Here is a 72,089-nt window from a genome sequence, read left to right on the forward strand (position 1 = left end):
GCTGTCCAGCTCACAGGTGACTGCTGATGTGAGGCCGTCTCCTTCCCGTCCTCACGAGTCACCCGGATACGTAAAAATTAGTCTTCAAATACCTTCTAACTTCTGTCTTCTGGCGGCGAGGCTGTTCCTTTCTATTCCATTACAGCGGCGGATTTCGTGCTTCTGTATACGATGTAGTCTCTTCCTGCATGACGGTCTTCATCTCCGAAACTGAACTGAAAACTACTACTCCTGTCGGGCCCACAATGTCTCGCGTATTTATTCACTTCAGGTGAACGACTTCACGGTCATTGCCTCTTCTGTCACGTTGAAAAGCTTCTCGAAGAATCTTCTTAATGTCGGTCATTGGCTCTTGGAATGTAGGCGAGGGCCTTCGATCACATGTGACAATTGAGAAACACGTGAGCCAGTCGAGCGATGTCCTGAATGCTGAATCGACAACTTCTGCTTATGTGTGGAGGGCGATGGCTTCTCCTGAACTTGCTGACATGCAAGCGCCGGCTGTTGCCACTGCTGTTTGCCAGTGTGTAATTCTTCTAAACTAAACTAAGTTTTTCATTTATTTTCTAATTTCTACTTCACTTCTAATTGATTTCACTACTTTATTTACCTATCTTAAGTACCACTCAACAAGACATAAAAAACTTCGTTAACTGCAGAGAACGAACAGTTAAAGAAGCTATCCACCACAAAATCTAAGTACTCAGTGAGTTTGTCAACACTGGACTAGAATGGCCCGTTCCAAAAAGCTTCATACAGAGGAGTGGCCAGCTCCGGTGAACATAGGTGTGGACTTCATAGGCCGCTAGATACCAGAGGGTTTGCACATCGTAGTCGGCTTCTGCAATGGCCTTTAGTGCTGCGCGTGGCTTCTGCCGTGCTCTGTCTCCCAATGATATTCACTGTGCTGTTCATATAGATGTGGTCACGTGGCGCTATATCAAATGTGATGGTCTGACACACTCTTTAACCAGCCTAATACGCTGTTGAGCGGAAGGACTGGGCCAGATAACAAGGAACAGCACTCATAGTTGATAACAATTTTATTCAATCGAATATTAATACAAATTCTTTTGTCTCCGCCCCCATTTATTTATTTTTTACCAAAATCTTGAAAAGAAAAATTTCGCAGATTACCAAGACCTGCCTTTTGGTTACAAAACATTACAATGACAGAAAATTGCCTCTTTATAGAGTTCTAAATTCATTGAATTGACTTTGGATATGAAATTTGAACAGTACCTTTAAAATTTACTAAAAAGTGGTAGTAAGCACACAACAAATGCCTAACGCCCGTAGGTGACGTAGAATAAAGCAGAGTTAGTTGAATACAGTTCAAACCGCACCACAGGCCATGATAAGCCGCCGGACGGGATGGGCAGTGTAGGCGCGCCACCCAAGATCGTACTGGTAGACCGGCGGGTCCCATACAAGGTCAACTACAACTGACTAAAAACTAATCTAGAAAAATACTAACACTACACTGTTTTTGCAACAAAGGAAGGACACATTCTGGTACATAACAATTTGCAACACCAATGTAAATTGGTAAACACATCTACCCAACGACTACGTATGACGATAATCAAATTATTAATACATGCAACTCAGAATTATAATAGGGTATGCAACTGGATAACACTAGAATTACAGTAATCGGCAACGAGACAAGGCTTCAGTACTCCAAAATTATATTGCAAAACGATTGCCCATAATAATTACACTAAAAAGAATAGCTCTTGTTAAAATAAACTTCACTATTTTTACTAGCAGACCAGATAAACATTCAGTGTCCAAAAATGTTTTGCAGATGCTTACCCGTAATAACTACAGTGAAAAGGAGAGCTCTTATTAAAATAAAATTCCCTTTTTTTTAAATAGCAGACAAGACAAAATTTCGAACTCTAGCACTTTTTTTATAAACAGTTGCCCATAATAACTGCAACGAAATGAACAGCTCTTATTAAAGTACCTTCACCACTGAAACACGCTTCACTTTTTCGGAATGAGCCCCGACAGGCAATAAATACAGCAATACGGTTGCGGGGAAACTCGTCGGAGCACCACGACGTTAAAGGGGCGAGCACACAGTTTACACTAACAAGCACACCAAAACATTTGATAAATCAGTAGTGGATGGTCACTCAAGGTCTGCAGAAGCTCGGCTCAGGCAACCCTCCGGAGAGTACCATCACCCCACATTTGAGCAGTCATCATCCTCGTACAGATCAGATCTCCATCCGCCGAGGTAGAGTTTAATTCGTCAGGATTGAACAGCGGTAGACCGTATCCGCTCCTTCAGATGCTTTTCCGCCTTCGCTAGCAGCCTCCAACTGCCTATCCCATGCGCCGGTCATAGCGTCTGGCGCGGTGAACCGTCAAAGATCCCTCACGGCTATGGCGATCGACCGACCTATCCAAGCCGGCACGGCGCATCAAACGACTCTGCATCTAGGTGGCTGCTGGATGAATGTTCAATATAAGGGTCCTCCGAGAACCTAAAACATAAAGGCGGAGATAATGTGTGATCTAAAGAGTGTCCTCGCTGTTTAGTGGCGCATAACACATATACAGTAACGTAAAATTGACAATGGGCTGTGGATGGGACATACCGTGTTTGACATCTCTCTGCTGCTGGTATGCAGAAGAAAAATAAAGGATGCGGTGCTCTCATATGAGAATAAAAGTCACATAACAGATACCCTTATTAAGGATGAGACAGTCGATCACTATTTGGGATGACGTCTAGCCAATGCTGGACAAGTGCCTTCTGGTAGTGTATAATAGTCATTGGTGTCGATATTCACTGGGCCGACAATGTTAAATCGGACTAGAGTATGGGGAGCAGGTTTGTCACTGTAACGGGTAATGTCACGTTGCAGATATTCATTTATCAGATCAGTCCTTCGCAGTCGAGTATTAGAACCCATTACATGGAACCAATGCGGACTTGCTACGTTGAAAAAACATGCAGCTATGAATGCATAATTGTATGTCCACAGATGGTAGCTTCAACAGCATTCCAGGAACACATGTAGTCGTGCAGATGTTCCTAACGTGATGGCTTAGAAGGTAAGACTACTGGCACCGTCATATCAGTCTACAATAATGACAAGTTTGCAATGCGTAGCAGAGCCAAGTCAGACGAACAGGCAGTGAGGATCATTGATAAGGCTGAGCGCGACTCATCCGTAAACAGGAACGACCCGATTGCTCCTTGGTCTACTCATAGTAAACAAGACATCAGCTTCATCAAGCTCTACTGTGGCCCATATGTGATGGGAGTGTACCTGATGGATGAGTATTCTCACAAAGTCGCTGCAAGATGTATTACTCTCAGATTTCCGCAATATCTGTAGCCAGAACAATCGCTGTGTGGGTTGGACTTGTTCGGGTGCTTACTGTAAGATAACGACCCTATCTGCGGATAGTTTTACGTAGTCAACAGCACCTATAGTGCCGTTGTATACTTCCTCCCTCGTGGAATATTGGGCTACAACCGACTGATAGTGCCAGATATGTAAGTTGCTGCTCTGGAGCCTCATTCATCCGTATATGCATTAGCATTACTTAGTTGCTGATTTGTTGAGTAGAGATCGAGTTTCTGTTGGACATTCTGAGGATCTCCATTTACAAGTTGCAATTTAACGAATTCAGTTTATGATATCACATACGTCAATTAAAAAAAAAAAAAAAAGAAACATTGAACAGTAAATGAGTTATGCCCTTAAAAGAACACACTGGTCACCTTAGACCGCCTAAGATGTTGCACAAACGCTTTCAGGCAGTCATGTTGAAATCTACCGCTGACATATGTCATGGCAATTAAGTTATGTTTATGGACTCATTGCAATAAGATGGGTCGACATGGAGACGCGATAGAATGGCAGAAAGGAGCTATCATGTTTGGATCATACCATGACCTCTGTGGACGAGCGGTTGTAGGTGCTTCAGTCTGGAACCGCGCGACCGCTACGGTCCCAGGTTCGAATCCTGCCTCGGACATGGATGTGTTAGTTAGGTTTAAGTAGTTCTAAGTTCGAGGGGACTGATGACCTCAGAAGTTAAGTCTCACAGTGCTCAGAACGATTTGAACCATGACTGCACTGTGAATCACATTGCCCAATTTGTTGATGTTTCGACGTAGACCGTCCAATGTGTCTATAAGGAATGGTGTACCACTCGTAGCTGTGTGAAGCAGCACATGAACAGGAGTTGTAAAAAATCTTAACCACCGCAAACGGAGACAAACGTTAAATATAAAACATTTTACACTCCGTCTGGCCGACTGGTACAGAAACCGTATAAAGATTCTTCTTGAATAAAACAGTCTTGGCTTTGTGGGGTATCATCAGATGATCTACAAGACAAATAAGTGGAAAATAATAGTTAAGGCATGCCCTATCATGCATGGCTGTAATAAAATATCTAAAATATCTTGTTCTTTCATCAATTCGTGTTCATTATCTAAGCAGATGCCACGGTTAGCTCGACGTACAAATATCCTTATTCCAAAGCATAATAATTCTGCAAATGTTTCTCAATCAATGATTCGTAAAAATTTCGTTACATATTTTACCACAGCCGTGGATGGTAGGACAACACTTTAACTGTTATTGCCGGCCGGGGTGGCCGATCGGTTCTAGGCGCTACAGTCTGGAGCCGAGCGACCGCTACGGTCGCAGGTTCGAATCCTGCCTCGGGCATGGATGTGTGTGATGTCCTTAGGTTAGTTAGGTTTAATTAGTTCTGAGTTCTAGGCGACTGATGACCTTAGAAGTTAAGTCGCATAGTGCTCAGAGCCAGTTTTAACTGTTATTTTCCATCTACTGGTTTTGTAGATAATTTGACGATGCCCCACAAGGGCGAAAAACGTCATTAAAGTAATATTTTCACGAGCAGGACTGTTTTATTCAAGAGTGTTAAACAATGCCAGTAATAAGCGGGTTGAAACGGGATTTCTGCTGTCAGTCCCTTTCTGAGCGAGTATTATGAAAGAAACTGCATGCCACGGACATTTGTAGTTAGCTATCTCTCAAAAGTCCTTCGATGACAGCAGTATCTACATCTACATCTACATTTATACTCCGCAAGCCACCCAACGGCGGGAATAACGACTGCCGGAAAGCCTCCGTGCGCGCTAGAATCTCTCTAATTTTACATTCGTGATCTCCTCGGGAGGTATAGGTAGGGGGAAGCAATATATTTGATACCTCATCCAGAAACGCACCCTCTCGAAACCTTGACAGCAAGCTACGCCGCGATGCAGAGCCTCACTTGCAGAGTTTGCCACCTTGAGTTTGCTAAACATCTCCGTAACGCTATCACGCTTACCAAATAACCCTGTGACGAAACGCGCCGCTCTTCTTTGGATCTTCTCTATCTCTTCTGTCAACCCGACCTGGTACGGATCCCACACTGATGAGCAATACTCAAGTATAGGTCGAACGAGTGTTTTGTAAGCCACCTCCTTTGTTGGTGGTCTACACTTTCTAAGGACTCTCGTAATGAATCTCAACCTGGCACCCACCTTACCAACAGTTAATTTTATATGATCATTCTACTTCAAGTCGTTCCGTACGCATGGTCCCAGATATTTTACAGAAGTAATTGCTACCAGTGTTTGTTCTGCTATCATATAATCATACAACAAAGGGTCATTCTTTCTATGTATTCGCAATATATTACATTTGTCGATGATAAAGGTCAGTTGCCACTCCCTGCAACAAGTGCCTATCCGCTGCAGATCTTCCTGCATTTCGCTGCAATTTTCTAATGCTGCAGCTCCTCTGTATACTACTTCATCAGTATGCGAAGCTACTCGTCTTCAACGGGCGATCATTAGCGTAGCTGGACAGTAGCGTTCGGTGTGGTTCGACGAGTCGCCATTTTGTCTGTTTTAAGATGTTACATCGACTGCCCAATAAGGCGCATAAAGCGCAGGATGTAAAGGATATAGTCTAGACCGGATGTGTTCCTTTGTGGGAGAGTTTCTCGTGAGTTAAACTTAATGTTTCAAGTTACCAAAAATATGAACTAGGATTTTTATTTCAGTATCGTCGATGACCAAGTGCTTCTTTTTTCATCTTCATGATGAATGTGCTGTTAGACATCTCCAAGATGACAACATCAGTAATCACAGAGCTGTATACATACGTTCCTGATTCGACGAATACTCAGGTACCATGTCACTCTTTGACTGGCCCTCTGATAACTGTGATGTACCGAACAGCCGATGAGACGTAGCACTCAACATCCCTGCTGTTACACAGCTCTACAGGATCCACTCATTAATGAGAGAGTTCACCTGTTTATGGCACAGCCGGCCGCTGTGGCCGAGCGGTTCTGGGCGCTTCAGTCCGGAACCACGCTGCTACTACGGTCGCAGGTTCGAAACCTACCTCGGACATGGGTGTGTGTGATGTCCTTAGGTTAGTTAGGTTTAAGTAGTTCTAAGTCTAGGGTACTGATGACCTCAGATGTTAAGTCCCACAGTGCTTGAGGCCATATGAATTTTGTTTATGGCACACATGTGCGAGAGGGTCATGAAAATTAATGCCTCCGAATTTTTTATGTATAAACTCTTAAAGTTTTTTTAAATAAAACAAACGTTATTAACATTCTATATCTTTATTCAAATGGTTCAAATGGCTCTGAGCACTATGGGACTTAACTTCTGAGGTCATCAGTCCCCTAGAACTTAGAACTACTTAAACCTAACTAACCTAAGGACATCACACACATCCATGTCCAAGGCAGGATTCGAACCTGCGACCGTAGGACATCTTTATTCTTCACGTCTATATACGAGTAGCCCTCTTCCGCTAGAAGGCTCCAAACTGTAGCGTGTAACATGGTTGTGTGACGTAACTATTTCGGTGTGTGGGAAGCAGTGTGTTGTAACCGAGTTTATAATTCGAAGAGTTCGTCCATACATGAAGCACCCACTCCTTCAACATAACAATGCCAGACCACACATGAGCGCTGCGACATCTGCAACAATCCGACGTCTTGGTTTGACTTCATCGATCATCATCCATACAGTCCCGACCTGTCCCCATGCTATTGTCATGTGTTTGCAGAACTTAAAGAACACCTTCGAGAACTTGGCTTTTGATAGTGATGAAACGGTGCAAGCAGAGGTGAGGTTGCGGCCCCGTCAACAAATTCAAACATTCTACAGTGACGGTTGGTCACAGTCAGTGTGCTCCCTGCCGCCGTTGGATAAGCAGCTGCAGCAGCAAGTCGTATACTCCTAGCTCACTCATTTGTTACATAGTTTAATTCTTAATTTCTTTGCGTGTTTTTGGTACTTGCATTGTTTAATTCATAAATTTCGGGCGTATTATAGTATTTGAGAGTTGTAGCATCGCGTTTTAGTACCTGAATAGTGTAAATTCGCGTAGTCGTTTGTCTACTGTTTTTGTTTTTGAACGGCCAGTGTCGGTTGGTCACAGTCAGTGTGCTCCCTGCCGCCGTTGGATAAGCAGCTGAGCAGCAAGTCGTATACTCCTAGCTCACTCGTTTGTTACATAGTTTAATTCTTAATTTCTTTGCGTGTTTTTGGTACTTGCATTGTTTAATTCATAAATTTCGGGCGTTTTATAGTATTTGAGAGTGTAGCATCGTGTTTTAGTACCTGAATAGTGTAATTTCGCTTAGTCTCCTTCCGCCGCCGAGCAGTGTCAGCAGTGCGCAAGTAGCAGCATTACTGCATTTACTAGGCAATCTTGTATTTTAATAACCGTTTAAATTTGGTCGATTTGTTTGCGCTCTCTGTAGATTAGTTCAGACGTTTTTTTGCAAAACAGTTTTTAGCATGGATAGGGACTGCAACTGCTGTGTTCGGATGCAGGCTGAGTTGGCATCCCTTCGCTCCCAGCTTCAGGCAGTGTTGGCTTCGGTCACACAGCTTGAGGCTGTTGCCAATGGGCATCACTGTGGGGGTCAGGATGGGGGTTTGTCGGGGACGGCCAGCTCGTCCCACGCATCCCCTGATCGGACTACGACTGTGGTTGCCCGGGATACTGCCCGCATTGAGGCTAATCCCTCACCTGTGGTAGAGTGGGAGGTCGTTTCAAGGTGTGGCAGGGGGCGAAAGACATTCCGGAGGGCTGAACGGAAAGCCTCTCCAGTTTGTCTGACGAACCGGTTTCAGGCTCTGTCTCAGGCTGATACTGATCTTCGGCCTGACATGGCTGCTTGTCCTGTTCCAGAGGTTGCCCCTCAGTCTGCAAGATCTGGGCAGTTGCAGAGGGTGGGCTTACTGGTAGTTGGGAGCTCCAACGTCAGGCGCGTAATGGGGCCCCTTAGGGAAATGGCAGCAAGAGAGGGGAAGAAAACCAATGTGCACTACGTGTGCATACTGGGGGGAGTCATTCCAGATGTGGAAAGGGTCCTTCCGGATGCCATGAAGGGTACAGGGTGCACCCATCTGCAGGTGGTCGCTCATGTCGGCACCAATGATGTGTGTCGCTATGGATCGGAGGAAATCCTCTCTGGCTTCCGGCGGCTATCTGATTTGGTGAAGACTGCCAGTCTCACTAGCGGGATGAAAGCAGAGGTCACCACCTGCAGCATCGTCGACAGGACTGACTGCGGACCTTTGGTACAGAGCCGAGTGGAGGGTCTGAATCAGAGGCTGAGACGGTTCTGCAACCGTGTGGGCTGCAGATTCCTCGACTTGCGCCATAGGGTGGTGGGGTTTCGGGTTCCGCTGGATAGGTCAGGAGTCCACTACACGCAACAAGCGGCTACACGGGTAGCAGGGGTTGTGTGGCGTGGGCTGGGCGGTTTTTTATGTTAGATGGCCTTGGGCAAGTACAGAAAGGGCAACAGCCTCAACGGGTGCGGGGCAAAGTCAGGACATGCGGGGACCAAGCAGCAATCGGTATTGTAATTGTCAACTGTCGATGCTGCGTTGGTAAAGTACCGGAACTTCAAGCGCTGATAGAAAGCACCGAAGCTGAAATCGTTATAGGTACAGAAAGCTGGCTTAAGCCAGAGATAAATTCTGCCGAAATTTTTACAAAGGTACAGACGGTGCTTAGAAAGGATAGAGTGCATGCAACCGGTGGTGGAGTGTTCGTCGCTGTTAGTAGTAGTTTATCCTGTAGTGAAGTAGAAGTGGATAGTTCCTGTGAATTATTATGGGTGGAGGTTACACTAAACAACCGAACTAGGTTAATAATTGGCTCCTTTTACCGACCTCCCGACTCAGCAGCATTAGTGGCAGAACAACTGAGAGAAAATTTGGAATACATTTCACATAAATTTTTTCAGCATGTTATAGTCTTAGGTGGAGATTTCAATTTACCAGATATAGACTGGGACACTCAGATGTTTAGGACGGGTGGTAGGGACAGAGCATCGAGTGACATTATACTGAGTGCACTATCCGAAAATTACCTCGAGCAATTAAACAGAGAACCGACTCGTGGAGATAACATCTTGGACCTACTGATAACAAACAGACCCGAACTTTTCGACTCTGTATGTACAGAACAGGGAATCAGTGATCATAAGGCCGTTGCAGCATCCCTGAATATGGAAGTTAATAGGAATATAAAAAAAGGGAGGAAGGTTTATCTGTTTAGCAAGAGTAATAGAAGGCAGATTTCAGACTACCTAACAGATCAAAACGAAAATTTCTGTTCCTACACTGACAATGTTGAGTGTTTATGGAAAAAGTTCAAGGCAATCGTAAAATGCGTTTTAGACAGGTACGTGCCGAGTAAAACTGTGAGGGACGGGAAAAACCAACCGTGGTACAACAACAAACTTAGGAAACTACTGCGAAAGCAAAGAGAGCTCCACTCCAAGTTTAAACGCAGCCAAAACCTCTCAGACAAACAGAAGCTAAACGATGTCAAAGTTCGCGTAAGGAGGGCTATGCGTGAAGCGTTCATTGAATTCGAAAGTAAAATTCTATGTACCGACTTGACAGAAAATCCTAGGAAGTTCTGGTCTTACGTTAAATCAGTAAGTGGCTCGAAACAGCATATCCAGACACTACGGGATGATGATGGCATTGAAACAGAGGATGACACGCGTAAAGCTGAAATACTAAACACCTTTTTGCAAAGCTGTTTCACAGAGGAAGACCGCACTGCAGTTCCTTCTCTAAATCCTCGCACAAACGAAAAAATGGCTGACATCGAAATAAGTGTCCAAGGAATAGAAAAGCAACTGGAATCACTCAATAGAGGAAAGTCCACTGGACCTGATGGGATACCAAATCGATTCTACACAGAGTACGCGAAAGAACTTGCCCCCCTTCTAACAGCCTTGTACCGCTAGTCTCTAGAGGAACGGAGGGTTCCAAATGATTGGAAAAGAGCACAGGTAGTCCCAGTCTTCAAAAAGGGTCGTCGAGCAGATGCGCAAAACTATAGACCTATATCTCTGACGTCGATCTCTTGTAGAATTTTAGAACATGTTTTTTGCTCGCGTATCATGTCATTTCTGGAAACCCAGAATCTACTATGCAGGAATCAACATGGATTCCGGAAACAGCGATCGTGTGAGACCCAACTCGCTTTATTTGTTCATGAGACCCAGAAAATATTAGATACAGGCTCCCAGGTAGATGCTATTTTTCTTGACTTCCGGAAGGCGTTCGATACAGTTCCGCACTGTCGCCTGATAAACAAAGTAAGAGCCTACGGAATATCAGACCAGCTGTGTGGCTGGATTGAAGAGTTTTTAGCAAACAGAACACAGCATGTTGTTATCAATGGAGAGACGTCTACAGACGTTAAAGTAACCTCTGGCGTGCCACAGGGGAGTGTTATGGGACCATTGCTTTTCACAATATATATAAATGACCTAGTAGATAGTGTCGGAAGTTCCATGCGGCTTTTCGCGGATGATGCTGTAGTATACAGAGAAGTTGCAGCATTAGAAAATTGTAGCGAAATGCAGGAAGATCTGCAGCGGATAGGCACTTGGTGCAGGGAGTGGCAACTGACCCTTAACATAGACAAATGTAATGTATTGCGAATACATAGAAAGAAGGATCCTTTATTGTATGATTATATGATAGCGGAACAAACACTGGTAGGAGTTACTTCTGTAAAATATCTGGGAGTATGCGTGCGGAACGATTTGAAGTGGAATGATCATATAAAATTAATTGTTGGTAAGGCGGGTACCAGGTTGAGATTCATTGGGAGAGTGCTTAGAAAATGTAGTCCATCAACAAAGGAGGTGGCTTACAAAACACTCGTTCGACCTATACTTGAGTATTGCTCATCAGTGTGGGATCCGTACCAGATCGGTCTGACGGAGGAGATAGAGAAGATCCAAAGAAGAGCGGCGCGTTTCGTCACAGGGTTATTTGGTAACCGTGATAGCGTTACGGAGATGTTTAATAAACTCAAGTGGCAGACTCTGCAAGAGAGGCGCTCTGCATCGCGGTGTAGCTTGCTTGCCAGGTTTCGAGAGGGTGCGTTTCTGGATGAGGTATCGAATATATTGCTTCCCCCTACTTATACCTCCCGAGGAGATCACGAATGTAAAATTAGAGAGATTAGAGCGCGCACGGAGGCTTTCAGACAGTCGTTCTTCCCGCGAACCATACGCGACTGGAACAGGAAAGAGAGGTTATGACAGTGGCACGTAAAGTGCCCTCCGCCACACACCGTTGGGTGGCTTGCGGAGTATCAATGTAGATGTAGATGTAGATGTAGAATCAACACACTGGTCTCTCGTCGGGATAAATGTGTTCGTCACCAGGGTGACTATGTCCAGTGAGCCGCTATCTGAGATCTGCTAGCTCTGGAGCACGTATCAGTCAACAGGAAAACGCAACTGATCAACGAAACGATGCGTGCAGGTCGAGGCAAGGCGTGAGGACGGCGTATGGCTCCCCGCTCTCATCAGCAGACGTGTTACTCGCTGGTGGATCCGTATTCTGTATGTCGCAGCACCCATTCCTCCGAAGGTTTAGCGGGTGTCGACACGATATAGAAGCTTAAGAATTTGATTGTTCGTAGTTATTTCTTGCTCGTAAATTTTAATACAGAATCTAATAGACAATGCCTATTTGTTTAAGAACACGGTCTAAAACTTCTGTTTTTCCTAATGTGAGATCCAACTAGACACTTTAGTACCTCGAGAACAGTCGCACAAAAATTACGATTTGCTTTAACAGAATCCATTGAATTTGACTGAGGACATCGAAAGTGTGCAAAAAAGGGCAGCTCGTTTTGTATTATCACGTAGTAGGAGAGAGAGTGTGGCAGATATGATACGCAAATTGGGATGGAAGTCATTACAGAAAAGACGTTTTTCGTCGCGGCGAGATCTATTTACGAAATTTCAGTCACCAACTTTCTCTTCCGAATGCGAAAATATTTTGTTGAGCCCATCCTACATAGGTAGGAATGATCATCAAAATAAAATAAGAGAAATCAGAGCTCTAACAGAAAGGTTTAGGTGTTCGTTTTTCCCGCACGCTGTTCGGGAGTGGAATGGTAGAGAGATAGTATGATTGTGGTTCGACGAACCCTCTGCCAAGCACTTAAATGTGAATTGCAGAGTAGTCATGTAGATGTAGATGTAGATGTAGATGAAATTTAAATATTCATCGTCAATTGTTTGTCATCCATGTAATCATGTTGGAGGCGCAACCGATATTCTTAAACGGAAGCTACGTGCAAGATTCACAGAAGTCCTCCTATGCAGTTTCTCTGTTCCTGCCTGAAATTTGTTCAGTATTCGTTTCTAGATGAGCGGAATACAGAAACTATAGTTTGAAGGTTCGAAGACAGAACACGTACGTATTATGTGGGAGCATATGTTTGTTGGCGCATAGCTTTGTTATTAGCGTCACGTTTGTGAGACACTTTGTTTATTCCTTCATTCAAAGAATTGTCTTTTAGATTTTTAATATAAGCTTAAGCACAAATAATTACCTCTACGAAAAGTGTTAAATTTTATCTCATCTGTAACTTCACTACTTTGCTTTGGCATGTCATGGACAACCGTATTTAGACATAAATATTAGTGGCTTCTTGAGTAAGTAGACTTGCGCTCTACCGAAAATACGGTTCAGTAGTTTTGATACAGAACATAAATCGCATAGTAAATGGTAGGATTACCATTCGTCCTGATAGAATTGGTAGGGAAATAAACATTTATATTTGTTTGTTTGTTTCTTTTGCACACGATTACAACCATACATCGCTTTGAGTTAGTCCACTATGTATGTTGAAAACTTCCAAAATATGAACTGTATTTTATAAGTTATAAAAATTAGTTGTTCATGTAACTTCTATGCTTTTACATAACTAAAGCAATTACTTTTGAGGCAAGTAAATCTTGCAAGCACAGATATTTACAGAAATCTATATGGTTATTGTTTTTGTTTTGTAGCCAACAGGACGTTCATCATGAACAAAGACAATGGTTTCCTGTTATTACTGATAAGCACGAAGGCTGTTTATGGATAATAGAAACTTGTTTTATATAAGCTAGACGAAGTATTGAAGCGATATTTGATATGTTTTTGTTTCAAGTTTTTTTTTTTAATTTTACCTAATTTTGAGGAAACTGAGTTTTCGAGGGCTATACAATAAATCTGTCTTCGTTTTCTATTTTTACTGTAACATCCCTGTGTTCCACGATACAAATCAACAATTTTCTAATAAAACCTGAATTAAACATTGATAGTTTCTATTTTGCTACAAATAGTGATTACTTTTAAATAACACATGGGGATAACTACATAGAACAGAAAACTTCCCGTAGATTATGCAGTTCTTTTTGTGTCCTCACTACATTTCCAGATGTTTCACCGCTTTCAGTTTCTAGGGGAATCTAGTAAAGACACTGATGGAAATTAGGTAAGGTCTGATAGATTTGCAACACACCTAATGCACAGGTAATGCAGTTATAATCCTATCAGACCAAAGCTCCTAGGAAAACTACCTGTTCTGCACTTAGTTGTGGTAATCTACGGTAGCCATAGTTTTACAACTATAGGAGTAAGTAAGAAAGTAAGACTCGGTGATGAGGAGTGAGGGTTTTACGTCCTTTTGACGAGGTCATTAGAAAAAGGACAACGACCACAATGTCGGAATGGAAGAAGGATGGGGGAGGAAGTCGGCCTTATCCTTTTCGAACGAACACTGCGAATAAGCTGGCCACGAATGACAGAATTATTACTTCACGGGCTTCAACAGAAAATGTGAGCTAACGATTATATCACTTATATTAGATAACCCAGGTTTGTGGTAGCGTTGCGTAAGATACGATTTCAACATTATTCTGCTATAACTGAGAGGATTTTAGAGTAAGTTTTGTTCGTCATCGCCATGGTGATTACATATTTTATTTGAAATCTTGAGAATGGCAAACACTACTTTGCAGAAGAATGCAAATAAATGTTCGCAAAGCTCGTGGAGATAGCCTAGTGGAATCGGCTCAGACTGTACACTGAGAACAGTTCTCTTTAAATTTCAGAAATTTCGCCGCTTGAGTTTGGCGAAAAGCTTTTCTAAGCTCCTTCGTTGCGGCAGTCGCAATTACAGACTTTTGTATTCTTCAAGTTTACTGATCGGATTTCATCGTACAGAAAGAAACTTCTCAATACAATGGACAAAGCGACAGGAAACTTTTTACGTTGGCTATTTAAAAAGAGGAAGTTTTCCCAGTGTCAGCGACGTGAAAATGAAGCGGCTTATACTGTGCACGAAATAATGAAATGCATGTATTTGTCCATACTTCCATATCTCTTGATTTTTATGTTGCTGATATTACTTCGTGTAAGCTGTGTGGAGAGATTGCATCAAACATTGTACAACTATTTCTACCGAATAACAAAGGTGACTGGAGGAGAATATTCTGCTCGTGTGAGAATGCTTCTTGTAATAATTGTACAGTAAATGGAACATCAGTTCCTTAATTTAAGTAATGTGACAGCGAAATTGTAGTTTTGTCAAAAATCTCAGCAACAGCATTCAGTAAATTTACCGACTTAATATACCTTTACAAAAAGCTTTTCGTTGATGAAGCTACATTAGCGACGCTGTATTAAACAACTAGAAACACGTTTCGAAGATTATTTTAAAAGGACAGATGTCTTCATCAAATACTCGTCAAATTCAATGGATTCTGTTAAAGCAAATCGTAATTTTTGTGCGACTGTTCTCGAGATACTAAAGTGTCTAGTTGGATCTCACATTAGGAATAACTGAAGTTTTAGACCGTGTTCTTAAACAAATAGGCATTGTCTATTAGATTCTGTATTAAAATTTACGAGCAAGAAATAACTACGAACAATCAAATTCTTAAGCTTCTATATCGTGTCGACACCCGCTAAACCTTCGGAGGAATGGGTGCTGCGACATACAGAATACGGATCCATCAACGAGTAACACGCCTACTGATGAGAGCGAGGAGCCATACGCAGTCCTCACGCCTTGCCTCGACCTGCATGCATCGTTTCGTTGATCAGTTGCGTTTTCCTGTTGACTGATACGTGCTCCAGAGCTAGCAGATCTCAGATAGCGGCTCACTGGACATAGTCACCCTGGTGACGAACACATTTATCCCGACGAGAGACCAGTGTGTTGATTCCGTCACTGTAGAATGTTTGAATTTGTTGACGGGGCCGCAACCTCACCTCTGCTTGCACCGTTTCATCACTATCAAAAGCCAAGTTCTGGAAGGTGTTCTTTAAGTTCTGCAAACACATGACAATAGCATGGGGACAGGTCGGGACTGTATGGATGATGATCGATGAAGTCAAACCAAGACGCCGGATTGTTGCAGATATCACAGCGCTCATGTGTGGTCTGGCATTGTTATGTTGAAGGAGTGGGTGCTTCATGTATGGACGAACTCTTCGAATTATAAACTCGGTTACAACACACTGCTTCCCACACACCGAAATAGTTACGTCACACAGCCATGTTACACGCTACAGTTTGGAGCCTTCTAGCGGAAGAGGGCTACTCGTATGTAGACGTGAAGAATAAAGATGTCCTACGGTCGCAGGTTCGAATCCTGCCTTGGACATGGATGTGTGTGATGTCCATAGGTTAGTTAGGTTTAAGTAGTTCTAAGTTCTAGGGGACTGATGACCTCAGAAGTTAAGTCCCATAGTGCTCAGAGCCATTTGAACCATTTGAATAAAGATATAGAATGTTTATAACGTTTGTTTTATTTAAAAAAACTTTAAGAGTTTATACATAAAAAATTCGGAGGCATTAATTTTCATGACCCTCTCGCACATGTGTGCCATAAACAAAATTCATATGGCCCCAAGCACTGTGGGACTTAACATCTGAGGTCATCAGTACCCTAGACTTAGAACTACTTAAACCTAACTAACCTAAGGACATCACACACACCCATGTCCGAGGCAGGTTTCGAACCTGCGACCGTAGTAGCAGCGTGGTTCCGGACTGAAGCGCCCAGAACCGCTCGGCCACAGCGGCCGGCTGTGCCATAAACAGGTGAACTCTCTCATTGATGAGTGGATCCTGTAGAGCTGTGTAACAGCAGGGATGTTGAGTGCTACGTCTCATCGGCTGTTCGGTACATCACAGTTATCAGAGGGCCAGTCAAGGAGTGACATGGTACCTGAGTATTCGTCGAATCAGGAACTTATGTATACAGCTCTGTGATTACTGATGTTGTCATCTTGGAGATGTCTAACAGCACATTCATCATGAAGATGAAAAAAGAAGCACTTGGTCATCGACGATACTGAAATAAAAATCCTAGTTCATGTTTTTGGTAACTTGAAACATTAAGTTTAACTCACGAGAAACTCTCCCACAAAGGAACACATCCGGTCTGGACTATATCCTTTACATCCTGCGCTTTATGCGCCTTATTGGGCAGTCGATGTAACATCTTAAAACAGACAAAATGGCGACTCGTCGAACCACACCGAACGCTACTGTCCAGCTACGCTAATGATCGCCCGTTGAAGACGAGTAGCTTCGCATACTGATGAAGTAGTATACAGAGGAGCTGCAGCATTAGAAAATTGCAGCGAAATGCAGGAAGATCTGCAGCGGATAGGCACTTGTTGCAGGGAGTGGCAACTGACCTTTATCATCGACAAATGTAATATATTGCGAATACATAGAAAGAATGACCCTTTGTTGTATGATTATATGATAGCAGAACAAACACTGGTAGCAATTACTTCTGTAAAATATCTGGGACCATGCGTACGGAACGACTTGAAGTAGAATGATCATATAAAATTAACTGTTGGTAAGGATCCCACACCGCGCAGCAGTATTCTAACAGAGGACGAACGAGTGTAGTGTAAGCTGTCTCTTTAGTGGACTTGTTGCATCTTCTAAGTGTCCTGCCAATGAAACGCAACCTTTGGCTCGCCTTCCCCACAATATTATCTATGTGGTCTTTCCAACTGAAGTTGTTCGTAATTTTAACACCCAGGTACATAGTTGAATTGACAGCCTTGAGAATTGTACTATTTATCGAGTAATCGAATTCCAACGGATTTCTTTTGGAACTCATGTGGATCACCTCACACTTTTCATTATTTAGCGTCAACTGCCACCTGCCACACCATACAGCAACCTTTTCTAAATCGCTTTGCAACTGATACTGGTCTTCGGATGACCTTACAAGTCGGTAAATTACAGCATCATCTGCAAACAACCTAAGAGAACTGCTCAGATTGTCACCCAGGTCATTTATATAGATCAGGAACAGCGGAGGTCCCAGGACGCTTCCCTGGGGAACACCTGATATCACTTCAGTTTTACTCGATGATTTGCCGTCTATTACTACGAACTGCGACCTTCTTGACAGGATATCACGAATCCAGTCGCACAACTGAGACGATACCCCATAGGCCCGCAGCTTGATTAGAAGTCGCTTGTGAGGAACGGTGTCAAAAGCTTTCCGGAAATCTAGAAATACGGAATCAACTTGAGATCCCCTGTCGATAGCGGTCATTACTTCGTGCGAATAAAGAGCTAGCTGCGTTGCACAAGAATGATGTTTTCTGAAACCATGCTGATTATGTATCAATAGATCGTTCCCTTCGAGGTGATTCATAATGTTTGAATACAGTATATGCTCCAAAACCCTACTGCAAACCGACGTCAATGATATAGGTCTGTAGTTAGATGGATTACTCCTACTACCCTTCTTAAACACTGGTGCGACCTGCGCAATTTTCCAATCTGTAGGTACAGATCTATCGGTGAGCGAGCGGTTGTATATGAGTGCCAAGTAGGGAGCCACTGCATCAGCTTAATCTGAAAGGAACCTAATCGTTATACAATCTGGACCTGAAGACTTGCCCGTATCAAGCGATTTGAGTTGCTTCGCAACCCCTAAAGTATCTACCTCTAAGAAACTCATGCTAGCAGCCGTTCGTGTTTCAAATTCTGGAATATTCCATTCATCTTCCCTGGTGAAGTAATTTCGGAAAACTGCATTCAATAACTCCGCTTTAGCGGCACAGTCGTCGGTAATAGTACCATCGGCACTGCGCAGCGAAGGTATTGACTGCGTCTTGCCGCTTGTGTACTTTACATACGACCAGAATTTTTTCGGATTTTCTACCAAATTTCGAGATAATGTTTCGTTGTGGAACCTATTAAAGGCATCTCGCATTAAGTCCGTGCCAAATTTCGCGCGTCTGTAAATTTTAGCCAATCTTCGGGATTTTGCGTTCTTCTGAACTTCGCATGCTTTTTCCGTTGCCTCTGCAACAGAGTTCGGACCTGCTTTGTGTACCACGGGGGATCAGTTCCATCTCTTACCAATTTATGAGGTATGAATCTTTCAATTGCTGTTGCTACTATATCTTTGAATTTGAGCCACATCTCATCTACATTTGCATAGTCAGTTCGGAAGGAATGGAGATTGTCTCTTAGGAAGGCTTCTAGTGACACTTTATCCGCTTTTTTTAAATAAAATTATTTTGCGTTTGTTTCTGGTGGTTTTGGAAGAAACGGTATTGAGCCTAGCTACAACGACCTTGTGATCACTAATCCCTGTATCAGTCATGATGCTCTCTGTCAGCTCTGGATTGTTTGTGGCTAAGAGGACAAGTGTGTTTTCGCAACCATTTACAATTCGCGTGGGTTCGTGGACTAACTGCTCGAAATAATATTCGGAGAAAGCATTTAGGACAATCTCGGAAGATGTTTTCTGCATACCACCGGTTTTTAACAAGTATTTTTGCCAACATATCGAGGGAAGGTTGAAGTCCCCACCAACTTTAACCGTATGAGTGGGGTATTTATTTGTTACGAGACTCAAATTCTCTCTGAACTGTTCCGCAACTATATCATCGGAGTCTGGGGGTCGGTAGAAGGAGCCAATTATTAACTTAGTTCGGCTGTTAAGTATAACCTCCACCCATACCAATTCGCACGGAGCATCTACTTCGACTTCACTACAAGATAAACCACTACTGAAAGACACAAACACTCCACCACCAATTCTGCCTAATCTATCTTTCCTGAACACCGTCTGAGACTTCGTAAAAATTTCTGCATAACTTATTTCAGGCTTTAGCCAGCTTTTTGTACCTATAACGATTTCAGCTTCTGTGCTTTCTATTAGCGCTTGAAGCTCAGGGACTTTCCCAGCACAACTACAACAATTTACAACTACAATTCCGACTGTTCCTTGATCCAAGCACGTCCTGTATTTGCCATGCACCCTTTAAGATTGCAGCCCACCCCGTACTTTCCCGAGGCCTTCTAACCTAAAAAACCGCCCAGTCCACGCCACACAGCCTCCGCTACCGTATAGCCGCTAGCTGAGTGTAGTGTGAACTCCTGACCTGTTCAGCGGAACCCGAAACCCCACCACCCTATGGCGCAAGTCAAGGAATCTGCAGCCACCACGGTCGCAAAACCGTCTGAGCCTCTGATTCAGACCCTCCACCCGGATCTGCACCAAAGGTCCGCAGTCGGTTCTGTCAACGATGCTGCAGATGGTGAGCTCTGCCTTCATCTCATAAGCAAGACCGGCAGCCTTCACCAAATCAGATAGCCGTTGGAATCCAGAGAGAATTTCCTCAGATCCAAAGCGACACACGTCATTAGTTCCCAAAGGGGCCCCATTACGCGTCTAACATTGGAGCTCCCAACTACCAATAAGCCGTGCCTTGAAGACTGAGAATCATCCTCTGAAACAGGGCAGGCAACTGCATCTGGCTCAGCCAGAGACAGTGCCTGAAACCTGTTTGTCAGGCGCACCGGGGAGGCTTTCTGATCAGCCTCCGGGGACGTCTTTCGCTGCCTGCCACGCCTTGGAACGACCTCCCAATCAACCACAGGCGAGGGCTCAGCCCCACTGCGGGCAGCAACCGGGGCAACCACAGCGGCAGACCGATCTGGGGACAGACGGGACGAGGTTGATATCCCCTTGATACCCAAGTCCGGCTCCCCACAGTGGTACCCATTGGCAACAGCCTCAAGCTGCGCGACCGAAGTCAGCGCCGCTTGCAGCTGTGAGCGAAGGGATGCCAACTCAGCCCTCGTCCTAACACAGCAATCACAGTCCCTGTCCATTCTAATCAAAGTTGAACAACAATTACTGAAACACGAGTCAGTGCCTAGATAACGCAAGGGAAACACGCAAAGAATGTATTATCTAACTTGTACAAATGCCTAATGACTGCGCTACAATCTGCCTGAATTTACGATTACAGTAACTAAAACTCGAAATTACACCTCCTATACGAAACTCACACGCAATTTAAGTAAGAATCTAAGAAGTAAACACTAAAGCGCGATGCTAAAACTTTCAAATACTATAATACGCCCGAAATTTATGAATTAAACAATGCAAGTACCCAAAAACACACAAAGAATGTAAGAATTAAACTATGTAACAAATAAGTAAGCTGGGGGTATACGACTTGCTGCTGCAGCTGCTTATCCAACGGGGGCAGGGAGCACACTGGCTGTGACCAACCGACACTGACCGTTCAAAACAAAAACAGAAGACAGACGACTACGCGAATTTACACTATTCAGGTACTAAAGCGCGATGCTACAACTCTCAAATACTACAATACGCCCGAAATTTATGAATTAAACAATGCAAGTACCCTAAAACACGCAAAGAAATTAAGAAATAAGCTATGTAACAAATAAGAAAAATTTAAGGAACCTAGTCATGTGATATTTCAAATAAAATTGATGAATGTACAGATTGAAACATATGAAACTTATCTTCGGAAGACATATTTCGTATTAGTACAAATAGTAATTTCGAGAAATGAATATTCTTAGTTCGTAGTAGTTGTGCCACCACCTGCAGCTGGCTGCACCCTGTGCTCTTCATGGCATCCGGAAGGACCCTTTCCACATCAGGAATGACTCCACCCGGTACGCACACGGAGTGCACACTGGATTTCTTCCCCCAATACAGATTATAAAATCATTGATCAGTTAAAGTATGATAATCACCCATGGTGCCAGTCCACCTCTACACAAAGCAAAACAGCTGCTGATCGCCGTAGTGCGAGCTCCGAAAGTGTTCGGTGTCGCTTGAGGTGCTTTAGGAGGTGAATGACACTATATACTTACAACCTGTGAGATTTACGCTGACAAGCAAGGCACTGCCACATCAGAAAGTGAAATGTTGAATTGACGACGTCGATTGTAATAGTACGGCACAGAATATTCCTTCTTTTTGTTTCTTCTTAAATATTGTCAATGATCACGTAGAGCCGGCCGCGGTGGTCGTGCGGTTCTGGCGCTGCAGTCCGGAACCGCGGGGCTGCTACGGTCGCAGGTTCGAATCCTGCCTCGGGCATGGGTGTGTGTGTTGTCCTTAGGTTAGTTAGGTTTAAGTAGTTCTATTTCTAGGGGACTTATGATCTCAGATGTTGAGTCCCATAGTGCTCAGAGCCATTTTTTTTTTTTGATCACGTAGAACAAGTGTGGAGCTGTTACGCAACATTCGAATATATGATCACTCAGTTAACCCTCAAGCTGCTAGAACAAATAAAACTTTCTTTTTCTTTGCTTCTCACGACATTCCACGAGCAATACGTATTTAGTTAGTATCTGTGGAGGGGCATCGTATTTATTATTTGATCACGGAATCGTCAGCTTGCGAAAAAGCGAAGAATGACAACGAAGACTATTCGTATGGATGTAAGCACATGATATTTCCTTATTTGCTGTTTCATAATCTTTCAGAGCTTGTACCGTCTGGTATTAACAAAATAATTCTAACGTAACACGCTGAGTTCTACAAAAGTTAGAGCAGAAGGACGAAAAGCGATGTTTTAATCTCCGAGAGGGAAATGGTTCAAATGGCTCTGAGCACTATGGGACTTAACATATGAGGTCATCAGTCTCCACCGGCCGGAAATATGCGAGAGACAATCGCATGTTGTCGTACATCACGCTGTTGGGCGAATACATCGCATCGGCTGTTGATGTAACTCTGTATACGCAGAATCGATGGGTATGTAAATAACTACAGTTGCCATTCTTTGCGATAGGTACAATAGCCAACAGAGTACAATTGCTCGTGTTTGCTGTTTTTGGTAGAGGAAAGTAGGGGGCGGGGGTGTAGGGTATATAAGTGCCATGAACGAGGTCAGATGTTGAATGATCACTCTGAAATACAAGGAGAAGCAGCGAACTCGTGTTAGTGTTATCAGCATCAAATATGCGTTTGAACGGCGCCTCATTGTGGGTCTCCGTATGGCTAGCTGATGGAATTGTGTAATACTTAAATTTGTGGGGAACTCAGATGTGACACTGGTCCTATGTTGGACTGCATGGGAACATGTAGCATAATCGTCGTCAAAGTTCCGATCAACCACACCTGTCCACTACAAGGAACGATCGACATATAGCGTACCAGGCACATCATAACCATTTCACATCTGCACCTGCCATCCGAGAACAACTAATTGATCCCTGCAACATTCTGTGTAATCCCACCACTAGTCGGAGACTAGTAGCAGCCAGACTAGGGAATTACCGTCCCACGGCAGGCTGTCATTAACATCGCAACAGAAATGGCCGTAAATAAGAATATTTGGCAGCCAAGATCACGTGTTGTAATATGTTCACTTTTAGTTTATTTCACCAGTGACCATTTTCGACAGAGAGTAGCTGTCATCGTCGGTCCTTCTGGTAGTAATGTTACTGACAGGATCCGAAATGACAGCTAGACTTTGTCGAAATCAGTCATTGAGGATATAAAATAAAAATAAAAATAATACAATACGCGATCTTGGCTGCCAAATATTCTTATTTACCAAGTATCAAATAGCCCCCAAATACATGTGAAACTTAAAGAAATGACTGTGTTTGGAGTGGTGCCCTAACCCGGAGGCTTGAACTGCATATGAATGGTGTCGCATTGTGCTTAGTGAATGAATCGCGAGCCTGTACTATCTCATACGTCCGACCTTTGTACCTGCACAGTGACTGTACTAATGTGTGATAAATTAGCTTGCCACTTAGCGCACAAATGGAAAAAAACATCTGAAATTTGTTCTCAAGCCCAGGATGTCAGACAGACATTCTAAATAAATATGATCCTGGCGCTGTGAGGCAGCTAATATCAGGTGCAGATCACAACAAAAATCATTAGAAGTGCTGCTGTCACATACCTAGAACGCATGAATTAATAAAAGTGAAAGTTTCGGGTATATTCTAGAAAGACAATACTGCTATTCCCTTTCTTATTCTACATATATCAACAATTGCTTTCAGAGGTCAAGTGATAAAAAATCATGTCCCATTACTTTTGACTTTCAATAACAAAATATTTAATTCTTGGACATATTGAAATGACGATTATTAAAATCGTTATCTCTACACATGAAATTTTTTTACCACAGGAAAGAATGATTATTAAAATTCCTCATCAGCTCATTTAAATCTACATTGTCGTAGCTGGTCAATGCACTGAGTTGGTGGAGAATAAATTTACTTTTTGAACCGATGAAAAAACTCTCATGTACTCAAAGTGAGGGTAGGTTAGTATCCTAGCTTTTCATATTCAGTGGTCTAAGCGTACGCAAGTTGGACTAAGCAAAATGTAGACTCAACATTTACTGTGGCCTAATGCGCGATGGTATTTTACCAAGCGGCATCTGCAATGGCGTTCTCTCCGTGCTGGATCTAAAACACTAATTCCCTACTCTGACCTTAACTCAGCCGCAACTTTACTGCGTTCTGTAGAACGTTAATCTTTTCTGGTCGGAATAGTGGCTATTACACACTCGCTATGGGTTGGAGCGACTTGCACGATTTCTTTGCCCGCAAAAATTCCCACAGGAATAATTAACTACTGCTTTGCTATCTGCCGCCACGATACATGAAGCGTATCATCCTCACTTCGCAGAAAGCAAAGCTCTCAACGCCCTAACTTATTTCCGCACACTTGTGCGGTCCGCTATGAGAGAGAGAGAGAGAGAGAGAGAGAGAGAGAGAGAGAGAGAGACTTAAGGTCTCAAAATGCTTTTATATAATGGGGATCTCCCCATCGTGTCGCGTCAGCTTCGCCAAGTATGGCTTCAGCCAATCACCATCTAGCTAGAGGTGAATAAACTCTTTTTTTTTTTTTTCCTTGCTGGGTCGCAGCCTACCACTGTTAATGACGCGGAGCCACTACCCTCGGTCCCGGCCTTATTTACGTTAAAAGGAATAATATATTGTTCTGGCCTTATACCTTTTGGCACTGAAGCTCGCCATTCTCTTGCTAAATGTGAGTTTTACGATATCAGTAACCACCTGTTCTGTTCATCTCCAAAATGCGTTTCGCTTTAACTTGTTTGTTCCACACCATTGTCCACATTGGTAGAGATTGTTTTGTTAGTTTTCGGTACATGAGATTAACTGCAATTGCCGTTTGTTGATATAATGTAATTATTATTTTCTTAGGATCTCGTACTGTATCGTCCTAAAGTTATGGACCAAGCTCATGTATGGTCTGTAAAATCCAGACAGCTTACAACTATCCCAAATGACTATCGTCAGCACATAATGCGGCTAGCTGGGCAGAGGTCTCGTTCTTAGAATGTTTCAGAGAAGCATACACAAGTTACTCCTGACTGCTTGATGTGGGGAGGCATCGGTTATGACTTGGAGTCACGAGTGGTAATGATTGAGAGAACTCTGACAGCACAACGGCGCTCCTCGGATATCCTCCACCTAATGTATTACCTCTCATGCCACGATTTAGCAACAGGACAATGCTCGACCACACATTGCAGTTGTCTCTGTGAACTATCTGTACGATGATGAGGTACTCCTGTAGCCAGTGAGATCCCCAGATCGTTTCCCTGTAGAACGTGCATGGGACCAACTAGGACATCAACTACGTTCCAGTGCCAGTATCTGGGATATCATACTCCCTTTACATCTGTTGTGGGCCAGCTTGCTTCCGGGCAGGATCAACAGTTTTATGACGTCCTTCCCAACTGAGTACATCCATTCGACCTTGAGAGGATACAACATCATATTGATAAGTAGCTCATACTGCCAAGTTCTTTGTAAATATGATTTGATTTTATAATCACTAAAATCACAACGTATATCTTATCACCCAACGAAGTGCCATTTGTTTTCCTACCCCCCTTCTGTGTGCTTAACTTTTTTTGTCAGACAGTGTATAACACAAAACGTTTTACGGAATTTGGGAAAACCACAGAAAATCACATTTATAAGAGACGATCAAAAATTTTCTGTTAGAAGACCACACTAAACCGTTGCCTACATGTCTGTGCTTATGCATGCATGCAAGTCACCCTGGTTTGGATATACGATGCGGCAACGGTCTCAAATGGAAACTTTTTGACTGCCCCCCGTACCTTCTGCATTAGTCATTAAACACATGACAACAAAGAAAATTACCATTGTTGCCTACTCCCACAACTTGGATGTAATATTCCTATTGCGATAACGAGGCGTTTTTCAGTTCTTCGTGTTTACACCAGGCTGATTAGCTTCTGGCAGTCCATCATCGTGTCGCTCGACTGGTTCGTGAAATTCAAACTGATAGGAAGCTTGCGCATGATCGCGCAACTATACTCGGCAGAGGACGAAAGGTTTGCTCGCAGAAGTGGTGGCCCCACAGGTCTGCTCATGTTTGTTTTAACCGCGCATTGTCACACAAAATCGTGCAGTGCTTTGTCACAAGTTCACGCACTCAGTGGACGTTACAAGTGTATCTCGCTGCATGTCTTAGGTGTACTTTCGCACGCTGGTTGCACAGCTGTTGGACCCACACACTTGCCGCAAATCCAACAACGACCAAAAATGGTGTTATGGTGTTACCTCACCGCTGTGAGGTGGTTTCTGTCGCTGAAGAGCCAAAGAAACTAGTACACCTGCCTAATATCGTGAAGGGCTCCGCGAGCACGCAAAAGTGCCGCAACACGACGTGACATGGACTTGATTTAGGTCTGAAGTAGCGCTGGAGCGAACTGAAACCATGAATCCGGCAGGGCTGTCCGTAAATCCGTAAGAGTACGAGGGGTGGGGATCTCTTCTGAACAGCACATTGCAAGGCATCCCAGATATGCTCAATTATGTTCATGTCTCGGGATTTCGACGGTCAGCGGAAGTGTTTAAACTCAGATGAGTGTTCCTGGAGATACTCTAGCAATTCTGGACGTGTGCGGTGTCGCATTATCCTGCTGGAATTGTCCAAGTCTGTCGGAATGCACATTGGACATGAATGGATGCAGGTGATCAAATAGAATGCTTACTTATGTGTCACCTGTCAGAGTTGTATCTAGACGTATCAGGGGTCCCATATCACTCCAACTGCACAGCCCCACACCATTACAGAGCATCCACCAGCTTGAAAAGTCCCCTTCTGGCATGCAGGGCGCATGGATTCATCAGATTGTCTCCATACTCGTGCATCTGCTCGATACAATTTGAGACTCGTCCGACCAGGAAACATGTTCCTGGTCATCAACAGTCCAATTTTGCTGTTGATGGGCCCAAGCGAGGTGTAAAGCTTTGTGTCGTGCAGTCATCAGGAGTACACGAGTGGGCCTTCGGTTCCGGAAGCCCATATCGATGATGTTTCGTTGAATGGTTCGCACGCTAACACTTGTTAATGGCCCAGCATTGAAATCTGCAACAATTTTCGGTAGGATTGCACTTCTGTCACGTTGAACGATTCTCTTCAGTCTTCGTTGGTCCCGTTCTTGCAAGATATTTTTCCGGCCGCAGCGATGTTGGGGATTTGATATTCCCGGTACACTTGTGAAATGCTCGTATGGGAAAAACCCACTTCATAGCTACCGCGGATATGCTGTGTCCTATCGCTCGTGCGCCGACTATAAAAACACGTTCAGACTCACTTAAATCTTAACAACCTGGCATTGCAGTGGTACTAACCGTTCTATCAACTGCGCCAGACACTTGTTGCCTTATATAGGAGTTGCCGACCGCACCGTCTTATTCTGCCTCTTTACATAACTCTGAACCATATTTGAATACGCATGCCTATACCAGTTTCTTTGGCGCTTCAGTGTAATACTCTAACATATTATATGCTCCTTCCGACGACTGTTTCCTTCCGGTCGTAGAATGCCTCGAACAGCAAGCCGCTGCATCAGTCCATGAAAGTATATTCTGTTGTCGACTGCTATACTTGCACTACAAACAAAAAGCACTCGCAACTGTAAACCAGGCCTTCATTCGTCCCGTGATAAGCGTAGTTACTGCAAAGTCCGAGACTATGCTTTGTCGAGTACTACCGCACACAGAGTTATCACGATCGCGTGTTAAGATGACGACCTACTCTAACCAGTAATGATGCGACGCCCTCATGTTACACGGAAAAAAATTAAAAGAGTTAATCGCTCTTAATGCTCGTGGTTATAACATTGGCAAGGGAACGTGGCACAAAAAGGAATGTACGGTACATAAAAGGAGCAGAGATGGATGACGAATCATTCTAGGCATGATGCGGATTGCAAATGGTAAAAATCCACCGAGATACCAACTTTAACAAAGGTAGATTGTTGTGGCACTGCGCCTGGGAACGAGCATATCTAAAACGCCGTATCTGATCGGCTGTTCGCGTGTCACTGTAGTGAGAATGTATGAAGAGCACATGATATATATTCGCAGTTGCGATTATGTATAAGTAACGGTTATATAACGGAATAACGACAAACAAACTTTGTGCCGAACTGGACACAGCTGACCCAGAAACAGCGTCAGTGCCTGTTACGAAGGAAGATTGCATCGTACTTCTGAACAACACAGGCGCTGCAGTATCGAATATATTGAGAGTGTTTGATGGGCCGTGAAACCACGTGTACGGGACAAAGTGTTGGACGGCCACGCCTCTTGATACGACTTGGAGGTCGAACTTTTGCCCGCTCTGTTAAGCAAGACAGGCAGCGAACTGTGGCACACTGATACATTTCAGGCACAGAGTAAGCGTTTCGGAGTGCATCATTCAGCGCACATTGTGGGACATGTGTCTCCGCATCAGGTGATCCCTACGTGTTCCAGCTATGACCCAACGACATCGGCAGTTACGATTGCATTGGGCGCGACGTCATTAGATTGAGCCGTGGGTCAAAGAAAACGTTTCATCTGGTCGGATGAATCACATTACTCCACGTCGATGTAAATGTCATGTTACACCAGGTCGATGGTAGTGTGCATGTATGCTGTTGTACAGGCAACTGGGTCCATAAGATCTGCAATAAGTCATGGACACAGGCCTGTGAGAGCAGTATTATGCTACTGGGGACATTTACATACGATTCCAGCGGACCTGTGGTAGAAATCGCTGGCACTATGAAAACTATAGACTACGTGGATATTATTGTAAGTCAGCTGCATTACTTATTGGTTGGTGTCTTCCGCGATGACGGTTGCATCTTCCAGCTGGATAAATTTCCGTGTCACAAGGTCAGAATCGTGATACAGTTGACTGAGATCCGTGATACTAAGGAAACGTATTGATGTCTTTTTAGAATCCCCGCCGCGCGTAATCCTTGTTGTGCTGCGTTTCAAAAGTCGACTAACGCACTATTCAGCACTTGCTCTTAAGTTCTTGGCTCGTCAGCGTATAACACAGGTCCAGGGGAATTGGCTCCAGGCTATATAAGACCCTCGATTCACCCGTAGAATGTCACGAAGAGGTGAGCAACGATTTGGCTTAACGGGCAGCGGGGACACTACGATGTCCACGTAACCTCTACAGCGGAGACATTAGAGCAGTTACAATACAGTAGCATGCGTCTGCTGCGGAGCTCATTTGCAACAGTGTGCAATAACGTTGCACCTAAAAACACTCGTCTCTTCCCAAACATTCGGCTCTTCCACCATAGGCAACGGTTTCTGACAGTTCTGTTCTATAAAACAGGAAAGCCTCTGACGTCTGAGTCCAGGTGAGCCTTGTTCTTCCAACGATATCTAATTGACCACGAAAACGCTTTTTTCTACTCTTAGTACACTTTCCATTCTTTTCGTTGAGCGTGCCAGCATTTTTTTCGAGTGTGTACTCCTTGTAACACGGAAGTGGACGTAATAATCTGGCTTATTTACTTTAATCTGTAGAAGCTAGAAACTAATATTAACATTATATGTATAAAAAATAAGTTAAAATGATACCTGGTAAATACAGCTGCTATAAAACAACCAAATGTATTTTTAAAATGTACTTTTTGAAACTACTACCTTTTATTCTAACAATAAACTATAAATAATAAATGGTACTGTATGCTTGGTCAAGAACACAGTGCATAGCTGCAATTTGACATCTGAGTAAAGAAGGGCGATAGTGAAGTGATGAGAAATGATGAGGTGCGTTTGCCGGCCGAAGTGGCCGTGCGGTTAAAGGCGCTGCAGTCTGGAACCGCAAGACCGCTACGGTCGCAGGTTCGAATCCTGCCTAGGGCATGGATGTTTGTGATGTCCTTAGGTTAGTTAGGTTTAACTAGTTCTAAGTTCTAGGGGGCTAATGACCTCAGCAGTTGAGTCCCATAGTGCTCAGGGCCATTTGAACCATTTTGAGGTGCGTTTGAAGTTCTCAGAGGCAGTAGATACTGCTATAATGAATACCACAGAGGCCAGTCCAGTTGTAGAGGAACTGAAATATCTAAAAAGGGCAATCACAGAAGTTGGACAGACAAACATCGATACAAGAAAGGCAACTGCAAAGAAACACTGGGCAACAGAGCAAATATTTCTGTTGACCGACCAAAGACGGAAGTACAAAAATATTCAGGAAAGTTTAGAAATACATAAATATAAGGCCCTTAGCAATGAAATAATTAGGAAATGCTGGGAACCCAAGGCGAAGTGACGGTAGGAAAAATGTAAAGGACTTAAAACAGAAATGGTCGCCTGAAAGATTCAGTGAAAACAACTTTCGGTGAAATTAAAAGCAAAGATGTCAACATTGTTAAGCGCAGAGAAGGGTACAGAGAGGTGGTAAGAGTACATTGGAGGGTTCCACGAGCGTCGATATGCAATACATAGGGGATCGACTTACGGATCGTCCTTTGCAGGACCTGCGATCAAATAAGACAGCATGAGTAAATAACCTTACTTCGGAATTTCTAAAACCATTGGGAGAAGTGGCAACTAATCAACTATTCAAGTTGTGTGTACGACCAATGAGTCGGGAAATATCTTAGACTTTCAGAAAAACATCATCCACACAATTTCGCAGATAGCAATGGTAGACAAACGCGAGAACTATTCGACAAACAGCTTAAAGCTCATGTATACAAATTACTGACAATAATAATGATAGTAATAATAATAATATACTGAAGAATAGAAAAGAAAATTGAGCGTCTTTTAGATGACGATCCGTTCGTCTTTCTGAAAGGTAAGGTCAACGACCTTGCCGCAGTGGTAACATTGGTTAACCGAAGTTAAGCGCCGTCGGGCTGGGCTAGCACTTGGATGGGTGTCGATACCATCTGCGAGTGCTGTTCGCAAGCGGGGTGCACTCATCCCTTGTGAAGCAAACGGAGGAGCTATTTGACTGAGAAGTAGCGGCTACGGTCTCGTAAGCTGACATAGGCCGGGAGAACGGTGTGCTGACCACATGCCCCTTCATATCCGCATTCAGTGACGCCACTGGTCTGAGCATTACAAGGCTGACGGTCAGTACCGTTTGGTCTTCATGGCCTGTTAGGGTGGGTTTCTTTTCTGAAAGGTAAGGACACCAGAGAGGCAGTTCTCATGTTGCAGTTGGTAATGTAAACAAGACAAGAAAAAAGAAAACACGTTCATTTGATCTGTCGACCTACAAAAAGGGTTCAACAATGTAAAATGGTGCAATATGTTCGAAATAATGAGAAGAATAGTACTAAGATAATATGCAATGTGTACAAGTACAAAGAGTTGACAATTAGGATGGAAGACCAAGAATAAAGTGCTCGTAAAGGTGTAAGACAGTGATGCGGTCTTTCGCCCCCGTCAGAAACAAGAGAAAGGTTCAACAGCGGGATTACAGCTCAGTTTGGCACGATATCAATAATAAGATTCGCTGATGACGTTGTTATCCTTACTGGAAGTGGAGAAAAATTACAGGAAGTGTTCTTTGAAACGAACAGTCTAATGCGTACAGAGGATGGATTCAGATTAGACCGAAGAATGACGGAAGTAATAAGCAGTAGAAGAATGAGATATGAGATAAACATAACATCAAATTAGGGATCCACGAAGTAGACGAAGTTAAGGAATTCTGCTATTTTGCAAGCAAAACAAAACAAGGCGGACAAAGCAAGAGGAGATTAGCATGGGTAAAGAGTGCATTCCTAGCCAACAGAAGTTTGTTAGTATCAAATATCATCCCTATTCTGGAGAATAAATTTCTGAGAACATGCGTTTGGAGCACAGCATTGTGAGATAGTGAATCACAGACTGTGGGAAAACCGTGCAAGAAGAGAGTCGTAGTGACGGTGCGAGGTGGCGCAGTGGTTGGCACGCTGGACTCGCATTCGGGAGGACGATGGTTCAAACCTGTGTCCGGCCATCCACATTTAAATTTTTTTCACACAGTCCGAGCTTATGCTTCTTCTCTACTCACGTCGGTGGCGACGGACGTTAAACCTAATATTCCTTCCTTCTTCCTTCTAGAATCGCAGTGTTTGGAATGTGGTGTTACAGAAGTGCTGGGTAGACGAATACGATAAGGAATGGGGAGGTCCTCTGCAGAATCAGAGAAGAAAGATGAACTTGGAAAAAACTGACAGTGATAAGAAAGAGGAAGAAGGTGATAGGACATCTGTTAAGACATCAGACAATAATTTCCATGGTACTAGAGAGTGCAGTAGAGGGTGAAAATATAGGGGAAAGAGATTGAAACACGTCGGGCAAATCATTAAAAACGTAGGTTGCAAGTGGTACTCCGTAGCGATGAGATTGGCACAAGACCGGAATTTGTGGCCGACCGCAACGAACCAGTCAGAAGACTGATGACTCCAAAAATAGATCCTATTACGTGTTAAATTACTGAGAAAAATTTTGTAACTGAAGCAGGAAACAGATACACAGTCCCACGGTCATGCACTCACCACCTATCCTCTTCCATCCATGGGTATAAACGTGATTAACTCCAATGTTTGAGACGACCGAATTGGCGTACGTCAGTTATATCGACATTGACTTTTTTTTCACTTTTTTAGAACTCCTCCCGACTCTCCGAAGCTAGGAATTGGTACTGTGAATAGAACTAGTGCCTTTCATTAGTGAGAGGATTCCGTCAATCCCCATCCACCATTCTGCTTCAAACTTCGTGCAATTTTTTCGAAACGTGGTTTCGTACTACCCCTTCTAACTAGTGCTTATATTGTTTATATTTTCCCGTGACAAAATAACATAGGTTTGCTTCCCTATTAGCGGCGAAAACTGCGGCAAAATCTTTAACAATAGTGACATATCAAGAGTGCTGAAGTGAACAAAATAACGCTTACTTCTTCCCTAGGACAACGACTTTCTATCGCTGTGAAGGAGCTGCAGTTTCATTAAAAGTAGTAGCCGATTACCCGATGTTACCTGGTTGGTTATTTATCCCAATTTTATATTTGAAAGCAAGATGAATTACAGCTACATAGAGTTCATGGTCGCTTATTTTTGCATACCAACCCTAACTTACACTCAATTCCTAAGAGTGCTACAAGTGTCTTATGCAAGTAATATTTTGCTTACAGTAAGTAATAAACGTATTAAGAGAGAGTGGAAATAGCTCAGGTGTATCACGATAATGTTTTCGTGCTTACACTCATTCCGCACTTTCCACCAACACGTAATTACGAGCTATAGATAGTTCTTGACCCATAGCATCTTTCTTTGCAGGCAGATGCTGTGTGTACGAAGCTTAGTTGACAGTAGTCCAAGCGCACCAGAGTTATGCGTTACATTCAACCTTCTCCTATTGCCACTCCAACGACTAGGTGTTAAATGTTATCAGGAGTGAAACCACTTAACCCAAAAATCTCAAACTCTATATAAATTCATTGTTAATATGGTTCGTATTTGATTATTTTTATATGTGATCCCATTCACACACACATACAGACACACACACACAAAAATGGTTCAAATGGCTCTGAGCCAGTCCCCTAGAACTTAAACTACTTAAATCTAACTAACCTAAGGACATCACACACACCCATGCCCGAGGCAGGATCCTAACCTGCGACCGAAGCGGTCGCGCGGTTCCAGACTGAAGCGCCTAGATCCGCTCGGCCACAGCGGCCGGCCGTACACACACACACACACACACACACACACACACACACACACACACACATCCGAATGCTATGCTGTGAGGTGGGGAGGGGGGGGGCGGTTAGACTTACCACAGTAGAAAATTTTTGCGGATATGACCATAAATATACGGTGCTTAAAAAGTTTCTACAGGATGTATATAGTCAAAACTAGGAAAATGTTCCATTAATGATAGGTCCGGACACAAATACTTGTTGAGATATGGGCTAATCTGCTCTTTCATTCCCATCTGCCTGCTACGTAGAAGTCGACAGTATCGGCACTGCAGCATGTAGTCACTACGCAAAATGATATACCCTTCAGCCCTTCTTCACACTGAATCACACACCTTTTCAAATAAATCTGGCCCTATACGGATTGCGTGTGATGCATTTATCACGCGCTCCTACAACGTCTGAGCATTGTCGATGGGTTGGGCATACCTAGATTCCCTTAACATCCCACAGCCAGAAATCCAACGGATTCAGGTAGGGTGAACTGTGAGGCCGTTATATCGGAGCTCCTCGACAGCCCATAGCCTGTAAGACGTTGCTATGGGAACCATAGAAAATGGGGCAGTGCTCCCCCCCCCCCCCCCCCCCGTGTATTACCATACTCGCTGTCTTTTCACAAGATACCATTCCCCATTAGAACTGGCAGCTCATAGCTCCGAAATATGTTTTGCATAGCACGTGTTAATCTATTTGGTCAAGTGTGTGGCCCTATGAGCTTGCCACTGACAATTCCTCTCCATACGTTGACAAGGAAGCGATCCAGTCCTCCCCTCCATGATTGTTCGAGGATTTGCATTTGCATGCCGCGTGTATTGTGGTAATTTACTGTGCCATCTCTTGTGAATCATGCGTTATCTCTAAATAAAAAACAAGCTGTGAAGTTCGGATCTTCAAATGCCCATATCTGGAAACGTATGGTTTCCGGAAATATCATTATGGGAACTTTTCTTTTGTTTTGACCATTATTACCTTCTGTGGGAATACACTGATGGGATAACGATATGCACATATATAAACAGCGGTAGTATCGCGTACACAAGGTATAAAAGGGAAGCGCATTGGCGGATCTGTCATTTACACCCTCTGCCAGGCACTTATAACCATGTAGATGTAGATCTGATTCATGTGAATAGGCTTCCGACGGGAATTAAGAGACTTTGAACGCGGAATGGCAGCTGCAGCTAGATGCATGGATGGAACATTTCACTTCGGAAATCGTTAGGAAATTCGATATTCCGAGATCCACAGTGTCAAGAGTGTGACGAGAATACCAGATTCAAGGCATTACCTCTCACCATGGATAACGCAGTGACCGACGGCTTTCACGTAACGACCGAGAGCAGCAGCGTTTGCGTAGAGCGTCATTGAGACAGGCAACATTGTGTGATATAACAGTAGAAAATCGATGTAGGATGCACAACGAACGTATCCGTGAGGACGTTGCGGCGAAATCTGGCGTCAGCGGGCTTTGATGTCAGTTTGAACCTGGACCACTGGAAGAAAGTGGCCTGGTCAAATGAGTCCCGACTTGAGTTGGTAAGAGTTGGTGGTACGGTTCGAGTGTGGCGCAGGCCCCATAAAGCCATGGACCCAAGTTGTCAAAAATGTTCTGTGAAAGCTGGTGGTAGCCCACAACGGTGCACGCTGTGATTACATGGAAAAAGCTGGGTCATCTGGTCCAAATGAATCGATCATTGACTGGAAATGGTTATGTTCGGATACTTTGAGACCATTTTTAGCCATTCATGGACTTAACGTTTTCACACTACGATGTCATGTCAACAGGCCACAGTTGTTCGCGATGGGTTTGAAGGACACTCTGGACAATTCGAGCGAATAATCTGATATCCAGGTCGCCCAACATGAATCCCATTGAAAATTTATGTCATAACCGAGAGGTCAGTTTGTGCACAAAATGCTGCATCTGCAACACTTTCACTATTATGGACGGCTATAGCGGCAGCATCTCTCAATATTTCTACAGGGGACTTCCAACGACTTGTTGAGTGCATGCCACGTAACTTGGATGTTATTAAATTAACATGAACATTTAGTGTTTTCGTCAAATAAACTGGGGCGCGATTTCGATTCAAGTTATAGATGTTTTGCTGATCTCAGATTTAGATTAATGAATAGCAATTAACGTTCAATGTCAATATTCGTTCAATTTGTATACTTTCGTTTGGATGTTGTTATTACAGTAAATATCTTGTCTGTACGCAGTTGTTCTACTTTTCCTAGAATTAGATACCAAATACCAATCGTACTTAAGTTATAGCATCATCACATCTTAGAGAACTAATTCACATGTTATCCCCGGTTGCAGGTTGTCAACGGCAGTGCTATTTTAATTGACTTTTAGGTGAGATCACTACATTTCGAACACAATATCGACAGCCATCACAGATACAAATGGTTAAAATGGTTCTGAGCACTATGCGACTTAACTTCTGAGGTCATCAGTCGCCTAGAACTTAGAACTAATTAAACTACGCCGGGCCAAAGGAGGTCCAACACTATATTAGCAGGTATTCCACGACTTCCGTCACCTAAGTGTATGTGATATTTTTAGAAAAAAATACCCTGTCTGGATGAAAGGTCTCGATGTGTTACAGAATTATTCTCACATATCACCATTCTCTCATCACCAGTCCCATACAAAGCATTGCTAGGGTTGTCTTCCACTCATTGATAGTTGTCTCTTCATAGAAAGTCTCAAATGTATCAGCTTTGGTTGAAATTGTTCTAGGTGTTCGATATATAAGATGAAACATGCACTCACTCACACACACACACACACACACACACACACACACACACACACATTTACTGATTGGTCAAAGGTAATGGGGAAACACTGTATGTTAATAGCTATTCAGTCCTCTGCGATCCTTCATAGTTGCAGTAATGTGTCGAGGCATGGACTTTGCGAGGTTGAAATGATAATTAAATCGACACCCTAGCTGCGAACAGGCGTTGATAGATATTGTTGGGGATACGTTGAAAATATGTGCTCAGATTGCTAGAGCGTCTACCACCCACGTAAGCAGGAGATCCCGGGTTCGAGTCCCGGTCTGGGCACACATTTCCAACATGTCCGCAATATGTCTATCAACGCCTGTTTGCAGCTAGGGTGTCGATTCAATTATCATTTCATTCTGGAGAAGCTGCACGGGCATCAACTCTGCGAGTTGTTGTAATCGTTCTGCAGAGATGATTAACCCCACGTCGTGCAGTGCCACTCGCAACTGTTCCTGGGTTCGTCGTTTGCCCTCGGATGTCGACAGAATTCCTTAAATGTTCATTTTGTTTAAGATCAGATTATTTTTAAACGATGCCATGTCGGGCAGCCGACCAGCGATGGCTTGTCTCATTGTCTTGCTAAAACGTGCCATCAACGTCAGACGACTGCAATGCCAAAAGGAATGCAAGTGGTCTGCAAGAATGTCCTGATAACATACGCCTATCGGTGGTTCCTGCAGCAGCAACTATCCGCAACGTTTGGACGTCATTCGGCCCATGTTCAAGTAGGACATCCACTCCAACGAGTTTTGACACAGAATTCGTGACGACACTGTTTTAAGTGGATGTACAGGGTGGTTACCATTGAACTTGCTCAACTTCACAGGGCCTCCACGTAAAATAAGTGATCGTAGGACAATGAAACTTTGTGGAAACATTTGTTAGTACATGCGGAAGAGCAATACTGAATAAACCACTGAAAAAAACACACTTTAATTTCCATATGAGAGGGTAAAATTTGTTAACTGCGTACGATGTTTACATTCAAGGCTATAAACGTTACTCAGTCTGATGACAGTTTGAATCCCACTAGAGACTGCTCTACTGCTGCCCAAAACATATCAGGTGGGATGATGGCTTCCTCTCTCGTTAACCTCATCTTCAGCCTCCCATGTGTATTAGTGTTCCATTGATAAATCCTCTACTCCAGCTAACCCAACAGCCGGAAATCACACTAGTTCAAATCTGGTGATCTTGGTGGCCACGTAGTTTGGAACGATCAGCAAATGACTGTCTTTTCTCCAGGTGTGTTACAGAGTAACAGAGAGACCTCACGAGCAATGTTGATGTGGATCACCACAGTGCATCACAGCAGTTGAATCCAAAGCTCCTGTCGCCCGTAGAGCACTTTGACAAAGGAGATCACAGCAACTCGTGCCTTTCACACTGCGGGATGATGGTCCTCCGAACTTTCCCGTACGCCACCGTACCAGTAGGGCCGTGTAACCGCAAGTCATGACTCTAATGTTAGTAACAAAGTAAATCCTGTAGTGACCAGTCTGAACATCATTCTTTTGAAGTTGAGTACCTTTACTGTAAACACAAGGGGCGTTCAATAAGTAAGGCAACACATTGTTTTCCGGCTAGTTTCGAGTGCAAAATGCGGAATTTGTTATGGGACATTGCGCAATATTCCCTTTTCAGCCCTTATAGTTTCTTGAAGTTTCGATAGGTGGCGGCACTGTACATAGCTTTCAAACGGGAGGTGCATTCCAAGGAAAGAGCTGTCAATGAGCTCCTTTTGGTTGAAAACCAGAGCATCGCAGATATTCATAGACGTTTGTAGAATGTCTACATAGACCTGGCAGTGAACAAAAGGGTGGTGAGTCGTTGGGCGATGCATTTGTCATCATGGCAACAAGGCTGTGCAGACCTGTCCAATCTCCCACGTGCCAGCCAGTCACACACAGCTGCGACTCCTGCGGTGTTGGAACGTGACGGCATTCTGATTCGAGGTGATCGACGGATCACAATAAAGCACCTTGCTGGACGTCTGTGTTGGTAGCGCTGACACACTTGTTCACCAATCGGGGTATTCAAATTTGTGTGCCCAGCTCTCGCACCTTACGACTTCTATCTCTTTGACGCAATGAAGGATACACTCAATGGGAAGCAGTGCTAGGATGATGGGAAAGTTATTGTGCAGCAAGAATTTGGCTCGGATGTCGACAGTAGAGCGGTACCATACGGAGGTACAGCCACTCCCAGTAAACTGGTGTAAAAGGATTATGTTGAAAATAGGGATTTTTATCCAAAAGAGACGGGAACAATATGGTGTATTCGAATCAAGAATAAAACCAAACTGCATTCAGAAAAAAATGTGTTGTAACACTTACTGAACGTCCCTTGTAGTTTTCCGTCTACAACTGGCTCAATTGGCGACAGTTAAATTATTAGCACCCTTATGCCAAGAATGCTGAAGACTGTATTGGTGACGGCGTTCCCTCAGCGCACAAGTGGGGGTGGTGAGCATTGGAGCGGCGGCTGAGCCGCTATCGGTGTCTGCTCCCGCAGCGTCGCAGCCGTGCGGTGAATGGGCGCCATTGTGGCGCTGCCCGCTGCTGCTGCTTGCAGGTGGCGCGGGAATGCAGATTAGGCTGCGCCTTCATTAGCCGGCCAGCCACGGCCGGCGGCTGCGCCGCAGCTGGGACCGGCGCCGGCAACAGCCCAGCCGAGTGGTCCGCTCTACGCTCGGCCGCAAACGTCCACCCTTTGTTTTATGGTCTCTCTTGGAGCACGCTTAAAGCTCCTCGTACGTGTGTGTGTGTGTGTGTGTGTGTGTGTGTGTATGGGCGCGCGCGCGCGCGTCCCCAGACCTCGTGTAAATGCTGGTACAACGAGCCAGGGATGCAGCAACCCTACTGCAGCAGTGTCCGCAATCTCTAAATGACAGACACTGATTTGCTCCGCAATTCAGTAGCGCGACACGTCACCATGCTGTCTATAACAGTCGTCTTCCACGTGGTTCCACTACAATTCTCCTTGCTTTCCATTCAGGGACGTGTCATTATACATCTCTTCAGTATCCTTGTTGACAACGTCTTTTCTTGTTTGAGACTTCCCTCTGTTGTCCATTGTCCCGTTTATCGCCTCTAAAAGCATTTCACCCCATCTTTCCAGTTGGGTGTCCTCTATCTTATTTTATTCACAAACTTCTAAACATTTCAATTATGTTGTGTGAGGGATATACGCTGATGAATCAAAATATTACGACTAATTGCCTAAAAGTAGGTTGGTCCTCCTCTGGAACGCATTCCAGCGGCGAATCTGCGTGAGATGGCTTGGTTGGTTTCCCGAGTTATGCGTCAGCAGACATCAACACACAGATAAACCAGTTACGGTAATTTACGAGGCAATGGATTGTGGGTGCGGAGTTGGATCCCGATGGTGTCCTAGGCGCGTTTAATCAGCCTCGCGCCAAACAAATCTGGTGGCCATGACATCAACGTCAGTTCATTATCATGCTCCTCAAACCACTGTTTCACGATTCTGGCATTGTTACACGGACAGATATTGTGCTGAAAAATGCCATCATCGACTGGATAGACAGCAAGTACGGAGGAATGCAGATGGTCCTCAATAATGTTCTCATGTTGGCTTCGATTACTACCACAGACCACTTGGAATCCCAATTAAACGACCCTGAAAGAATAATGCTGCTCCCATCACCTTGCATATGTGGCACAGTACATGTTAGGAGCAGCTGTTCGTCTAGGTGATTCTGCATCTGAACACGACCATCGACTTGATGTAACAAGGAACGTGATTTACCCAACTAAGTGCCATGTTTCCATTTATCCATGGTTGAAACTCGATGATCCCGTGCCCACTCCAGTCGTAATTAATAATACTGTTAACATGGGAAGACTTAGGTCTTGTCTGTCGCGGAGTTCCATGTATAACAATGTGCACGGTCTGGTGTGTTCCAAAACATTTGTGTCCCAGCCAGCGTTGTATTATGGAAAATGGAAATTTGTGGTAAGTAGTAATACTTACACTAAGGGCAACGCACACACCCATGCCCGAGGGAGGACTCGAACCTCTGACGGGAGGAGGCGCGCGGACAGTAGGGAGACGCCCTAGACCGCGCGGCTCATTGTATTATGTCGTCTGATCTGTAACAGAGCTTATCTTCATGTTCTGTGACGAGGCGTCTGAACGTCGAACACTTTATCGTCTTCTTGTGGTTTTATTATCCTTCAAGCACTTTCTAGTGATGTTCACGATGGCATCACAGTTTCCCAGATGTTTTTTCCAACCCCTTGGCCATAAGAATCACCCCTTTCTCACAATTGCTAACATCAGTCGCTTCCGATTTACTGGTTCTATCGTTACTACACCAACAATCAACCACGAAACTTGCCGACATGGGGTGAATTTCGTGCCTTAGTGAGAGTCATGTAGTAGGTGCAGTGACAACGGATTGTAATTTGTGGAGAGGTTCGACAAATACAGTGTAGCGCAAATAAAAGTGGTACAAAGAAACAAAGCAGAGGAAAGGAAATACAGCACTAATCTGACTATAGCAGATGTTGAAAAAGACCACTCTTGGCTCTTTTGGGCCGTGTCAACAAGTTGCTGAATGCTGAGCGAAACTACACTCCAGAATGGGACTTTCACTTCTAAACATTCTGCGTGGTGTCTGTTTGTTCTATATCGTGTCTCCCTAACACTTTCCCGCAACGACGCTCTGAGCGCGTTTTTTAGGGAATTGACTAGTTTGAACCTGGGACCTGTTGCTGGTAAGGAGACGCCAGACCACACATGACATGTAGAATTCAGAAGAGTTCAATGAGACCTGCGATGATGTAACCAAATACTTAATGATTTCATCGTCAGCTCCACTGCACTAAATTTAGTGGAAGGGGTTCAAGGCTTTCCTATTTTTAGTTAGCTGATAAAATAACGTCGAAAAAGCAGTTAAGTTTACCATTGGAAATTTTATTCTCCTCACAAAACATTGTTTATAAATAGCGCTATTGATAAAAGGAAATATTTTAATACAGGATGGTAAAAACCAACTGCGTTCAACAAAAATGTGAACGAATATTCCCTGAGTGGGTTTCCAAGTTCTACAATGGATCGAAGGATGACCTATGCCATATCACATCTATAATCTAGGTTTAAATTAAGTTTCACAAGAGAGAAAACTATCAAAATGGTCTACAGTGACCCTCAATTATCTTTAATTACTTATCTAACTTGTCGTAAATTACAGTGGCTGTTGTGGCTTCTCAATAACTATATAACAGAAAAATCATCGCGTTTCAGATTTTTACTTCAAGTGGCAAATGTGAACACCATGAGCTTTAATTGACGATCGACACTAGTATTATGCAAAAAGGGGGTGTAACAGATGAGACTTCTGCAGTTCTGAGTGAAGCTTTATGCGCTGTTATGCGGCATCGCGTGCGTTCATTACCTTGTCGGTGTTCGTCAGTGGGGGCCGGGCAGCACAGCTCCGCTCACCTCGCTGTCTCGGTAGCAACCTCTCCTAACTTCTCCTTACTACCACTTACCGAAGTTGGTTGAAAAAAAACTATCTGGCTGTGTTTTCATCTGACCAATCAGGGTCTCAATGTTAACCTTAAGCTGCGCCAACAGAAATTCTGTATATCCAATGAGAAACGTTATACTTTTCGTGGTGGGGCAATGTTTTTAAAGTTTGCAACGTCACAGAGACGTGAAAAAGTCTCACGCTAAAACTTGCAGCTGGTGTGGTCCTTTTAGCGTTATCGTAAGATCTATACTGTTCTTCTGGAGGGCTCTATCTTTTAACATGGGCTGGGGGGTGGTCCTGATGTAACAGAGATGCGAAAAAGGCTCACACTAAAACTTGCGGGTGGCGTGGACCTTTTTGTGTTATCATAAGATCTATACTGTTCTTCTGGAGGGCTCTAGCTTTTAACATGGGCTGGGGGGTGGTCCTAACGTAACAGAGACGCGAAAAAGTCTCATGCTAAAAACTTGCGGGTGGTGTGGTCGTAGCGGTTAGCTGGCGACGTGGGTGTCCGTCCCTTATCGTAGGGCCTTCAGGCTTAACACGGTTCTGCTCTCGGCTTCTGTTCTCGTTTCTCCCCTCGGAACTGCGTCTGTCTCATGGTGGGAAGGTATGACATGCATTTAGGCATTCTTGTGTTAGTCTGTGGTATTGCATTTGCTCACTCGTTACTCGTATTACTTTGGTTAATTTAATGTCACGATTTATTCGGAGCTATGTGACATACTACTGGATTTGCTTCTCATGTCAGGGTTTTCATGGAAGGTGTTGGGTTTGCCTGACACCTTACATATCACCACCCTTCGAATTTAATTTTTGCACTGAAGTTAGGCAATGATTGAATCGTTGTCTAAGTCAGTCAAAAATTATTGCTTTATCTAAATTTTGTTGCCTACTGTTCAGCCACGTTATTCTGGTTCTATGCTAGTTTGTATTACTAATTTATATTTTTATATTCTTCCACATTATTCTTAAAAATGACAAGAGAAGAATATTTTTATGCTATTATTAATTATTTAAGTGTGAAGTTTGTTTTTTGAAGAAGTTTGTCATCGAAAGTGAGGATTCTTTCACATCGATTTTCTTAGAAATATTGTTCTTGTAAATGTAGTAATTAAGTAAAATCCATTCCTAACACATTTTCTAGATATCATGTACAAGTAAAATGTTTTTGTTTCTAGACACTCATTTCAACATTGTTACACTAACAAATAAGAATTGTTTCCAAGAATTGCTTTGACAAAGAAATATACATACACAAGTATTGAGATATTATCCTAGCAAATGGTACAAATGTTAAAAAAAAGGGAAAACATCCAACAAGATAATTTTTTATTTCTTGTTTTTATAAGGAGAAATTAAGTAAAATATAGTTATTCTTTTATTTTTATGAGGAGAAAATAAGTGGCATATAGTTTTAGTGTTTATTATGCCTTACTTTTGTTCTTTATATACCGTCCATTTCAAAACTAATGACTTATTTTTATCGATAGCCTATTTTTTATTTAAGTCCATAGTCCATGACTGTTATTTTGTAGTTTATTAGCTGTCTGGTGTGCTTAACTTATTTAGTTTTTCACACATTTCTTTTGCACAATTCTTACATCACATAATTTGATTTCACACATTCATACAATCCTATGAATGTTTAAGCATGAGGTTGGCGAATTTTTTTGCACAAAGGTGATGGACTTGAGCGAGATGGATGTGGGCAAGTATTTGATGTACAGCTTCGTTCGTTGTTCCTTGTTGGCTTTGCAAGTGTGTGTTGCTGTTGTGGAGGTCCCATAATGGAATGGACCTGTGAGTGCAGAATCTCGTGGTTTACTGGCTTTGTATGCGTGAAAGTCATCGTTATGTGTCGCTGAAAGCGGTCGTTTTTCGTTGTAATACTTCACAGACGACTAGTTTACAATAGGATAGGGATTTGGGAAGGTAAGTCGTCTATTCTTCACCCATCTTCTTTCTTGGTCTCAATCTCATGAATCTTCAACTTCTGTTCTTCCTGCTTTTTCTCTGCTTCTTACTTGATTCTTGGTTCTTCTCTGGTCAGGATATGGAAATATTATAGTCGCTTTGAAGTTCTCCTCTTAGTACCAGTTTGATAAATTGTTTGGGCATGTCATTTTTACTTTGCGTACGTTTTCTTCAGTTTCATGCATCAGCATGCTGTTTAATAGCGGTAGTGTGACTTTTACGCATATTTTTTGCCAGTGGTGGCTTGCCCAAGCGGTCTTCTTGTCGGGCCGTTTTTTGCTCACTCCGTTCATTCGGGGTGTTCGGAGACTCTTCCGGCGTTTGGCGTCCCGTCGCATCACTGCAGGGTGTTCCGTCACTGTGCGGCTCCGTGTTCATTCCAGCAGGGTTCCGCCTAGCGGTTAGATTTATTGCCCACTTCAGTTACAAGGGCTTTCTGTTGGTCTCGCTGTCCTTTCCCTTCTCTCGACGCTTCTGCCTTGTAGGAATCGTGTCTTGCTAATTACGTCCTTTTCTTTCTTGATACTTCTCGCATTGCAACTTGTGGGTTGTTGCATCTGGTCTTTGCTGGAGTTTTGACAATGGTTCTTACAAAAAGTTTTACTTATAATCATCTAACATATGTCTAGTACCCACATTGTTTTATGCCTTCTTAAAAAGCTTTACAAATTTCGGCGCCCTTTCCATGTTACAATTCTAAGATATTTTGACTCTTAACTTATACAAGAAACCTCAAATTCGTTTATTATTTTTGTGAAGTGTCGTGGTGTATAGCATTTTAGTATTTCATGCTGTTAGACTATCTACGCTTTATCCCTTCTCCTTAATCTATGGTACTATTGGTGTTATTATTGAAACTACTTTCTTTTTCCCACCTTCCTCTCTCTTCATTCTTCTTTCTCCTGACGATCTTATTTGCAACATAATCTTGAAATATGGTGCTGATTATTTACCAGCAATAAAATTAATCTTCAAACTTGTACTGAAAGTGTTTAATACTGCCAGTCTTAGGTAAAAATACCTCTGCTTTATCTCGTAAAATACCCTCTAATTCTCTTTTACTGTCTTCCGAAATACCTTGAACTTCTTGCAATTTTTCGTCGATTTCTTTATGGACTTCTAACATGAGTTGAGGCGATTCCCCTTTTGTGCATACCATTCTAATTCTTCATCCTTTTTATCTCGCATCATCTTAATTGTTTGTTTATGACTGGTATTTCTTCTAATTTTAGCTTTTGCTCAAAGAGAAGTGTGACATTCCCGAATGTTACGCTACCTTTCCCCATATCTATTATCGCTCGTCTCTCTTTTAAAAAATCTGCACCTATAATCAAATCTACAGTTAGTTTAGGTATAATCATGAAGTTGGCATTGATCTTTTGACCTTGGTACGAAAGAGTTAACCTTGTTTGTCTCGTAACTTCCGCAGCATTGTTTCTAATAGGACCTCTTACTTTAATCTTACGTGTTTTCAGAACTGGCAATTCCTCATTGGCATTACACTGCACGAATAAATTTTCTGAGATCGCAGTCAGTTCACTTCCACTATCAATTACAATATTGACTGGGATTTGATTTACCATGGCCTTCACAATTGGTTGAATTTGAAAGAGTTGCTTCTGTTCTTCTTCTTCTTGCATCAACGAATCCTCCACTGAATCATACATGAGTCTTTTTAGGAATTTCCCTTGTGAATTCGAACTTTCTGTAGGATAAGCTTCGACTGCTGCTTCTCTCTCTCTTTTATTTCTTCTTCTCTATTTCTTCCTTCATTTACGCTTTCTTCAACATCTTCTACTTGTTCCTCATCCTCGTCTATCTTCTCTTTCTTCGTCGCTACTTCCACATAATCGCATCTAAATGCTCTAATTATCGCTTCATAACTTCCTTCATTATATACGTTGGGTGGTGTGCCCACTCGTAACTTATTTTCAACTTCTGCCGACTGTGCATTATACTCATTTAATTCGCTTTCCCTGGTTTCCATCTCAAATAGCTCTGCAATACTTATTACTTCGTCCTTTCCTCCCACATTCGTTGTGCATGCCTCTGGTAATTCATCTTCCTCGTCAGTATTCTCCCAATTAATTTCGTCCCAACAAGATATTGTTACTTTCTTGTCTTCGTTTCCATCTGGTCCCTGCGGATTTGTTTCTTCGTTCATCTCTTCTCGTGATATGATTTTTACTTCTCTGTATAAGGTGCTGCAATTGTCCTGGGTCGGTGCGTCATTCTCTTTGGCATGGACGCTTAGCTGTCAATTCGAACGTTTATCGGGGTTTGGTGGTCTTACCTCCACCTCTTCTATCTTTATTGTCTTTTCTTGTTCAGCTTGTTGATAGTGGTTTCTTTGTTGATAATTTGTCGGTCTATTGGTTCTCAAGTACCCGTTCCGGTTGTCGTTATTCCCTCTGTAATAGTTGTTGCCGTTCCTGGGTGAATTATAGTTATTGCCATATTCTCTTCTAAATCCATAACCGGTTCTTTGTTGAAATCTATTGTCGTTTCTTGGTGCGAAGTTATCACATGGTTCGTAATTATAGTTTCTTCGTACTGTGTCTTGTGGATTCCACTGCTTTTTGCTTTCGTTTTCACGTGCGCTTCGTCTTTTTCTTGCGTCATCTTCCGAAAATATGAACTCTAGTTCCCTTAGAATACCTTTAAATGCTTCGACGTCATTGCCTCCGCGACCTACTAATGATTGCTGGTATTTCAATGGTAGCTTCATCGCGCATAATTTAATCAACTCTCCATCACTGTATGGTACATCTAAACATTGATTTTTCTTTGCCATTAATTCGAAAAATTTCACGGGACTCTTCTCTCCTGAATTTTCAAAATATGGGTTCTGTAATAATTCGTACTTCACTCTGTTTTGTGCTTCGCTGGACCAATATCGTGAGAGATACTTCTCTCTGAAATCTTCGTACGATCGGCATGTCGCTGCAACATTCTGCATGGTTTCTGCGACTGTTCCTGACATGTGTGCACATATAAAGTCTAATTTGTGTGCTAGCGTCCAGTGTTTTGGTAATCCTACTCGGAATTGATCAATAAAAGTTCGAGGATGTAATGAGTTTCCTTCTCGAAAGTGTTGAAATTTTCTGACTGTGAGGAAATGATCGTTGTCGTACTTCGTCATAGTTCCATATGAAATTCGCGATTCTTCGCCACTTTTGTTTCTGATCATTTCTCCCGTCGTTCTTTCCGGTTATGGTAGATCCATTGGATATTGTCTACTGTAACTTTCGCCTACCCTTGCGTAGTATCGTGGGAGTGGTACGAAAAAGTCTCACGCTAAAACTTGCGGGTGGTGTGGCCCTTTTTGTGTTATCGTAAGATCTATACTGTTCTTCTGGAGGGCTCTAGCTTTTAACATGGGTCCTAACGTAACAGAGACGCGAAAAAGTCTCACGCTAAAAACTTGCGGGTGGTGTGGTCGTAGCGGTTAGCTGGCGACGTGGGTGTCCGTCCCTTATCGTAGGGCCATCTCGCTTAAAACGGTTCTGCTCTCGGCTTCTGTTCTCGTTTCTCCCCTCGGAACTGCGTCTGTCTCATGGTGGGAAGGTATGACATGCATTTAGGCATTCTTGTGTTAGTCTGTGGTATTGCATTTGCTCACTCGTTACTCGTATTACTTTGGTTAATTTAATGCCACGATTTATTCGGAGCTATGTGACATACTGCTGGATTTGCTTATCATGTCAGGGTGTTCATGGAAGGTGTTGGATTTGCCTGACACCTTACACACTCTGCAGCGGAGTGTGCGCTGATATGAAACTTCCTGGCAGATTAAAACTGTCATTTGTACTCAGTTGATTCATGTGGAAAGGTTTCCGACGTGATTATGACTGCACGCCGGGAATTACCACACTTTGAAAGCGGAATGGCAGGTGGAGCTAGACACATGGAACATTCCATTTCGGAAATCGTTAGGGAATGCAATATTCTGAGATCCGCTGAGTCAAGAGTGTGCCGAGAATACAAAATTTCACTCATTATATCTCACCACGGAAAAACAGTGACCGACGGCCTTCACTTAACGACCGAGAGCGGCGGCGTTTGCGTAGAGTTGTCAATGCTAACAGATAAGCAACACTGCCTTAAATAACCGCAGTAATCAGTGTGAGACGTATGACGAACGTATCTATTGGGACAGTGTGGCGAAATCTGACGTTAATAGGCTATGCCAACAGACGACCAAACTGAATGCCTTTGCTAACAGCACATCACCTGCAGCGCCCCTCCTTCGTGAACACATCGATTGGACCCTAGACGACATCGAAGCTTAGAAGGTGTCGAAATTTGTAAACAACATAAAAATTCTATTAAATAAAACAAAAACGTCTCTACGCGAGTGAAGAAGCGAGAGCTAAGCGAGTTATCTCTATAATTTCTTTTATCGCAGCATATATTCTTTCAACCTCTTGGTAATCTGTGGAGCTAGTTGGAATATTAACTTGTACTATGACGGGTGTTGGCTTCGAGTGTATCTTCCGTATGCTAATTCGGTCACTACGCTGTTCATAGAAGATTGGGCTGGACGACGAGTTAGTGAATCAGTCTGACCGTACTGCACCCTCTTAGGCGTTGAACACGTATTTTTTTCATTTCTAAGCGAGAAACCAAACACCAATTTTCAAAGATTTTGCTTTAAAAAGCCTTCGCAATGAAATAATTTGATAAAACCTTTCGCCCTCTATTTCACCTCCTTAGTAGTCGAATTTCCAAAAACAGTGACATGGGTATGCTTTATTTCTAACAAAGAAGTAAAATACAAATTTTCATAGATTTAGCTTAAAAATGTGTGCACAATGAAATATTTCCATAAAAACTTTCATCCCCCGTTTCATCCCCATAGTGGTTGAATTTCCAAGAAACAGTGAAACATCTTTTTTTATTTCTAACTGAGAATCCAAATTTAAATATTCATAGACTTAGCTTTGAAAATGCCTTAAAAATAAAATACATTCATAAAAATCTCATTCCTATTTCACTCCCTCAAGGGTGCAATTTCTAAAAACACTGAAACACATACTACTTTATTTGTAACCGAGAAGACAAATACAAGTGTTCATAGATATAGCTTTAAAAATACTTTAGGAGCTCCTTAATAGTGATATATTTACAACAAAGGCATTCATCCACAATTTCACTCCCATAGGGTTAAATTCCCAAAAATTCTGAAACATTTATTTATTTATTTCTGATCGAAAAACCAAATACCATTTTGCGTAGTCCTAGCTTCGTAAGTGCATCAAGAGCGACATTTTTCAAAAAAACAACCTTCATCCTCTATTTTTCGAAAAATTCCTTTGTAAAAGATGCCTACAGTGTAAGATCCACACCTTCTTCAGATCTATCCTTAGCGGTTTGGGCTGTGTGATGATCTGTCAGTCAGGATATTGCCTTTATATATATATATATATATATATATATATATATATATATATATATATATACTCCTGGAAATGGAAAAAAGAACACATTGACACCGGTGTGTCAGACCCACCAAACTTGCTCCGGACACTGCGAGAGGGCTGCACAAGCAATGATCACACGCACGGCACAGCGGACACACCAGGAACCGCGGTGTTGGCCGTCGAATGGCGCTAGCTGCGCAGCATTTGTGCACCGCCGCCGTCAGTGTCAGCCAGTTTGCCGTGGCATACGGAGCTCCATCGCAGTCTTTAACACTGGTAGCATGCCGCGACAGCGTGGACGTGAACCGTATGTGCAGTTGACGGACTTTGAGCGAGGGCGTATAGTGGGCATGCGGGAGGCCGGGTGGACGTACCGCCGAATTGCTCAACACGTGGGGCGTGAGGTCTCCACAGTACATCGATGTTGTCGCCAGTGGTCGGCGGAAGGTGCACGTGCCCGTCGACCTGGGACCGGACCGCAGCGACGCACGGATGCACGCCAAGACCGTAGGATCCTACGCAGTGCCGTAGGGGACCGCATCGCCACTTCCCAGCAAATTAGGGACACTGTTGTTCCTGGGGTATCGGCGAGGACCATTCGCAACCGTCTCCACGAAGCTGGGCTACGGTCCCGCACACCGTTAGGCCGTCTTCCGCTCACGCCCCAACATCGTGCAGCCCGCCTCCAGTGGTGTCGCGACAGGCGTGAATGGAGGGACGAATGGAGACGTGCCGTCTTCAGCGATGAGAGTCGCTTCTGCCTTGGTGCCAATGATGGTCGTATGCGTGTTTGGCGCCGTGCAGGTGAGCGCCACAATCAGGACTGCATACGACCGAGGCGCACAGGGCCAACACCCGGCATCATGGTGTGGGGAGCGATCTCCTACACTGGCCGTACACCACTGGTGATCGTCGAGGGGACACTGAATAGTGCATGGTACATCCAAACCGTCATCGAACCCATCGTTCTACCATTCCTAGACCGGCAAGGGAACTTGCTGTTCCAACAGGACAATGCACGTCCGCATGTATCCCGTGCCACCCAACGTGCTCTAGAAGGCGTAAGTCAACTACCCTGGCCAGCAAGATCTCCGGATCTGTCCCCCATTGAGCATGTTTGGGACTGGATGAAGCGTCGTCTCACGCGGTCTGCACGTCCAGCACGAACGCTGGTCCAACTGAGGCGCCAGGTGGAAACGGCATGGCAAGCCGTTCCACAGGACTACATCCAGCATCTCTACGATCGTCTCCATGGGAGAATAGCAGCCTGCATTGCTGCGAAAGGTGGATATACACTGTACTAGTGCCGACATTGTGCATGCTCTGTTGCCTGTGTCTATGTGCCTGTGGTTCTGTCTGTGTGATCATGTGATGTATCTGACACCAGGAATGTGTCATTAAAGTTTCCCCTTCCTGGGACAATGAATTCACGGTGTTCTTATTTCAATTTCCAGGAGTGTATATGGCGAAGATAATAAAAATTTTCGAGTCCTCAGTCTTCTGACTGGTTTATGCTGTCCGCCACGAATTCCTCTCCTGTACCAACCTTTTCAACACATACTACAACTTGCATCCTACGTCCTCAGTTATCTGCTGAATGCATTGCAACCTGTGTCTTTCTCTACGATTTTTGCCCTCTGCAGATTCCTCTAGTACCATGCAAGTTGTTCCCTGACGTCTTGACGGATTCCTATCATGCTATCCTTTCTTCTTGTCAGTGTTTACTATGCAGGGTCTTTCGGCAACAGCGTGAAAAATGTAACAGGACATAGAGAATGCTCCATTGAACAATTTGAGGCAGGGAATCTGTGGTCGGAGAAGCCAGCTTAAGATATGGAAGTAGACTTGTCTACCGCTTTGTCTAGCGCTGTTGTTTTCCAGCCTATTTACAGTTAACATACGTAGAAGTTTATAGGTACTGTGCTGTTTGTTTACTTGTACGTTCTTTATTTCCTGCAAGGAAGCAAGGAATTTCCAGAAATATAGCTGCCTCTGATGTGATTCGAAACACATCTCGGATATTTGTCAAGATGCGTCAGAACCACAATTTTTTTCTCAGTTCTTCTGTGTATTATTCTTGTCAGCAACTTGGATGCATGAGCTGCTTAGCTGATTGTGTGACAACTCTTGTGCTAGTCGGCTCTTGCCATCTTCGAAACTGTGTGAACAATATCTTTTTCCGAAATTTTGATGATATATCGCCAGTCTCATACAGTCGATGCTCTAACGTGAACATTCCTTTTGTAGCCAGTTCCACCAATTATTTTAGAGATCTCGATGAAATGTTATCCATCCATCACGCCTTATTTGATCCTAAGGAACCCAAAGCTCATTTAAATTCTCATTCTATTTCAGAATGCCTTAATGACTTCCCTGTCAAGTCCGGTTCCATCTTGTATCACATGGGCGCTGATGATCACGCAATTGAGCCCCCGCAAACCAAATATCATCATCGTCATCATCATCATCATTCTACTTTGTTAGCAGATAAGTCCTCCCCAGCGTGGAGGCTTTCAATGTAGTCTTTCCACCTATCCGCTCTCTCTGCTGCGTTTAACAGTCGAATCGCCATTGCTTTTAATTTGACCGAAGTTCCTATATGCTGTGTCAGTCTTTCCGACAATCACTTCTTTTTTGATTTCTTCACATTTTCCATGTAGCCATTTTGCTTTAGCCTTCCTATACTTCCTCTTTATTTAATTCTTAATTGCTTATATTTCTATATACCGGTATTTCCCTGAGAATTTTTGTACTTCCTTCTGTTATCAATCAACTGAAGTAATTCCTCTGTTATCCAAGGTTTCTTCGCAGTTATCTTACTTGTACCTACGTTTTTCTTTCCTACTTCTGCGATTACCGTTTTTAGAGATGTCTATTTTGCTTCAAATGAACTGTCTACTGAGCTATTCATTATCGCAGTATCTATAGTCTCAGAGAACTTGAAGCGTAGTTCTTCATTCCTTAGTACTTCCTTGTTAATTGATTCTTCCTGACTAGTCCCTAAACTTCTGGCTACACTTCAGACTTGTACGCTTGGTTATAGATACACTCCTTACCGCTCGCGATGTGTTTCAGAAAAGTATGATGAGCATCTCACAGAAAGACTCTTTTCTGGGCACCAGAATCGCCTTGCATCAGTCGGGTAGAGCAGATTAACTGTGTTAGCGACAAAGATATCCGCACATTATATCCTGTTAGTTATTTTCCTGCGTTATCTGTCGCTGGGGAACAGTTGTGATGAATGAATCAAAGTAACAACTCATTACGGCAGTTCTTTATGAAGATCTTGCCGTCACCTCCAGAGAGAAATATGATGGCAGTTGTAGGTTCCTATAAGTAACTGCAATCTAATACTGGAATTCTGACATACGCCGTCAGTTCAAAAAGTTTCGACACTAGGTGGTTTTAATGGTTGGTTGGTTGGTTTGAGGAAGGAGACCAGACAGCGTGGTCATCGGTCTCAGTGGTTTTAATGCTTCAGGCGTTCTACATAGCTTCCGCTCACTTGAGTGGTACGCACAGAATGTTCATACAGCCACGCGAAATTCCCAGGAAACGCCTTCTCTGCTATACCCCTCAACTTGCGCGTCACCTTGTCATGAATGTCGGTTATATCGTCGAAACATTGGCTCTTCATGTGAATCTCTTCATTTTGTGGTAGGTTCATATTGCTAAGTCTCGTCACTCGGAATAATTTCTTCCGGAAAAGAATCGTCTGCGTTCCTCGCCTCAGTTAAGTCATTGCAGGCGTTCATGCGTCGTCGTTTTTATCCGGGAGTTAGGCTGTGCGTGAGAAACCGTACATTACTCTTTTCTCATTTTAAAAACTTCCTAGAGACTGTATTGAAAATTTGATTTAGAGATGTTGGTGGACTGCGATTCGTGTCACAACAACCTTGGCAGAGTGCAGTTGCATGACCACTACTTAACACTGCCTGCTCACAACTGACGTAGAGCGCACCTCAGCTCTACAGGTACATATACATTCCGCAAGCCACCTTTGTTGTGTGGGGAGGCTACTTTGTGTAACCGTGTCATTTCTACCTTTTCCTGTTCCAGTCGCGAACTGGTTCGTGGGAAGAAAATTTTCTGGTAAGCCTCTGCGTGAGGTCGAATCTCTCTCATTTGATCTTCATCGTCTTATCGCGAGATAAACGTAGAAGGAAGCAATACATTCGTTGACTTTTCCAGGAACGTACGCTCTCGGAACTTTAAACCACACCTTAATGCATAAAACCTCTCTTGCAGCGTCTGCCACTGCAGTTGGCTGAGAGTCTCCGAGATGAACCCGTACGGAAACGTGCTAGTCTTCTTTGTATCTTCTGTATTTCCTCTATCAGTCCAGTACCATAGTGACGAGCAATATTCAAGTATTGGTCGAACGAGTGTTTTGTAACCTACCTCCTTAGTTGATGGACTACGCTTCGTGCAAGTTCTTCTGACATGCGCTTTACCTGCGATTAATTTTATGTATTCGTTTCGCTTCAAATTGATCGATACGCGTACTCCTAGATGTTTTATAAAGTAACTGCTTCCAGTGATCCATCTGTCATCGTATAATCATACAATAACGGGTCGTTCTGCCCATGTGGATGCAAACAATACACATGTTTATGTTGGTTTATGTTGAGGATCACCTGCAATTCCCTGCGACAAGCGTCTATCCCTTGCAAGTCTTTCTGCGTTTCGCCACAATTTTCTAGCGTTGCGACTCCTCTGTACACAACAGCATAATCTGCGAAAAGCCTCATAGCCTCACAGAACTTCCGACTTTATCTTGTAGGTCATTTACATATAATTTGAAAAGTAGTTTAGAGCTGTCGGTTCAATTTTCCACCGTAGTTACTGCACAGACGTTGCTTCAACGCCAGGAACAGATCAGTTTTGGACCTTTATGGACGGAAGCTATACAACAAACCAAGTCTACTTCCTTCTGCCCTCTTTTTCCGAGTGAACTATTTTTGTAATGAGTTACTAAAACATATAACAATGTTTTGTTTTTGCTTGTAACGTGCCCCAGACTCATGTGCCCCCCACTGCCTTTCCTTCCAACTGTCTCCAGATTCCAGAATAACTGTCACTTTTGTTAGCTATTGTATTGCCTCATTCGTTGCGGTATGGACCCTGCATAAATTCTCTTACTCTGCAGTTCTGTTTTCCAATGTAGCGACTGCGCTGGATTCCAAAACGAGCAAAAATCGCCTTCGCTGCAGCCTACACACGGACCAAATTCCAAATACTGTGTGTAGGAGCCCCAGTCTTGCATTAAACATCGAAGCGCGGAATCGCTAAGTACCTTTGTTCGATGGCGGCGGCAGTTCGCTGCCTTTTCTCCAGTGCAGAACCCGCCCTACTGGCACAAAATGTTCCAACTTTACGAGGTTCCTGACTGAACGAGGCAGGTGCTGCGCGGATACGGATGGCGTGCAGTTTTAGTGAAAGCAAGCGGTACCTTCGTTATCCTCCGCTCACTTCTGGCGCCGAAACAGCGGCTGCAGTCCACTGCATAACGCGAGCGGTTTTACGATCGCCCATTACACTGTGCGCAGCCCCTTTGTGCGACGGCTCACAGCGTGCTGGCGGACACATCCGACCGCAATTCCGTACGATCGACCGACTCAGCGCGTCGTATTGAACATCTCAGGACGCTGTTCGCTTTAATAAGTGGCTGCGGGGCTCTGGAAACTGCCTCTCTACCAATATCGTTTAGGGTTTGAACGATTCGATTACGAAGCACGAGACATAAAAAACAGATCTGAGGTGCAGTGCTATTAGCGTTTCATCTGAATTCTACTGTGGTTCAGCGACAGTTCGGGTTGGAAAACTCTTTAACGTTTACATTTGAAAATAAAAAACTAACGCTTTTGTCTCAGTGTTTTATGCTATTTTTATTGTTTTGGTGGTGGTCTTCAGCTAGATGATTGTGCTTTCCAAGCGATTGTTCGAAACAGTCACAAAGCATGTGGTCAGTGGTGTTGCACGCTCATTATGGTATCGGTTGGAAGGGACTACCAATAGTGATGTTGTTGCTGCAACTTTCCAACGGTTGATTTGAGATTGCTCTCCACCCTTCCCTATACTGTGCAAGCCTCTTCATCTCTGCATAGCACTTCAACCTTCATCCATTCCATCCTGCTTACTATACTCATCCTTCGGTTACCCTGTAAATTATTACCTCGACACAGTCATCCATTACCACACTGACTATTCCTTGAGGCCATTCCGGCTTCGGGCCTCCAGATTCCATGTAACCAACAACATGTTGGCACCGCAACACTGGATCTCACACATGCATCCGTGCTCTGTCAACGTTGCTGTGTCACGAATCGCAATAGAGTAACATCTCTGAATCAGATGTTCAATATCACAAATTTGGGCAACAAGTCCCAACAGAGTAACAGCTATCTGGTGATACATATGGGTTAAAACAACAGTCTACACTCCTGGAAATTGAAATAAGAACACCGTGAATTCATTGTCCCAGGAAGGGGAAACTTTATTGACACATTCCTGGGGTCAGATACATCACATGATCACACTGACAGAACCACAGGCACATAGACACAGGCAACAGAGCATGCACAATGTCGGCACTAGTACAGTGTACATCCACCTTTCGCAACAATGCAGGCTGCTATTCTCCCATGGAGACGATCGTAGAGATGCTGGATGTAGTCCTGTGGAGCGGCTTGCCATGCCGTTTCCACCTGGCGCCTCAGTTGGACCAGCGTGCGTGCTGGACGTGCAGACCGCGTGAGACGACGCTTCATCCAGTCCCAAACATGCTCAATGGGGGACAGATCCGGAGATCTTGCTGGTCAGGGTAGTTGACTTACACCTTCTAGAGCACGTTGGGTGGCACGGGATACATGCGGACGTGCATTGTCCTGTTGGAACAGCAAGTTCCCTTGCCGGTCTAGGAATGGTAGAACGATGGGTTCGATGACGGTTTGGATGTACCGTGCACTATTCAGTGTCCCCTCGACGATCACCAGTGGTGTACGGCCAGTGTAGGAGATCGCTCCCCACACCATGATGCCGGGTGTTGGCCCTGTGTGCCTCGGTCGTATGCAGTCCTGATTGTGGCGCTCACCTGCACGGCGCCAAACACGCTTACGACCATCATTGGCACCAAGGCAGAAGCGACTCTCATCGCTGAAGACGGCACGTCTCCATTCGTCCCTCCATTCACGCCTGTCGCGACACCACTGGAGGCGGGCTGCACGATGTTGGGGCGAGAGCGGATTGCGAATGGTCCTCGCCGATACCCCAGGAGCAACAGTGTCCCTAATTTGCTGGGAAGTGGTGGTGCGGTCCCCTACGGCACTGCGTAGGATCCTACGGTCTTGGCGTGCATCCGTGCGTCGCTGCGGTCCGGTCCCAGGTCGACGGGCACGTGCACCTTCCGCCGACCACTGGCGACAACATCGATGTACTGTGGAGACCTCACGCCCCACGTGTTGAGCAATTCGGCGGTACGTCCACCCGGCCTCCCGCATGCCCACTATACGCCCTCGCTCAAAGTCCGTCAACTGCACATACGGTTCACGTCCACGCTGTCGCGGCATGCTACCAGTGTTAAAGACTGCGATGGAGCTCCGTATGCCACGGCAAACTGGCTGACACTGACGGTGGCGGTGCACAAATGCTGCGCAGCTAGCGCCATTCGACGGCCAACACCGCGGTTCCTGGTGTGTCCGCTGTGCCGTGCGTGTGATCATTGCTTGTACAGCCCTCTCGCAGTGTCCGGAGCAAGTATGGTGGGTCTGACACACCGGTGTCAATGTGTTCTTTTTTCCATTTCCAGGTGTGTATATCGCAATAATATTTTACTACTGACCGATTTGGAATTCATGTAGAAGTCATCTTCATAGAATGAGCACGGTAGTAACAAGTGTAGCACAGCTACAGGAGGTTTGGTGTTTATGGCGTCGAAAGAAAGTATAATGAGGTAGCGATGTAGCATTTACCCACTTGGCTACTGATGGCATCTCTTTGGATCCTCACGCAGCAACACGATCGCAAACTCCTGACTGATGGCTGCAGATTTGGTCCCATAGGAATTCACACACATTTGATGGCTGCAGGGCCAAGGGTTAAACAGTGTACAAATTTCACGCCGTAAACGGATTACGTCAGCCCCAGCTAATGGTAAACGCTTAACAAAATGTGAGATATTGATGTTATATGAAATGTACAAAGTAAGTTATCGTAAACTAGGTACGAATATATAAATAGGTAAATAGTTACATATTATGAAACATACATAGGAAAGTAGACTTTACTGTTACAATTAGTGAGCTTACAGATTGAAATGAGATGAAGTGCCACCTAGTGGCATTAATACGATTTACAAAGACGTTGTTCTTAATAGTTTCCAGCCGACAAGCAAAAGAACAAAACAAAAATATTTCATCCAATATTTTGTAAATTTTAAATACTGGTGTGTGTAACTGCTATGAAGACTATGTTAGCTTATTTTTATTATCATCAGATAGTAGGTACTATTTAGGAACGGTACGGCGTCAATTGTCAACACTGTGTATTCGCTTTTTTTAAATTTCCTAGCAACACATGTTATAAGCCGCCCACTAAAGATTTTACCTGGTTACAGTCGGCGACGCAGTGTGTATCTCTCTCATTTCCTAGCTGCCATTTTGGTCACCATGGCACCATGGCAATAGCGTGTCCTCTAGTACTTAGTAGTATCACTATAGCGTATTGTGCAATAGTTATACATTGATCTTTTAATATTTTTATTACTTTTTAACTTAACACATGGCTTGTCACTGACAATCCGCACTGTAACATTAAGATACTATCATAATCTCCACTATTTACCAATTATGTGCCGTCATGTGGTAACGATCTTTTTCAATTTTCCAGCAACCTGTTCATGGGTCGTCCACGCAAAAGTCCTTTAATATACCGACTTGTACCGTTACCATGACTACAGTCCGATTTTTTTTTCTTTATTGTTATTTTCAAACCTGTACAAACAGGTAGGCTGTCAGCAGCATGTTACGCCGCTCCTCACCCACAGAATAGATCAATAAACAACAGAAAGAATACACATAAGTGACATAACGGTGGGTGATAAAACAGTAGACACATAAAGACAAACACGGAGCCGTTCACACTCGACGATAAACCACACTGCAAACTGTTGATACGACGCACAAACACTGAAGATGGCGATGGCACAGGTGAACGATGGAGTGCAATGGTGAGCTCTGAACACTAAACACGACGGCACACACGAGACACTGATGGCGATGATCTCCGGCGCGCGTATGTCCACTTAGCGTGTGCGAGTCCGGAGACCTGCCAAGAGGGGAAGAAGGGTGAGGTGGGGGAGAGGGGAGAACAAGGATGCCAATGGCTGAGGAGCTGGGGGGACTAGGAGAGGGACATGGGAGGGGAAGCCCAGGGGAGGAGTGGGGAGAAATGGAGGAGGGAGGGAAGAGGGAGAGAAGGGAGGGAGAGTGCCCAAAGGAGCAATCACAGGAAGAGGGAGGGAGGATCAAAGTTGGTAGGAGGGGTAGATGGAGGGGAGGAGGGCATCATCAGGGAGAGGAAGCTGGCGGAAGCCACCTTGGTAAGGAGGGTGGAGAGATGGAGACTGAGTGGGATGTGGGAATACAGGCGCGGCAGTGGGCGGGGGTGGGAGAGGGTGGGCGAGACAAGCAGGTGAGGAGGATCGAGTTTGTGGGAGGTGTACAGGATCCGTATCCTTTCAAGGAAAAGGAGGAGGTGGGGGAACGGAATGAGATCGTACAGGATCCGCGTGGGGGAGGGGAGACGGATGCGATAGGCGAGGCAGAGAGCATGGTGTTCAAGGATTTGAAGGGATTTATAAAAGGTAGGGGGGGCGGAGATCCAGGCCGGATGGGCGTAACAAAGGATAGGGTGGATGAGGGATTTATAGGTGTGGAGTATGGTGGAGGGGTCCAAACCCCACATACGGCCGGAAAGGAGCTTGAGGAGACGGAGTCGGGAGTGTGCCTTGGCTTGGATTGTCCAGAGATGGGGGGTCCAGGAGAGGCGACAGTCGAGGGTGACGCCAAGGTACTTAAGGGTGGGGGTGAGGGCGATAGGACGGCCATAGGTGGTGAGATAGAAATCAAGGAGACGGAAGGAAGGGGTGGTTTTGCCTACAATGATCGCCTGGGTTTTGGAGGGATTGACCATGACCACCAGGCGGTGAACCAGTCAAGATGGGATTGGAGAAGGTGTTGGGAGAGCTGTAGGGTGGCGGCCAGGGCAAGGGAGGTGGTGTCATTGGCAAACTGGAGAAGGTGGACAGGGGGTGATGGCAGTGGCATTTCCACCTTATATAAAAGGTACAGAAGGGGGGAGAGGACGGAGCCTTGGGGCACACCGGCGGAGGGAAAAAAGGTGTAGGAATCCATGTTATGGATGGTGACGTAGGAAGGACGGTGGGAGAGAAAGGAGCTGATCAGACAGGCGTAGTTAATGGGAAGGGCGAAGGTTTGGAGCTTGAAGAGGAGACCGGAATGCCATACGCGGTCATAAGCACGATCGAGGTCCAGGGAGAGGAAGATTGCAGAGCGACGGGAATTAAGCTGTTTGGAAAGGAGAAGGTCGTCAGAAGAGAAGGACGGCTGAAAGCCACACTGGGTAACGGGAAGGAGGCGTTGCTGGCGGAGATGCTGGTGGATGCAGCGGGTGAGGATAGATTCCAGGACCTTGCTGAAGACCTAGGTAAGGCTGATGGTATGGTAGGAAAGTAGGAGGAGACGGTGGACGGCGGTTTACCAGGTTTAAGGAACATCAGGATACGGGAGGTTTTCCACACGTCAGGGTAGTAACCGGTGGACAGGACTACATTGTAGAGCCTGGCCAGGTTGGAGAGGAAAGAGACAGGAGCTTCACGAAGGTGACGGTAGGTGACACGATCGTGACCAGGAGTGGTGTTGCGTTTTGTGCGGAGTGTAGCAATGAGATCCTTTGTAGTGATAGGGGCATTGAGTTCCGTGTGTGCAATGTTGTCCAAGTACTGGAAACCAGGTGCGAGGTGAGGGACAGACATGTCAGTTCGATCGCAGACATCCAGGAAGAGGGAGTAATCAAACTGGGGATCATCGGGGATGGAAAAGACATTGGAGAGGTAAGAGGCAAAGTGATCGGCATTACTAAGGGTGTCAGGGAAGGGGTGATCATCATGGAGAAGAGGATAGTAAGGGGAGGGTTTAGTTCCGGTAAAGTGACGGAAGGCTGACCAGAACTTGGACGAGTTTATAGGTAGGGTAGCATTTAAATGGGTGCATGTCTGTCGCCAGTCCCGGCGTTTCTTAGCCACGAGCAAATTTCGAACGTGTCACTGGAGTTGCCGGTGGCCTCGGAGTGTGTTCAGGTCACGCATGTGGAGGAAGGTACGGTAGAGACGGCGGGATTCACGGAGGAGGAAGACAGCCTGTGGGGGTAAGGTAGGACGGTGGGGATGGACGGCGACAGTAGGGACATGGGCCTCCACAGCCTCAGATAAGGTTTGCTGGAGAAAGGAGGCAGCATGGGTTACATCGTCAGGGTGGTGGTAGGTGAAGGGGTGACTATCGACCTGGGTAGAGAGGGTATCCCGGTAGGCATTCCAGTTAGCACAGGAATAGTCATGGACATACTTTGGGGGAGGGTCATTATGAGGGTCGGGGCGGGGGCGACGACCGTCTGAAACAGTGAGGAGGACAGGGAGATGGTCGCTACCAATAGGCTCCAGGACATTCACCGTTATGCAGCCAAGGAGGTTAAGGAGGGAAGGATAACATCGGGAGTGGAGTTGGATTCAGGACGGGTGTGCTGGGAGATGGGGATGGGGTCGCCTTGAAGGGAGGAGAGGAACCGATGCCACCGCCGTAACTGGGCGGCGGAACGACTATGGATGTTGAGGTCGGCGGCGATCACGTAGGAGGAGAAGGTACGGTCAATGTGGGAGAGGAAGTCGAAGGGAATAGGGGCGTTAGGGCGGACATAGATGGTGGTGCAGGTGACGGTAAGGCCGGGGAAGAAGAGACTAAGGATCAGGTGTTTGGTGGGGTCGAGAAGGAGAGGTTGGAGCCAAACTGGGATATGGTGGTCGTGACCAATGGCAACTCCGCCACGCGCAATCGGGAGGGGATTATCGGAGTGGTGAAGGAGGTAGGGCGACGTGTGGACGGTGTGGTGGGGTTGGAGGACGGTTTCATTGAGGAGGAAGGCATCCACGCGGTGGGTGGCAAGGGTGTGCAGGAAGAGCTTCTTGTTGGTGGGAAGGGAGCAGATGTTGTTGAAAAGGATACAGTGCTGGCGCGCCATAACAGGGATTTAGACAAGAGTGTCAAGACGGGAGAAGGTGAAATGGGCCTGGTTGTGGTGTGGGAGTAGGTGGCATACGTTTTGAGGTGGAAGATGGAACGGGCGGCAAGGGAGACCTGTTGGAGAGTGTGAGGGCTCGGGAAAGGGTGGACGTTTTGTAGGACAATGGTGAGGAACCTGACGATGTCCTCATCAGAGGGGGAGGGGGGGGAACGAAGGGAATTGCCAGGAGGGGTGGGGGCGTCCAGAGGACGGACAGGGATGGTGAGTTCAGGAGTGGTCGGAGGGGGTCGGGCTTTACACTTTTGGGAGTAGGTGGGATGGGGGAGATCGCAGGTATTACAGGAGGGATGGGATTGAAGGTTAGGACACTGCCGGAGGAAGTGCGCTTGCCTACAATGCGGGCAGGTCGGGGCCTCGTGGCACTCGGTTGTTGGGTGTGCATTATAGCGCAGACACCTCTGGCAGCGCAGGGATTGAGGAGGGGAACAGGAGGGGTCGACCTTATAGTGCTGGTTGAAGAGGAGGGCACCCTCCTTCAGGAGACGGTCAATGGAGGGGGCATCCTCGGAGAAAACCCGCATAAGGCGGCTGGGGCCGGCCGAGTTAAAAATGCGGCAGACCGCCCGAACCTCCAGTGTGGGATGTGCCTTGAGCTCTGGCAACACCTCCTCCTCCGTGATCGTCCGACTGAGCCATGTGATCACAGCGGTGAGGGTCGGTGGGCGATGCGGGGGTTGGGGTTGGCGGGTAGGAGATGGAGAAGGAGCAGGGGTGAGGGAGGCGTTGATTCCAAAATGGGTGATGGGGAGGCAGGAGAGGATGTCAGTATGGAGGATGTGGCTGGGGGATGAGACGAGAACTGAATCCCGTCTGGGAGTGAGGAGGGAGATGGGGGCACCATGGAAGTGTTGCTGAGGAGGAGGGAGAGATTCCGGGCTTTGAGAAGGGAAGGATCGGGACAGGTGAGGAGGTATTTGTATAAAAAGGGGGGGAGGAGGTGGAGGAGGAGGTGGAGGGAGCAGGGCCAAGTGGGGAGACATCCAAGGCATCCTGGGGGGGGGGGTGAAGGAGGACGGGGCGGGGCCTTTTTGGGAGCGGAGGAGGTGGTGGTGCCACTAGGGCGTTTAACAGTGGCAGAAGGGTGGGTGGTGACATGAGGGACGGGAGCTATAGGGAGGTGGCGGGAAGGGGCAGGTCCAGGTGTGGACGCAGCAGTTGGCGCCGAAGATGGTGACGGTGAAGGCGACGGCGACGGCGACGGTGGTGGCGGTGATGGCGAAGGCGATGGGCCACCCTAGCTGGAGTTGCAGTGACACGCTGGGGGACTGGGGGGAAAGGATCAGAGGGAGAGGACCGGGAGGAAGAAGCTGGAGAGGGGGCGACAAACAGTGAGCGCAAAGGGAGAGAGAGAAGAGGAGGGATGGAAAGAGGGGGGTGTGACTGGGCACACCATGTAATGGTGGTGGTGGCGGCGGAGGGCGACGTGTACACATTGGCAGTGGTGGTAGTAGTGGCAGTGGGGGTGGGGGCTGACATGATGACAGGGTTGAACAAAAAAGCACAGGACGAAAAGGAGAGGAAAAGACTGGGGACATGAACGAAGACGGAGACGGACGAAGACCAGAGTCCCATGCTGCTGGCGCTGGCGACGGTTGGCAGGAATGCGCAGCTGCTGCTGCTGCCGCAGACGGGGCCGGGGCCGCTGCTGCTGCTGCTGCTGCTGCTGCTGGAGGGTTGGCTGGCTGGACTGCTGCTGCTGCTGCTGCTGCTGGAGGGCTGGCTGGCTGGACCGCTGCTGCTGGCTGGACCGCTGCTGCCGGCTGGACCGCTGCTGCTGGCCGGGACCGCTGCTGCTGGCCGGGACCGCTACTGCTGCTGCTGCTCGGCTGGACCGCTGCTGCTCGGCTGGACCGCTGCTGCTCGGCTGGCTGGCTGGCTGGCTGGCACCTGAAAGCCTAGCGCTTCGATTAGTGCTGGATTGGCTCAATCGAAGAGCGGTATCCTTTCGGAGTACCGCCGGAGATGTACAGTCCGTGCCCTGCGCGTACTTACATAATTTTTTAGTTGCCGTCTTGGTTTCTGACAACGGCGCCACTTCCAGTGCACACTAGAGGGCACTGCTTACCAGTTACGCGGTGATATCCATATATTTTACTGTTTTTATCATTTAATGCCATTAATTGCTTGTTGTAGGTCGCTTTAAGCCAAAACATATATTTTTGTTTCTTCTTATCGGTTGGTAACTATTAAGATCAATGTCTTCGTAACTCGTACCAATAGCATTAGGCGTCACTCCATCTTCTTTCACAAATTTTAACTTAAGAAAGACCACTTGTCAGGTGACCTTTAACTATTTACCAATTTTACTGTATCCTGGCGAGATGATACGCTAACCTGTCAATAAAACTTCAGTCCTGCCTTTATGATTAGCAACATCTTGACCCAATACGAATAGAAAGTTAAATTTTAATCCAGGATTGTTCATTACGTTTACGTCCTCGTGGCTGCGCGCAGTTAACGCATTGCTACCAGTACGTGCATAAAATGTGAAACGATTATGAATGTAATTAACAGTTCCTGTCAGTAAAATTAAGGCACGTTGGGAGTAGTAAATAGGTATTACGTTTCGGAACTAGTATATGCTCTGATAATATATATGAACCAAATAATCCTTGTGCCCCTGGCACTTCTTAAATGACTCTTATCACGAACTCTAATTCTGTTATGCAGGACGTTGCTATGATAAATAAATCAACAAATAGTTTTGGAATTATTTTCACGAAATGTTATGCAAACTATGACACACTCATGCAGCACAACTGAAGTTTCCAATACGTTAAGATATTTCTTAAATTCTCTGAGTGAGACTACTTTGGGTACCGCTGGTCTTTTATCACTAATAAATTCAATCGATCGGTGCGATACTCTACAGTGAAGCGCGTCAGACTACTTCATCAAACTCAGCACACATTAACACACTTTATAGACACTAATCGTAGTTACTGCTAATATTAGTTACGGTTACTACCGTTTGAATAGAAATCCCAAACATTAATTACAAAACTCGTGTCTTATTATGCGAATTCCGATCGATGCAGTCAGAAATAAAATTTAAACATGGACAGTCGATAGAGCGTCAGCTACCTCTGAGATAATATTTATTCCTATGATCTCTGATCTCTTTAATATTTTTACTCATATCTTCTTTATTTTTTTAAAGCTTTGAATTAATCTCTTACTCAGTAAAGTTATTATTTTTCTTATATCGCTCAGTGGAAATTCTTATTAAAACTTTTTCCAATATTTAATTAACTTTTTCTGTAATTGAATATAATTACGACAAACATATTTCCTTATTTCGTTATTACTGACACTATTGAAAAATTACTTATCTTAGGGACATTGCATACCTTGCAGATCAAAATGATGTCTTCTCCTTTCAAAACTATTTGAGTGAACAGTTTTAGCGGAGATTCTATCCATTCCAGTAAATGAATGCATGTAGCGCTAACTTTACTTTTACCCCTTTGTTTATTTAATTTTAGTTGAATAAATTCAATACAAGTTTCAAATTTTATAGTGAACGAGTGACTCAAAACTAATCCCACATTAAACGGAAGCTGGGAAGACAGAAAACTGAAAACAAAAATCTTATGAGCCAACACCACTTGTATCCTGAATTAAATTTAATTATTTGGAAAAACCCAGCATCTTCAGGTAGTTAGTTAGTTAGTTAGGTTTAACTAGTTCTAAGTTCTAGGGGACTGATGACCATCGATGTTAAGTCCCATAGTGCTCAGAGCCATTCAGGTAGTGTTCCACTAACAGTCCATATTTGAAATGTCACTCGTCACGCTGACAAGCAATGGAGTATCGTCTACTTTTGTATGTACTGTCCGCCGCTCGTGGTCTCGCGGTAGCGTTCTAGCTTCCCGAGCACGGGGTCCCGGTTTCGATTCCTAGTAGGGTCAGGGATTTTCACCTGCCACGAGATGACTGGGTGTTGTATCGTCTTCATCATCATTATTCATCCCCATTACGCTCGGAGGAAGGCAACGGCAAACCATCTCCAGTAGGACCTTTCCTAGTACGGCCGTGCGGGTCTCCCGCATCGTTTCCCTACGCTCTTTCAAGAAGCATGGGACTTCATTTCTAATTGTGTTTATTGGTTCCTCTATGATACTCTATTCTGGTAAGCTGTAGTATCTCAACGTCTACGTTGTGCAAATTCTGGTTCCTGGCTATTATCAGTCACTGACAAACTCTTGCTCAACGGTACACACACCATATATGTTACACCACTAAACCACTAGTGCGTATTAGAACGTCAACAATAACAAGCACAAAACTCTTAGTTACCTTATAGAGTAAGTTCTACATCATCCAGAAGATTATTGCTTACACTCAATTACCCTAGAGCGTGCTTACCTCAAAAATTACCAAGTACTACTACAACGACTATCAGTGAATAACCACTAATCACAACTACCACTCCAGTTACGTATCTGACTACAACTCCTCTAAACATCTAACTTTTCGAAACATAGAATACAGATTCTACAATTCGAACATCAGTTTTCGCTCAGCACGATAGCCCGTCACTTATTGCTTCCATGACCACTAACAATTAATTTCACGCCTTCACAGTGACAACTATCACATCTATCGTATACAATGTCGTAGCTAAACTTTTGAAAACGTACGATCGGAAACCCTAAAATTTGCTGCCCCAAACGTATCCTGATCTTCTCTAATGGAATTACATCTATAATAGGCAACACACTAACACACTGTAAAACTCGTATTCAGCAACCGATCACACCGACTAAATGATCAAAATTCCCAACAAATCTAAATCGATATCTCAAATCAAACCAGTTCATCGACTGAAACTTCCTGGCAGATTAAAACTGTGTGCCCGACCGAGACTCGAACTCGGGACCCTTGCCTTTCGCGGGCAAGTGCTCTGGTAGAGTTTCAATCTGCCAGGAAGTTTCATATCAGCGCACACTCCGCTGCAGAGTGAAAATATCATTCTGGAGTTCATCGACTGTATTCCCAACAAATTAACTGTTCGGGATCTCAGATAGATCAGCAATCATCTTTCTTTCCAAGACGACTGTTACACTCGATATCGAAAAGGTGCCTGTGCTCTACACCAACTCAAACAGAACTGACTATCTGACCCGTATTTACCATAGGGGAAGCACTTTTTTGACAATAATATTACGTTTCCATTGCTTCTAACAATCAAATTTTTATTCTTCTGCGGCCCTTGCTGCCTCTTGCAGTGGCCAGCTACATGAGATGGGATGTCTAGCGACATAAGGTGTTGGCTTCTGCTGCTGACACATGGAGAGTCCTTGCCGCAACTTGCTCGTACCTTCCAGCGTGGACGTTTGTTCTCATTTCTACAACATATTGACATGTAGTGACGTGAGTTACATGACATTAATTAAGTTACAACAATCATCGTGGTATTAACACCTTCCCAACCTCTAAAATAATGTCTCTGTTTATCCATAGTGGACTGGGGCCACCAACTGGTTAAGTAATTGTGTGGTGTCACCGCCAGACACCACACTTGCTAGGTGGTAGCTTAAATCGGCCGCGGTCCATTTAGTACATGTCGGACCCGCGTGTCGCCACTGTGTGATCGCAGACCGAGCGCCACCACAAGGCAGGTCTAGAGATACGGGATAGCACTCGCCCCAGTTGTACGACGACTTTGCTAGCGACTACACTGACGAAGCCTTTCTCTCATTTGCCGAGAGACAGTTAAAATAGCCTTCAGCTAAGTCCATGGCTACGACCTAGCAAGGCGCCATTAACCGTATCTGAAGATAGTCTTATTTGTATTATCAAGAGCGATGTACCACAAGGATGGAATAAAAGTTAAGTATTCGAGGAGCTGCATACTTTTCTTATTAGAATTCACTACTTATCCTGTTCCAGAATCCACGCCAGTCGGCGTGTGTGTACGCGTGCCTTTCTTTCGGCTACCCGTCACTGTCGACTGGCTGCCTTGTCAGTCCATTACAAATTGTAATATCAATTAAATTCTCCAACAGCTGTGCAACTAAGATGTCATTTTATTTTATTTTGACGACATATGCCATCTTTAGGCCCTTCTGCATCTCTCAAAATAATCGATAACGCCATTCAGTGCGATATATCCCTGGATTTCGTGAATTCAAACCATTTCACAAGTGCTTCATTCGAAGACTTGGTAGAATTTGTGAAACGGTTTGAATTCACGAAATCCAGGGATATATGGCACTGTATGGCATTATCGTTTATTTTGAGCTATGCATATGGGGCCTGAATATGTCAAAGTGGAATGCCGAAAGTAGTTGTCAAAATAAAATAAAATAACATCTTATTTGTACTGCTATTGAAGAATTTCTTCCATATTGACAGTTTCTAAATTAATGTGTTGGAACGACAAAGAATCCGTGACGGCACTCGAAATCTTTTGTCCCGCCAGACTTCTTATGGCCGGCCGCGGTGGCCGTGCGGTTCTAGGCGCTCCAGACCAAAACCGCGCTGCTCCTACGGTCGCAGGTTCGAATCCTGCCTCGGCCATGGGTGTGTGTGATGTCCTTAGGTTAGTTCGGTTTAAGTAGTTCTAAGTTCTAAGGGACTGATGACCACAGCAGTTGAGTCCCATAGTGCTCAGAGCCATTTGAACCATTTTGAACCAGACTTCTTATGTATTCATACTTAGTTCACGATAACATATTTTGGTAGTTCCATCTAACGTCACTATTTCGTGAAAAGTGTACCATTGCCCGGGGCTAACATAATCCGTTTCCGGCGCGGAATTTGCTCATTGTTTAATCCGTGGCTCTGCGGCCACCAGTCAGCAGTTTACGAGCGTGTTGCCGTACGATCATCCGAGGAGCCCCCATCATCAGCCAGATGGGTAAATGCTACGTCGCTGCTTCATGATACATTCCTCTGACGCCATACTCACCAAACCTTCCGTAATTTTGTTGTTCTCGTTCTTATAGTGCTCGTTTTCTGAAGATACTTCTACATGAATTCGAAACCAGTAATTAATAAAATGTTACTGCCATCTATATGGCTGTTCTAACCCACGTGTTCAGTTCATTCTCCGGAAAGTTTTGAAGATAGGAAAAGTGTGCGCTCAGTTTGCCCTGCACAACGTAACACCTGAACAAAAACAACGACGCATGGACATTGACACTTGATATCCTCTTTCTCTGTTGGTTTAAATTAGCAAAGCATGACATGTAACATCAAACTTTCCAGTTCCTGCCACCAAATGCTGTTTCACAAAGTGACTTATGTCACAATACATTCAGTACTCCTATGGCTGTGATGCGCTTTTTAGTGTGATATCAGTACGTTATAAACACACAATACATAGAGGAATTTCGAAACACATGTCCTCGGTTTAGCAATGAAGCTTAAGTCTTCGGTCCAAGTTGTATACCAACAACATTCCTTTCGTAGTATGCTCATGAAATAACACTTTTTTTAGCAGCTATATACAACTGCTAACTGGACGATAGATCTCTAAGTAAAGATAAGAATGAAGGACAAGTCACACCATTATACAAGAAAGGAAATAGAAGTAATCAGCTGAATTATTGACCAATCATTGGCATCATTTGAATTTTGGAACATAAACTATGTTCTAATGTTATGAAACACCTCGACGAAAACGTTCTATTGACTCATAACCAGCATGGATTAAGGAAAACATCGTTCTTGAGAAACATTATTGGCTCTTTATTCACACAAATTAATGCTTTTGACGAAGATCTGAAGTCGACTCTGTATTTCTAGATTTTCAGAAGGCTTTTTCCAGCATTCCCCGTAAGTGGCTTCTAATCAGATTGCGTACCTGTGGGACATCTTTTCAATCGTGCAACTGGATTCATGATTTCCTGTCAGGAAATCACAATTCGAAGGAACTGACGTGAAGTTATCTTGTGAAACGAAACAATATTTGGGGTTCCCAAACGAAATTTTATAGGGCCTGAGTACCCCTTAATCTATAAAAACTATTTGGAAAGTAACCTGAGCAACATTCTGAGATTATTTGCGGTTGATGCTGCCGTTTACCGCCTACTAAGTCAAACCTAATTTTGAAATGATTTACACAAGGTGTTTGCGTAGTATGAATTGACAGTTGAACTTAAATAATGAAAAGTGTCAAGTCTTCCACATAATTAGTACAAAAATTCCGTTAAATAACACATAATTAAAGGTTGTGGATTCAGCTATATACCTAGGGATTAAAATTAAACAACTTAAATTGGAAACATAACACAGAAAATTTGGGGGGGGGGGGGGGAGGGAGAAGGCCGCGCGACATTAGCCGAGCGGTCTTAGGCGCTGCAATCATGGACTGTGCGGCTGGTCCCGGCGGAGGTTCGAGTCCTTCCTCCGACATGGGTGTGGGTGTGTGTTTGTCCTTAGGATAATTTAGGTTAAGTGGTGTGTAAGCTTAGGGACTGATGACCTTAGCAGTTAAGTCCCATAAGATTTCACACACATTTGAACTTTTTTTTTTTTTTAAATAGAAGCAACACGTCGACCGACTTGCGTTTGCTTGTCTTACAGTAGCTGAATCACGCAATTACGTACTTATAGCTAATTTGGGCATTAGTTACGCCTTTCAGACATGAATATAGGTGTGAGACCTGTCAAATTAGCTTGTGGCAGACAATGCAACAGCGAAGATTTGAAGGTTTGAACTTCTTTCCTGTTGGACGATTCCGCTGCGGCCCCGTTAATGTAAAAGCAGGCAGGTAACATTGTGATGTCGGCAGAGAAGCAGTAACTGCAGAGTCGGTCATTCAGGAGACCTCAGAGACTTTGAATGTGGACTAGTCACCGGATGTTACCTGAGCAACAAACCTATTAGGAGAATTTCAACCTGAGCTGTCCAAGTTAACTGTTGGTGATATGACTGTGAAGCGGAAAGGCGTAGGATTGGTTGGTTGGTTGGTTTGGGGAAAGGAGACCAGACAGCGAGGTCATCGGTCTCATCGGATTAGGGAAGGACGGGGAAGGAAGACGGCCGTGCCCTTTGAAAGGAACCATCCCGGCATTTGCCTGGGGCGATTTAGGGAAATCACGGAAAACCTAAATCAGGATGGCCGGACGCGGGATTGAACCGTCGTCCTCCCGAATGCGAGTCCAGTGTCTAACCACTGCGCCACCTCCCTCGGTAAGGCGTAGGAACAACCAGAGCTAAACCAAGAGCAGGCACACCTTACGTACTGAACGACAGGGACCATCGAGCCTTTCGGAGGGCGGTTGTACAAAATCGCATGAAATCGGCGGAAGATATCACTATTGAGATCCAAAGTGCTACCTACAGTCCTGTAGAAATATTACTGACTGTAGGGGGTTAAAAAGATTGGGGTCGAGCAGCCCTTCATGAGCCACAGATCTCTGTAGTCAATGCTGAACGATGCTTGAAGTGGTGTAAGAGCGACGCTACTGGGATGACTGGAAACGAGTGATCTGGAGTACCCTGCGGCAGTCGATGAAGGGGTTTGGATATAGCGAATGCCGGGAGAACTTTATACGACATCTACATCAACATCTACGTGATTTCTCTGCTATTCATAATAAAGTGCCTGGCAGAGAGTTCAATGAACCACCTTCAAGCTGTCTCTCTACCGTTCCACTCTCGAACGGCCCGCGGGGAAAACGAGTACTTAAAGTTTTCTGTGCGAGCACTGATTTCTCTTATTTTATCGTGATGATCATTTCTCCCTACGTAGGTGGGTGCCAACGGAATGTTTTCGCAATCGGAGGAGAAAACTGGTGATTGAAATTTCATGAGAAGATCCCGTCGCAACGAAAAACGCCTTTGTTTTAATGATTGTCACTCCAATTCACGTATCATGTCTGTGGCACTATCTCCCCTATAATACAAAACGAGCTGCCACTGTTTGTACTTTTTCGATGTCATCCGTCAGTCCCACCTGATGCGGATCCCACATCGCACAGCAATACTCCAGAATAGGGTGGAGCAGTTAAGTCCCATAAGATTTCACAAACATTTGAGCTTTTTTTTTTTTTTTTTTTTTTTGGAGGGAGAAGGAACGGGGAGGGGGGGAAGACAATCAAATACCGTAGTTTCAAGACATAGCTCTTAGAAGAGGTACATGTCTACCAAAATCATTTCCTGTGCTACGCTTGTCGTCCTCTGCTGGAGTATTGCTGCGCGCCGCGGGATCTTTACCAAATACACTAACGGAAATAATCTCAACAACAGAGACTAATTAATGTAGGGTAATGGAAGTTCGGGATACATTTGTTTAGTTAACATATTTCAGTTTTTAGCATTGCAAGGTCGCAGGTACAT

This window comes from Schistocerca serialis, chromosome 1 (genome assembly GCF_023864345.2).
Source record: "Schistocerca serialis cubense isolate TAMUIC-IGC-003099 chromosome 1, iqSchSeri2.2, whole genome shotgun sequence".
In the NCBI taxonomy this organism is placed as follows: domain Eukaryota; kingdom Metazoa; phylum Arthropoda; class Insecta; order Orthoptera; family Acrididae; genus Schistocerca; species Schistocerca serialis.